The sequence below is a fragment of the Mytilus californianus genome, unplaced genomic scaffold (genome assembly GCF_021869535.1).
Source record: "Mytilus californianus isolate M0D057914Y unplaced genomic scaffold, xbMytCali1.0.p SCAF_5, whole genome shotgun sequence".
In the NCBI taxonomy this organism is placed as follows: Eukaryota; Metazoa; Mollusca; class Bivalvia; order Mytilida; family Mytilidae; genus Mytilus; species Mytilus californianus.
Window position 1 is genome coordinate 220089 of NW_026262701.1, and position 72089 is coordinate 292177.

Below are 72089 nucleotides of genomic sequence, written 5' to 3' on the forward strand. Positions count from 1 at the left end.
GGACCTAAACCTGATGAACATGTGGACCCCATGTCAGATTGCTCTAAATGCTTTAGTTTCAGAGATATAAGCCAAAAACTGCCTTTTACTCCTATGTTTTATTTTTAGCCATGTCGGCCATGTTGGTTGGCAGACGGGGTCATCAGACACATTTTTAAAACTAGATACCATATTAATGATTGTGGCCAAGTGTGATTAAATTTGGCAAAGTAGTTTCAGAGGAGAAGATTTTTGTAAAAATTAACGACGGACGACGACGGACGACGGACGCCAAGTGATGAGAAAAGCTCACTTGGCCATTTGGTCCAGATGAGCTATAAAGGGAAACAAATTTGACCCCTCTAGTTATAGAGGTATCTCATTGACTTCTAATTTGGGAGAATTATTCAATAAAATTATACACACCAAACTTATGAAGTTTATTAACACCAATAATTTGATATGTGAAAATCAAATTGGCTTCAAAGAAATGGCTAGAACAGCAGATTATATCTACTCAGTAAAGTCACTTGTTGATAAATATACGACACAAAAAAAGAAAGTTTTTGCAGCATTTATTGATCTATGAAAGGCCTTTGATACTGTTTGAAGGGAGGGTTTATTTTATATTCTACTCGAAGAAATTTGTTTTTACTGTATTCCATAGTAGCGTCTGTCTTTGAGTATTCACTCATTTACACTTTTTAAGTCATGATTTTGTAAAGAAGGAAATGTTTTTGTTCATTTCGGTACTAATTTTCTATATTCCTCGAAAATTGTATTTGGTCATTATCATTCAATTGTATTTTTTTGCATTTTGATTCTTTAATTTGTTTCTTTAATATTTGTTTATACTGTATCCGCGCTAGAACTAGTTGCATCGTTTTATGACCGTAAGAATTAAAAGAGAGATATGACAAACAGCTACCCAACGAACCAAACAACATATTGGTTAATTACAATAGTTAAGGTTTTATTAACGCTGTTTTATATTTTATGGTTTCTGAGTACCTTAGAGCCAGGTTAGCTAGAAATTATTTATATGTATTTTATATTCAAGAAGTGTAAATGACGAAGTAGTCAAAATTTAAATCGACTTTGACCTGTAATTTCATGTTTATGACAATGTGCTGAATTCTTGAAAGATTTGTGAAGGGATCATTTTTAATCATTTGTACACTTGAAAATTCCCGTTTTTGTTTTAGATTACTGAAGAACATACATTTCAAGCAATCACTGTGAAAATTAACAAAACGGAACTTGACCTGTACTTTATGGTCTATGAAATAGTTTGTTTTACTATTGCAAAAGCTCTCGGCAAACTATACTTCAGTTATCAATCGGACGCAAGGGAAACAACACAAAGGAATAATTTTTATGATTTCATATAATTTTCTTTGTTCAATCCTTTCTTTTTCTTCAAAAAATACAAATTCAAAATACACATGCATAAATTGTACTTACCTAACGTATGTTTAAGGGAATCTTTTTCATTCAGTTTTTATATCGACTAATTCTGTACGTTTTGTTCAAATTAAACCGTCATATCCTCGCCTCCAATGGAAACTATATCAAGACATCTCAAAATGAAGCATATAAATATAAATAAAGGCAACAGTAGTATACCGCTGTTCGAAATTCATAAATCGATTGAGAAAAAATAAATCCGGGTTACAAACTAAAACTGAGGGAAACACATCAAATATAAGAGGAGAACTACAACACAACAGAAACACAACCAAATATGTCAGACGTCCAGTATTTCATGCCTTTTAATAGTGCTTTTAGTGAGATTAAAATGATATTTATTGGCACAGCACATGCCTTTTAAACAGTTATTTTTATTTCACATCAGATAACCAAATATTCCATTTATTAAAATTCCACCGAGTTTGTTTGGAGGGAAAGGAATTCCGATAGTATTGTCTAGAATACAAATTACAAAATACACTTCATTTACAAGAGATGCAAAAGATACCAAAGGAAATCTAAACTCATAAGTCAAATAAAAATGATAATGCCATGAAAACACATTTTCTAATTGAATATCTTTTTTTCCTTTTCTAAAAATATGAATATACCCTTCCTCACTACAAATTTGATTTTAATTTGCCAAAATTATTCTAGTTTCATACTTTCTCTGTAGATAATTTCTATTATTATCGCAGTATACACAACTCTAAAATGAAGCTGATTTCAAAGCTCTTTTATATACATCATGTATGACATTTTAATTTTTGTTAAATAAGATTTTAGTTTGATTTTAAATTTGTAATTTGTAGATAATGATAATGCCAGTTTACCCGTTATTATTGTTGCGGTTGTTGGTTAGTGCTTTACGGCACTCGTTGCCATTACAACGTTCTGTCTATACCGAAGGTTTATATATAATTACATAAAAAAGACTAAAGATACCTAAGGCACATAAGAATTCATAAGTCGAAAATAATTTGACCATGCCTTGCCAAAAATACGAAATTCGATAGTTACAAATGCAATGAAAATCCCAAATTGACGATGACAACTTTTCTACTACGTTGAACAAAACTATTACTACTATTAGAGATTTCCAATAAAATGACATACGTACCTAACTCGACGTACGCACGTAACGGGACCGGTTATTGCTAACCTATTAATTTTGTTAAATGCGTCATTCAAGTTTTAACTCAGTATTCCTAAACTATAAAAGCCATTCAGGATAAATTTTATCAGTATCAAGTATTTCTAAGATGATGAAAAACGAAAGAAATCATCATTTTTGTGTATCACGTGATTATTTAGATTCCCGCCAAAACTTCACTGTCATGAGACCACGTATATACACGTATCTTTACCTATCATACGATTGATTTGAATTATCTTTCATGGTTTGACCATGACTTTGTTTTTTGATATACTTTGCAAATGAACCTTTTATTATATAATATTTGACATGCTTTAATTGTCGTTATCAGATTGGTGTCCCTTTTTCCTTTCGTCTTTATAATATTTAATTTCTTGGGTATTTATCATATGACAGAGATTTTTCTAGCAATTTCAGAAATATCGAATTCAAAGTGTTAGTCAGAATTTGTCTCTGTTAAAGTTGATAACTGGGATTGCATCAGTGGCGGATCCAGGGGGGGGTGGGGGGTTCCGGGGGTTGACGATCAATGCATTTGAATGGGGACATATAGTTGGAACCCCCCTTTATCCTGGGTTGGGAACCCCCCTTTTAAAAATGGCTGGATCCGCCCCTGTGCATCATACTTTATTAGCATCATTTCAAACGATCTCTTCTTCTGCAGTTAATCTTGTTATTTACAATCTCCGATTTTTTTCCCAAGGGAAAACGTTCGACAAAGGGATGTGTATATTTAAAAATAATTTATACAGTCTTGTACTTCTTTAAATTTTAAAAGTTGACATACACTTTTCTTTCAAATAAAAGTCAACTAACATAAAAAAAAAAAGAATTTTGTAATTAATAATGATATATGTAAATAAATGTGTACACCAATTCGTTATATAGATTGTAATTTGGAAGGTGTACTTGATTAGCAATTGATGACTAATCTGCATATAAACATTGACCGCTGTGGATAGTAAAATATCAATTAATAGTTCATAGTAATTGGCTAAATAAATGTCCTGTCCCAGGTATCCTGATTAAAAGTGGACGAGAATGCCAATTTATACACTTTTAAGACAACTATATTGCCACTTCAGTCTTTACAGTAATTTTCTTTTTAAAATGTACTTTTAATAAGTAAGGCTTGATATTGTCATAGTTGTTTTTGGATTAAGACAACTCTTACTAATCCAATTAGAAGTGGATTCTAAAACTATCACATATTGATTGAGTTAAGCAAAATTTTTTAGTTTCAATTGTTGTCTCGCATTAGAGGTATATATTTATATATAAAAGTTAAACTCTACGACATATCCATGCATATGATCACCATTGAAGATGATACACGGCTGAAAACACATTTTATATCAATAATTACTTTGAATATGTATATATGTGTAAACCAAGCTCTCTTAAGTAAGGTTTTTACAGGTTGTTCTTATGTCGTGCTATTGCACCACTGTCCCAGGCTTAGGGGGTGGGGGTTGAGCACTCATTCTTAATGTGCCTGTCCCATGTCAGGAGCCTGTGGTTCACTTGTTGTCGTTGGTTCATATCTGTTATATTTGTTTTTCGTAACTTGTTTTGTTTTAAATCAGGCCGGTAGTTTTCTCAATTGAATTGTTTCATATTTTTCAAGTTGGTTCCTTTAATAGTCGACTATACGGTATGGATTTTTCTCATTGATGAAGGCCGTACGGTTGCCTATCATTGCTTACATCAACTTCATTTCTTATTGGCAATCATACCATATCTCCCTATTTTTTATTTTTTTGGTTCTTTTTAACTTAATACGTTTAAAATATTCTCAGGTAATTTAACATTTAAGAATCAGCTTTCAGTACCTGGGGATACTTTAAGATTGGTACTCTGTGTCTTTCATCATAAAAATGTAATTGTTTTGGGCTTAATTCAATATTGATTAGTTGAGCTATTTCCAACTGAATTTTACAGGGTTTTTTTTCTTATATTGTGCTGTTACACCAGAGTGTTGAGCGCTGGTAAACGCGTTTAATCAGGCCGAATTGTATATAGGCTTTCCCAAGTCAGATGCTTTCAATTCAGTGGATGTCGTTGGTTACTTTCTGTCATTTTTGTGTTAATTTTACTCTTGTAAAAGTGTTTATTTTCGTTTGAAAAAATTACATTTTTCAAAGCCGATGCCTTATATACTAGTATCTGATAATACGGTATGAATATTTGCTTATTGTTGACGACAGCACGAGCCACTGTAGTCGTAATTCACACCATTTGGACTCTGATAGTTTGACCCCAGGAGTGTAAGGAATAAATCGAAAAAAGAATGCATGCTAAGCATATTAATGCCTTTGAAGAGAAAATTGAAAATATTTGTTGAACGGACAGACTGGCGGACGGACAGACAGGGTGATTGTAATATGAGTGCGGGTACAATATTTTGTCAGTGTATGTATCTTAGATGCTAGTGGTAAGGAAGTCTGGATCAAAACGGGGTAATCTTTACTTGTTAAAAAATATTTTTTACTATTTAGAATAATAATTGCATGCCTACTGGTTAATAGTACAATTAAGTCACAAGGATAATGGAAGCTGTGAAACACCATTTTACAATAAAAACTCAGCTTTTTGATACAAAGAAACAAGGAGAAAAATCAAACAAATATGCAACAAAAAGTAATATCAAAACAAAACAAGTGTTGCTAGAATAATAATATATGCACTTAAAGCATCAAATATATAAACAGGCTTTTATTAAATATGGAATTGACTGGAAGCAAGCCTGCCTCGATTACGGGAACAATTCGATCCAGCGAATCGCTATTATTTCATCATCCTTTTAATATATGTAATATTTGTCGCTGGATATAGGACATACATCAGTGTCGTCATCATCATAAATATTATAGCTTGAGGCTTAATCTTCGTCGTATTTATTATAGCTTGTGAGTTTTATAGCTTGAGACTAAATTCTTATCTGATATTTTAGCCAATTTATGTCGAGAATTTATTTTATGCATGCATCTCTTTGCTACATAATTTTTATAAATGTCCAAGTTAAAGCCATTAGAGATCATAGAAGTATGTTTATCAAATGATCATGCCTACTCATAATCAAAACAGTAAGAAAGGGATTGACTCGTACGGAAGCGTATTAGCGCCACACAACTTTTTTTTTATATTTCTTCCTACGTTTGCGTTATAACGCAAACCTTTGCGAAATAACGCAAACCTTTTGCGTTATAACGCAAACATTTGCGAAATAACGCAAACCTTTGCGTTATAACGCAAACCTTTGCGAAATAACGCAAACATTTGCGTTATAACGCAAACCTATGCGATATAACGCAAGCATTTGTTTTATCTTATTTCTTATTTAAGATTCAAAGGAAGGAGCAGTTATTAATGGAGGAGGCTGCATGTATTAAAATTTATCTTCTTTGTACTCATTGCAAAGTAAAATGCTTTACTATTTAACTAATAATGAGCAGGATAATGGATATAAGAAGATGTGGTATGAGTGCCGATGAGAAAACTCTCCATCCAAGTTATAATTGGTAAAAGTAAACCATTATAGGTCAAAGTACGGTCTACAACACGGAGCATTGGCTCACACCGAACATCAAGCTATAAAGTGCCCCAAAAAATGATATACATGATAATACATTTAGATATATTACAATGAAAATTGAGTAAATTAAAGTTATACCGAAGAAAAAAAAACCAACCCTGCTAAAATAGCTATAGCCGAATATAAATATACTTCCAAAGTAAGCTCTCGTTTGAGGATTGTTTAAGGTTGGTTAACTACCCTTTTGCAATACATGAATAAAATGAAGATGTTTTATTAATAAAATTATGTTCTCTTCATTTAAATTGCCAGAAAGTTACCACACTAGATTGAAAATTGCATGACTTTTTATCAAAGAATCTTTATCATATTCTGAGATTTAAAAAAACGATTTCTTACATCAAAATTAAAAAAGAAAAAAATCTTTCTTAATAATTCATTTTACAGCAGAAAGATCATTTTGTCTATTTGACTTGACAGTTTTACAATTGTATGACATTATTTTTGCTCGTACTTATCTACTTATTCAAATATTTTAAAATGTTGGCCTTTCAAATAAAATATACCTATAACATTTCTATTTTCTTGTTAAATTATATACTTTTCTGATTCCTATGCATATTTATTATAATGACTTTGCTTTGTATTTATGGTTCTTTTCCTAACTAAATCACAACAGAAATTTAATGACAGACGGACATATATACAAAACTTAATGAATAATTGAAATCAAGATGTTTGCGTTATATATAACGCAAAGGTTTGCGTTATTTCGCAAATGTTTGCGTTATATCGCAAAGGTTTGCGTTATTTCGCAAAGGTTTGCAGAGGTTTGCGTTATAACGCAAATGTTTGCGTTATATCGTAAATGTTTGCGTTATAACGCAAAGGTATGCGTTATAACGCAAAAGGTTTGCGTTATAACGTAAATGTTTGCGTTATTTCGCAAAAGTTTGCGTTATATCGCAAAGGTTTGCGTTATATCGCAAAGATTGGAAGAAAATTATGAAAAAAAAGTGTGGGGCGCTAATACGCTTCCGTAGACTCGTCCGACTAAAACGAAGCACACAAACAGCAATTACTAGTATTTCAAAATAAACTCCATGTACCGATCATAGAGTATTCACAGCTACTGAACACCATCTTAAAAACAACTACAACTAATAAATACAGAATAATTATCCAGTCTAGAATATTAATCAATTATTTCGTAATGTTACACCACTGTCCCAGGTAAGTGGGCCCGTTAACATATTTAACTCCGCCACATTATGTATGGCGGTGACCAGTGGCGGATCCAGAACTTTTCATAAGGGGGGCCAGCTCTAGTCATGCTTCAGTGATTCCCTGTATAATCAACCAAATTTTTCCCACGAAAAGGGGGGGGGGCGGGGCCGGGACCCCCAGGTCCCCCCCTGGATCCGCCTATGGTGACTGTCCCAAGTAAGGAGCCTGTAATTCAGTGGTTATCATTTGTTACTGTGCTTTCGTTCATTTTTTTGTACATTAATTAGGCCGTTAGTTTTATCGTTTTTGTTGTTTTACATTTGTCATTTTGTGGCCTCTTATAGCTGAGTGTTCGGTATGGGCTTTGCTCATTGTTGAAGGTCGCACGGTGGCCTATAGTTGTTAATTTCTGTGTCATTTGGTCTCTTGTGAAGAGTTGTCTCATTGGTAATCATACTACATCTACCGTGAGCTCAAAATCCAGGAAAAAAAAACAATTCAGTATGTAGTCTTAAACTTTTAAATCTAATGTTCAAACATTGCTGTTTTCAAAACGTATTTATCAAAGTCAAACGACAATCATTAAAATTTTTTTTGGTGCTATACAATTTGTGATTATGGCCGGATCCAAGATATTTGAAAGAGGGCGTAGTTCCCGATAATTGAATTTATACTGCCGAGCGAAGCAACGCGAAAAAATATTGGACGATTTTATACTAAACATTTGTATAGATAACGTGGAAAATGTGAGATGTTCAAAATTACTTGGCGATCGAAAGGGGGGAGTACGCCCTCTACCCCTGTATCTGCGAATGCACGTTTAGGTATACATGATCAAAACCTCGTCCCATGCATTATTATAGTTAAAGACTAAAAAGTACTTTTGATAAATGTATCAATGATATGAATTTCTGCCCACGTCAAATTATCTTGAATAAAAATTATAGAAAAATAATTATTTTTAAAAGTTAGTCGCGTACACCTTTTACATTCGGGTGTGTTGGAATCAACTTTTTAAACGTTAAAACTTATAAAAACAAAAAAAGAGTAACATTTTCGCTTCGGATTTCATTATTTCAATATTTTCATGCTAAATGTTTACTTGGTAGTTTTTAAAATTCATAGGTTGAGAAGAACTGAAATATGGGTCAAGTTAAATGACAAGAAATGATGGGTGTATTTGATTATAAGTTGCTAGCTTATTTATTCCATTAAAATATTTTTGTCAATAAAATCATTAAACATTTAATAACAAAATATTTAAAGATTAAAAAAAGCAGTTGGGGTTGATTTTTACATTAAGTTTATATCAGCAAAAAATGCGTGTTCAAAGAGTAAAAAATGCATGCAGTGTATGCTCCCCTCCGTCATGCTTTGATGCAATAGGACGATATACGTTGAGTAATGTCGGTTATGTCGAGTAAAGTCATTTTATTGGAAATCTCTATTATAATGCATTACAAAAAGAATTTATTTTAAGATAGTGAAAAAAATGATTTGTTTTTAATTTGAAATTAATGTTTCCGCCAAACTCATGGATGATTTTTGCGCATTAACATCACGACGATTGAAAAATTTTAGAGATTGCATAATTAAGATATGTACCCCTTTCTTTCTGTACAATCCAATCTTTCAAGCTCTTATACGTTGGTTTATGCATGTAATTTTGATAATATACGACAAACATTCAATTTGTACAGGATCAATGAACTTTTCCACGACGTATAAATTATTTATTATATTATATAATCACTGATGCTGCTATACTTGTATATCTAAATTCCATAAGCAATATTGCTTCTGACTAGTACACTGCTAATGTGTTACCCGTTACAATCGTTTTTACAGAATAACGGCTTTTCAATATGTAAGAAGTAGCTGGTTTCCTAATACCATACCATTTGTTGGCCGTTATGATTACTGGTTTTCATTATTATTACGAATTATTTATCAATTTTTAATGTTTAACTGTAACTTAACAATGTCTACATTTCAATTTCAGAAGCTATACTGCACCGTCAAACATTGGAAGGGAACAAAATGTAAACAACCAGTATGAGGATTTAAGTGCATCGCGACTGTCATCTAATTATAATTCCCTTAATCTTTCAACACAAGCAAACCACAATAAGTTAACAACATAAGCGCATTTTACTTCAATGAAGATACTAGATTAAGGGATTTGATTGGTATTTCAATTGATAAACATATATATCTTTAGTGTGTAGTATGCCATTATAATTTACAGTTAGGGTTTTATGCTTGTGACAGAGATGTCTATACATGTATTCTTGTGGAATGTTTCTCATTGGCAATCATACCACATCTTCTTATTTATATATAGACGATCCGCCCAGATAGAATTCCGTGTGTTGTCACCTTCCATCCCGATTTTACAAATATTTCATCTACTGTCCGCAAGCACTGGCGTCTTATCGAAAATGACTCTTCCTTAAAAGAAATTTTCCATCACCTCCTGTTATTGCCTATCGCTGACCCAAAAATCTCAAAGACATACTTGTTACATCTAAAGTAAAAAAAACCAAGAGACGTCTAAAATTGGGTGTTACAAACAATGCGGAAAAAGCAATTGTAAGTCCTGTAAAGTAGCCAACACTGACACTCTTTCAGCAGCACAGTAACAAAGCAGCGATACAACATCTATCTTGCATCTAATTGTAAAACGGAAAATAGTATTTATATCCTTACTTGTGGAACTTGCAAGCTGCAGTATGATGGCGAACAGAAACTAAATTCAACATCAGACTTAACAATCACCGATCTTTTTATACAAAAGGAAGAAACTGCCCAATCATGAGACACCTTATAAAAACAGGACATACAGAAAATATCACCTTTCAAATAATAGAGGTAAACCAAAATTGGAACACCCAAAATTGAAAACAGAGAGAGAGATTCTGGATGCATCAGCAACGTACTCTTGAACCTGATGGTCTGAATGAGAAAGATGAAAAACATTTTTACCCAAAACCAAAGGAATAAATCCTGAACTTCATTCTATTTCACTAAAACAATTATTTGTTTTAATTTAAGAATCGCAATGTACAATAAGCGGCAAAACAATGTTTAAAGACATGTACAAAATGTAAATTCAGCTGCAAAAATTTCTTAACAGCCTCCGATTTTTTACCTGGTTGGCTGCACGCGCCTAATGAGGCTAATTTGTTTAGCGAAATATTGCGTGAATATATAAAATATAACAACTATTTTTATAACACTCATTAGTGTGTTAAAGTTGCATTCTTAGGCACTTATATATATATCATTATCAAACTGCTATTTATTTGGGATGTTTAAATACGCAGCCTCAGTTGTAATTACTGTACCGTTGGCAAATTTAAAATATTATACAAGCTTAGATCGGTCAGTGCTGTTTATTGGGAATGTATGTCAACGCAATCGTTGTTGTAACATCGTAACTGTCGTCACCTTTTAAATTTTAGAATTGTACCATTTCATATCGCACATTACTATTTTTATTTGAAGCATATCTTTGCAGTCTATTATAAATACCTATATAACCTACTTCATGTTTAAAAATTTTATAATTTTAGAAGTATATTTAAACAACGCATTTGACTTACAGGTCGAACAATGGATGTTCTTAAACCCTGCTGACTGCCATTGGCGATTGCCAAAAAAAGGATCACAAGATATAACAAAATGGATCTTTATTATTAATTCAATACCAAACAGAAAACAATAAACGGAAAAGATGGTATACTGCAAACATGAGGTTGAAAAATTTGTACACCATATCCGGATTTCGACAATGAATGTCTCTTCATGGATATTAGGAATCGAAACGGTATTTGGAAGGGCTTATGATTTACCTCAATTTAGGATAGACTCTTGAATTTTGAAGAGTCGAAATAGGATGAACGGATCATATATACACGAAGGAAAATATAATACAAGCCCAAACGAAAAAATATAAATACGTCTAAATTGAAAACAACGTTCAAACCTATGATTGCGTTGATTACGTTTCACCCACAATGCATTGTATTCTGAAACAGCGAATTGTAAGAATTGTTAAAACTAACTTTATTATAAATATCTATCATTGCATTATCTGCTCTGTAAAGAATACTTTATATACCTTTGTATACTATCATGATTATGCATTATGTGTATTGAAAAAAATAAAATGAATATAAAAAATGTATTTCTACTGAGTAGGAGACTTGATGTATAAAGTAAAATCACAAAAATACTGAACTCCGAGGAAAATTCAAAAAGGAAAGTCCCTAATCAAATGGCAAAATCAAAAGCCCAAACACATCAAACGACTTTGTACAGGCTTTTTCTTATGTAGAAATGTTTTGATCTTATAGTGGCTCGGGTGTCTTCCTCTATTTTGGATTTTGAAGTACCAGATAACAATTGGTCTAGATCTTTAATGAAATGTGCAAATTTTGAGAGTAGTTAGTAATTCATGTGTAAGACTTTTAATGTAAATAAAAAAATATGTGTTTTATCATATTTACGACTGCATTTTTTTTCAACTCTGCCAAATAAGGAAAGATAACTCAGATAGATAGGAAAATAACTCAGATAAAGTAATTTTATAAAAGAAAGTGTTGTGAATTTACCTATTTTAATATAGCAAGAAAACAAGTCCGGTGACCCCAGTGTTTCTTAATCTTATCTGAAAGCATGTGATAAGAGCTATCTTCTCACATTTTATCTTAACATTCTATGGTGTATTTCACTTTTTATCACACTAAATTGGATTTTTCATGCATTATCGATACAAAATCTGACAATTCTGCACAACCTGTAGCGTGAAACAATTTCCATGACCCATACTTTTTATTATGTTTTTGACAAAAGCATGATAAAAAAATCATTTTGACAAATTATTAAAATATTCTTTGGATTTCAATTAAGTTGCTCCAGCCACCTTAAAATTACAAAAAAATCAGTAGTAAAGTTTATATAAACTATATTATAGTTCGTTTCTCTGTGTGCTACATTTTAATGTTGTGTTTTTGTTGTGTCGTTGTTCTCCTATTATATTTGATGCGTTTCCCTCAGTTTTAGTTTGTAACCCGAATTTGTTTTTATCTCTATCGATTTATGAGTTTCCAACAGCGGTATACTACTGTTGCCTTTATTTAATCACATATAAATTATGTTTATGATCGTCATTGATAATAAAATAGGATTGCCAATTCTAATCTTTACTTAGCCCTCATACTGTTTGATTCAAGAACAACTGACGTGTACGTTGGCGAAATGTCTGGTACAGCAACTAATAAGCTTGGTATATTCGATCAGTTCGTGTTGCTTAATCTTTGGTTTTCTATGTTGTGTCATCTGTACTATTATTTGTCTGTTTGTCTTTTTATTTTTGGCCATGGCGTTGTCAGTTTGTTTTCGATATATGAGTTTGACTGTCCCTCTGGTATCTTTCGTCCCTCTTTTACAAATTCAGAATTTATTTACATTATTAAAATTAAGCTATATAAAGGGAGCTAATTCAGATAATTTCATTGTATAATAATATTCTTCAGTGAAAGTCACTTAAATTGCGTTAACCTTATTCGTATATGGACAATTCTTACCGGCGTCAAATGTTTATACTATAAGTTATAGTCTAATTAAATTAGAATATTTATTGGATTTTTTGTCGCTTTGTCAAACGGATTAAAGGGCCAAGTATTATCTTGTAATAGAAAGTATTTGAACTTGATTTCTGGCCTTATTTGCATTCTTTGTACAGGATGGTCCCTGGAGACCATCCGTAATCCATTTTTTTTCTAGAATGAAATAGTATTTTATCAAAATAGTTTTTCTTCAAGAATAGTTGGTAGTTGAAAAGTTTGCAGTACAATGTAGAAATACAAGAGTGTATAAAACAGCAGATTTCATGAGACTGAAATAGTGAAATACAGTGGGTTTTATTTAAACCTCAATGACTTGTTTATATGGAAAAATAAAATTGCCCGTTTCAATAGAACCATACATATATAGTCTAAAAGTATTCCTTCATTATACCACGTTATTCAGATGATTTAAGCAAGTTTTCATCAAAATCTGAGACATTCATGTTTCGGTCACTGCCTGACCATTATAGTTAATTTGTTTTTGGATATTGTTTCGTCAAATATATAATAGTCAATCGCATAACAATTTGTTCTTTCCTATTGCATTGGGTAATCCAAGCGACAAAAAATCCAATAAATATTCTGATTTAATTAGAACAAAACGAATAGTATAAACATTGACCTTTGGGTTTGATGTTTCAAGATGTGGTTCTTTTAGTTTGACAATTAAATTCATCAAAAAGTATATTATCGAACAATAAAATTAATTAAAATCAACTGCTAAAATGAAAACCCAGGTTTACAATGTAAATGAATCGTATCCAGTCACTGATAAAATTTATACACTTAGAACTTAGAAATACTTACATATGAAACACTTCCAGTTTATCAAAGTAGGGAGTAGTCATCGATTAAACACTTTTAAACTTGACTTATAAGTGTCACCTACAATTACTGTAATTGAGTATACACACCGGTTTATAGAGTTTGCAGAGTGTACTTCCTCATTACTGCAGTTTGTATTATTAATTAACATGAAGATTACTAGTTGTACATGTTTGTTGCCAATAATTTTGTTACTTACTGTTATGAAAGGTAAGATTTTGGTCTATTCCAGCTCGTTTGCATATTGCCTGTTGTTTAAACAATTTTCCGTGTGTATAACGGTATTTGAAATGTTATTTTTGTTCATTTTTAGTTAAGTCTTTATCAAAGGGTTTTATCGATATTAGTTTTTTTATGCTACCACTTCATCTTTTCTTCATCATTAGGATCAGTTTATATTAACTCATCTTAATCTTGTTTTGTATTATTTGAAACTAGAAAAGACTGTATAAAAGAGGCGGAAGATATCATAGAAGTATACAAAACTAACAACGCCTTGGCAAAACACAAAAATCGACGATCAAACGAACAAAAGCATACAAAGCTCTAACATAAAACTAAAGAATGAACAGTTAACACTGTACCAAAAACCGGGTTGATTTCAGGTGCTCCGACAATGTAAGTTGATTCAAAATGATAAGATGATATTTACTCTTACTTTTTGTTCAGTCACTGGATAGTTTGTCTGAATGATTCAAAGTGTTTCGACAAAGCATTCAGAAACTACGATGTACTATGAGCACATGGGTTTCTAACCTGTTAGAGAACCACGAGGTAGTGGATGCTTTACCCTCTTTTCATGACAAATTTGTCGTTGTTCTAGCAGATAAAGTCTCCAATGATATTGTCTTCATATGTAAAAACCATTTTTTGGAATTTCACATAAAAAAGCTTGGAATAAAGAGCAAAACTGCATATTCTTTAACATCATTTACGAAGGATGGAATATTAGAGAATCACAAATCTGCCCTTCATTCTTTTTGTATTAAATCATAAGTATTACAAGACGAAGAAAATCTACCGTTATTATACTGGATACCATACAAAACTCCGTATAAAGAACGATCCATAGCTGAATCAGCAAGATGATGGACCAAACAATTTTCTAAAGTGCTGACTACTATTCTTTCTACAGTAAAAGATGGCTTTCAAAATTATTGTGATGAGATATATTCAACCTGTGGTGTCTATCAGATGTAGATTCTTAATGTTTGAGCTTTTGATTTTACCCTTTGAGTAGGGAATTTTTGTTTTGAATTTTCCTCGGAGTTCAGTTTTTTTGTGATTTTACTTTTTACCCTCTTTTCATGTCAAATATGTCGTTGTTCCAGCAGATAAAGTTTCCAATAAAATTGTCTTCATATGTAAAAACCATTATTTGAAATGTCTCACGAAAGAGCTTGGAATAAACAACAAAACTGCATATTCTATAACATCATTTACAGAGGATGGAATATTAGAAAATCCCTAATCTGCCCTTCATTCTTTTTATATTAACATCATAAGTATTGCAAGAAGAGGAAAATCTACCGTCATTATACTGGATACCTTACAAAACTCCGTATAAATAACGATCTAAAGCTGAATAAGCAAGATGTCTAACTAAATATCTTTCTAAAGTGCTAACTACTATTCTTTCTACAGTTAAAGATGGCCTTCAGAAATATTTTGATGTGGATTCTTAAAAATTCTTAAGATCTACTGCTAAATCTTAGATCACAATCTGTGCAACATTGCAGCAACATCAAGACCTTTGATTTTCTACGCTTTACACTGATATTTCCCATGCTCAATTTAGAGCTTTTTCTTTGAAAATGGGAATCAGAGATAAAAAAATTCTTGTTTTTGTTTAATATTAGTCTTATTTTTTGAAGAATCACACTGATTTTATCAAAAAATACACTGAACATGATTGTTTATGACTTTTCGATCGACAATATATTTGTTGGGTTTTGAGGATTGATATTTCAACAGACAGTTGTTATTCTAATGAGTACAAATTGTGCTCCCCTACTGGTCAATTTGTTTTTGTACTTGTATGAGGCAGAATTTATTCAGAACCTTCTAAAAGACAATAACAAAAAGCATCTTGCGAAATTCTTTAATTTTACTTTCAGATATATATTGATGAATAACCTATATTTCAGTCAGTACTTGCATCTCATATATCCAGATGAACTTGAAACTCAGGATACTATTGAAACTAAACGGATCATTCCTCAATATTGACACAAATGGACAACTTCAGACTAAAATCTATGACAAACAGGATGATTCCAACTTCTCAATTATCAATTTCCTATTTCTCAGCAGTGACACACCCTCTGACTCGTTGTATGGTGTTTACATACCTCAATTGGTACGTTATGCTCGTGCATGTTCACACTATACGGACTTCATATACAAGAGTGTGATCTTTACGCAGAAACTGCTCCAACAGAGTTATGAAGAGGAAAGATTTAAACATTTTGAATTTCTTAGATTATGGTTTACCATCTACGTCGTCTGGTATGCTTAGTGAAAAATACATGAATTTTTTTTACGTGAATTTTGAAAATTTAATCTCAATTCACGTGAAATTTACATGAAAAATGTCATGTGAGTTTCATGTATAAGCTCGTTTTTCACGTGAATTTCATAAGTGATTCATGTGATATTCACGTGTTCAAAATTTTCCTGTGTACGTGTGAGTACGGTAGGTCATTTTGTAATGAGTTTTTCGCTGTTTATTTTGTTTGTGGTATGAATTCTGTATTCGCGGTACATTTCCCATACGTCTTATTTGTCAGTTTAGTGCAGTTACTCGTGGTTCGTCTATAGGGTTCTTGTTTAATGTTGTTTGATTTCATGTGCGTTTAATGTTTGGCCTTACATGCTCTTGTCTTATGTTACAGTTATTTTATTTTCATTTTCTATATGTACGCATATGTTTAAAACGTTCAAACTTGCTGCTCTTTTATGCACCTGTCTTAAGTCAGGAGCCTGTTCATTGGTTGTTGTTTGTTGGTGTGGTTCATTGTTGTTTCTCGTTTCTCGAATTTTTCATAGATTAGATCTTTGGTTTTTCTGTTTGAATTGTTATACACTAGTTATTTTTGGAGAACTTTATAGCTTGCTGTTCGGTGTGAGCAAGTGCTCTGTGTTGAAGGCCGTACTTTTTATTTTTGTGACTTTGATGGACAGTTGTTTATTGGCACTCATACGTCATCTTCTAATCTGTAAGATACAAAATCAGCTGTTTCATTGATACGATTTTAAGTTTAAAGCAACAATATACACAGGATTTCTGTTTGCTTATACACAGTTTTGATTTGGAACAAAATCTGACATGGTTAGAAAATACAAATAGTAACACAACTACAAACACAATTCAATTTTAATATTCTTGTCATGGCTAGAAAATACACAAAATAACTCCATCTCAATCCCCATTTAATTTTCGTGTACGTATCTATAAATAAACGATTCTATTTATTCTAAACATTTATCTGTGATAATATAAACGTCACAAAAATATGCCCTTTTATGCGAGTTGGTCCATTCATGTGATGCGCAGTTCATATTTCAGTTGTGGTGTCATGTTGTGTTGTCGTATATTCATGGGATGTGTCCGTTTTAATTCTTCGGTTTACATGTTGTAATGTACTATTATATTATTTATTTATGTATTTGTTTGTGCTGAGTGTTCTTGCGTTTGTTTGTACAGTACGTAGTGATGTCATTGTTGAGGTATTTTTAACATTACCTTATACGCCAGAGGATTGACTACTCATAAAACCTTGTTCAATCCATCGTTTGTTTTCTTAAAATGACCTGTACCAAGTCAGATATATGGCAGGTGTTATCAGAAAGTACGTTTCTATGTTTGTTGTTTTCCTCTTATAGCTTATGTGTTTCCCTCGATTTTATTTTTTTACCGGGATTTGATTTTGCTTAATCGAATTATGACTATTGAACAGCGATATACTGCTGTTGCCTTTATTTAGTCAATAGTCGTCTATGTTATGTGTATGTCTTTTCAGCAATATCCTTTACTAACTTTGGCCTTTTATTATTATAACATGTAAAAATAGTCAGAATGAAAAAGGTTTTTGATCTAACTTTTGCTTCTGTGATGTGTATATATGAATTTAAAGCTGAGGAAGGTGGATTGAAAGATAGACGATAACACGCATAAGCGATAACACCAGAACAACAAAACATTAAAAGTTTCTTGTCATCATAAGATTATCTTGACTGCTGTATATACAGATATATATATATATATAACATCACTGAAGAGACATTAATTGTCGAAATCCGGATATGGTGTACAAATTTTTGCACCTCATGTTTGCGGTATACCATCTTTTCCGCAAGTTTATTGTTTTCTGTTTGGTGATAAATTATTAATAAGATCCATTTTATTACATCTGGTGATCCGTTTATTTGGCAATCATCAAAGGCAGTCAGCAGGATTTAAGAACATCAGTTGTTCGACCTGCTAGTCAAATGCGTCATGTTATAACATACTTTTTCACTTTTTTGGGTCTTTTGGAAAATGTTGTTTGCGCTGTATTTAGAACCTACAAAGAAATTTGTTTTGCATGAACACGTATACAAATTGCGGTTTTTATCCAACGCAATCATAGGTTTGAACGTTGTTTTCAATTTAGACTTGTTCATATGTATATATTTACAGATCTAACATTGTTAGGCTGTTATTTAGACGAATTATATATATATATATTTATTTATTTATTTGGCAATCGCCAATGGCAGTCAGCAGGGTTTAAGAACATTTCTTGTTCGACCTGTTAGTCAAATGCGTTTTGTTAAAATATACTTTTTCACTTTTTTGGTCTTTTGGAAAATGTTGTTTGTGCTGTATTTAGACCCCTCTAACAAGAAATTTGTTCTGCATATATATATATATATATATATATATATACAAGTCTAAATTGAAAACAACGTTCAAACCTATGATTGCGTTGGATAAAAACCGCAATTATTATACGTGTGCATGCAGAACAAATTTCTTGTTAGAGGGGTCTAAATACAGCACAAACAACATTTTCATAAAGACCAAAAAAGTGAAAAAGTATATTTTAACAAAACGCATTTTTTGTTAGAATATCCTTTTTCACTCATTTAGTCTTTTGAAAAATGTTCTATATATATATATATATAAAGATACAACTCGTCTAAACATCAGCCCAACAATGTTAGATCTGTAAATTTGCTTCACAAATTTTTTGTTCTTCCCTCGCCGGGATTCGAACTCATGCTACTGAGATATCGTTAAACCAAATCGCCTGTACTGTATCCGACGCGCTAGACCACACGACCACCTAGGCTTCAAATAATAAAGCTTTCGGTGGCCAGGTTATACCTTTCCTCGTCAGTTTTTAATCTAGCGTCGTAATACAGTACATGATATATAAGGCATGAAGAGTGAATTGTTACAGATCAGCTGAAATATCTTTTGTAAAGGATCCTACAAATTAATGCAAGATACAGTCACAGAAATAATTATATTTATAAGTACGTCCAAACCAGTGACAACTCTACAACAGATGTATATATATATATATATTAAATGACTGAATAATAGCCAATGATAAATCTTACGGGGCGATGGATCATATAATTATGATACATTACACTTCAAAATATAATATATAACAAGTCTAAAAAGGTACAACATTACCAAAAAATAATAATAAAATGAACAAACATTAAATATTTTGGATAACAGATATCCTTAATCAGTATGATCACGATGTAAAATAAATCATATCAATCTATTCTGATTATAAAACTATAACAATCTTGAAATCTATACAATAAAACTGTTTTACCCGAACATCATAGAGATGCTAGTACAATTCTAAAATTTCCAAACATGACGCATGTTATATAGCTATTTACAACAGAGACTGCAAAGATATGCCTAAAATAAAAAAAAGTAATGTGCGATATATATATATAACGTAATAGTGTTTTAATTTTTCATCATTTTTATTGTGGCGGCCTTAGTCTTATTAGTCCGTTGTTTTGCTATCGTCATAATTGTACTAGCAAGTTTAAAAGATATAGTCGCTCAATAACTTCTGGAACAGTGTAATTTGCTGTTGGGCGTGTTGATGTGTAATTCTACAATGAACAAAGTTCAGTAGTTTTATATAAAGAAGATGTGGTAGTATTGCCAGAGACGACTCTCCTCATGAGACCATATTAAACAGAAATTAAAAAAGGGAATTGTACAATGAGTAAAATCAATATCGAGTAGTCAGCTTCAAAAGGCTCCGAAATGACGAATGTATAACATTTCAAACGAGAAAACTAACGGCCTGATGGATGTACATAATAATGAACGAAAAACAAATATGATATACAGCAACAAAAGATAACCTTGAATTACAGGCTCCTGACTTGGGACAGACACATACAGAATGTGTTGGGGTTAAACTAGTTTAATGGCATCAACCCTCCGCCTAACCTTGGACAGTGGTGTAACAGTCCAAAATAAGAGCAAGCTATAGAAATCAGCTGAAAAGGGCTCAACTCATCAGATAGATACAAAGCAGAAATACAAGCTATTTTGACTGCACAGCAAGTCTTTCCATAACGAATTGTCAAATGGATCACATTGATTCTGGTTCTATGATTGACGAGTAAGACAACGGAAAGTTTGAACTCATTTAGTTTTTATGTCAATATCATGAGTCTATTTAAATAGCTATGAGCATTACTATTTATATCACTTTATTCGTTATCAATTTTTATATATATATATATCTGAATATAATAAAAAGGATGTAAAATGTAAACTTTCTGATTGCTTTGTTCATTAACCAATAGCTACTGGATATGTTTTAACCAGGAACCTTTGTATTATTTACACTGAATAACTTATTTCGATAGCCAAATATATTGAATGGTCTGGCCAATCAACTTGAAGAAGAACTTCATGCAATTGAGTGATGCAGGTGAACCGCTGTATGTCAGCAAATTTATGAAGAACGAGACAGATGACTGTAAACAGGACACTTTGACTGAAAGGATCAAAAGTGTTCGGTCATACATTCAGAGACATGTTAGAGAAATACGATTTGACACGAGAACATGGGTTACCATTTAAGAAACCCGAGGTTGTGAATGCATTTCCTCCATTTACAACAAATATATTATTGCTCCAGCAGACAAAGCCTCAAACAATATTATTTTTAAATGCAAAACTTTTTAAATTGAACTTCGCAGCAAATCTTGGAATCCCACATATACGCTCACATCATTCACATAAAAAAATATAAAAAATCACAAAATCCATACTTCTATCCTTCGGTATCATCTGAAAAAGGACAATAAAACATCCCTGTTTTCACTTGACACTCAAACGATTTAAAAATTCTTCAAAGAACGACAAAAGCCGCGTCGTCTAGACATTCGGCCAAACATCGTGGTAAAATCTTTCTTCGCGAAAAATCACACGTCTTCAAATAACATCGAGGCTGATATCATATAAAACTTTTGATTGCCAACATATCTGGTGGGATTAGTGGATTAATATTTTGATACAGTGCATGAATGTGACGTTTTTAACTTTTGATTAGTTGATTTCCAAATTTTCGAAAGTAACATAGCTTTTGAACACACATATATTTCATCAACATATCTCGATTCACACTATATGGACTTCGTTAGCCGAATAATCATCTTGCTCCGAACACTGCTCAAACAGATTTATGAGGAAAACAAATGAAATCGACTAAACATACGTTTTACGGTAGTAATGACCTATTTGATGACTGATACAACGTTTATGTGTCTAAACAAAAGTAAAATAACAAAAATACCTCCATGGAAAATTTAAAACGAAAAATTCCTTATCAATTGGGAAAATCAAAAGCTCATATACATCAAACGAATGGAAAACAATTTAAGTTAATTTAATTTCAGTTCATTTATATGTTTTGGATTTTATTATGACGTCCATTTTCCTGGAACCAGTACACAATTTTGTTTAGGGGCCGGCTGAAGCCCGCCTCTGGGTGCCGGATTTTCTCGCTTTGTTGAAGACAATTGGTAGCCTTCGGCTGTTTTCTGCTCTTTGGTCAGGTTGTTGGCTCTTTGACAGATTCCCCATTTAATTTTAACTGTCATATTCCTGACTTCTTCCTTAATACGTAAAAAATGATGGTTTTATAGATACCTAAACTTCTCGCTTGTATGACAGTCGTATAAAAGTCCATTAATTTGACAACAATATGTAACCAAAACAAACAAACATAACAGGTAAAAATGTCAGAACAAGCGCAATAATAAACGCAAAAAAATCTGAATTTCGAGAATTGAATTACAAATATTAAATTATTCTGTTTGTTCTTTCACTTCTTTTTCTTTGTGTACATAACCGATGACGAGATGCATTATATTTTTCAGTATTGGGCGCTGTAGATGACCCATGTTCCAGTGGCATCGACAATAAGATTGGTATTATATTATAATTTCTGTTTCTATCCAAAGTTTTATTTTGGTCAGACAATACAGGTTTTGTTTTCATAATGGTATGCATTTGTTATAGAACATTACACTGTGATAACGCTGAAAATTTGTCTTTACAAATACATGCTGGTATGTTCACAGTTTCCACTCGATACAGGTACATGTAAATTCGGAACCGATCGCCATTAATTTGGTCCGATATACTAGTAGTCTGCTTAGATTTGAATAAAGCTCATAATGATTTGACAGATACCGACTTTATATAAATCCTTTAAATATATCTTTCTTTGTTTTACAGAATTTAATGTAATGTCGAAAGTATAACATAATCTAATTTCTTTTCGTGATTATCAGATTCGTACTTCTAAAACAACCGTAAATTAATAACCAGTAAGAGTATAGGGAAAATGAGTTGATATACTTTTTGTGAATGTTTTTGAGACAAGAACAAAAGTAAAATAGTGGAAGTTCCATTTTGAAAATATTCAACTAAAATCATTCCTCTTTTATATATTAGTCACATGAAATAACACAACTTTTGTCTATTAACATTTACTGATGTTTCTTCCACTAGTTGCAGACATGTGTACAGGCAAACAAGCATTTGAAGACAATGTTGACGGAAGGAAATTGATAGACAGTGTAATTATACGTGTAATGAAGCAGAAAGCTAACTGTACATGTCGTGTCAGTTTAAAAAATAATACAGGCAAATACTCTGTACAAATGAAAAGATACAGAAGTCTGAATAGTTCAGTTCCATCGACTCCAAACTGTGGACTAGCTATTGATGTTGATTATACTGATACAGTATTGAAAAGAAATCTGGACCCAATTCAATGTAAAAATGGAACGAAAAAAACCCGAAAAATTGTTCTAGAAAAAAATGGTGTTATTAAACTGAAATCAAGAATTATTGGTGGTAATTTTACCAGAGGATACTGCATGCAGATATTTAGAGGTATGTTTCTGTTTCATTATAGAATAATGATTAAATGCACGATGCTTCCTTACCTGTTACGCGACAGACAAAAATTTGAAATCTAGTTCTATGACCAATTTAAGGGCAAACAATACAGCAGAGGCATTCATAAACGAGCTGAAATGTAACGCGTTGTTTCAATAAAAAGTCAATAGTGATAAGCATAACACTCTCCCTGCCATCATCAAATCGGTAAAATATCGAAAGAATTTGCAAAGAAAAATGGATATGCGGCATATATACAAGTACGATAATTTACGATTCAAGCCAAATGGACAACATTTCCTTTAATCATTAATATGTTCTAAATTGTGATGGTAATTCATATCACATTTATACAAATCAAATTTTGCAATACATTGTAGCATAAATAATAAAATGCGATGCATGGTATCGCCATGAAGAGGAAAATGGGATCTCCAGTTTCTAAAAGATAAGATTTTTGTTTTTTTAACTAAATGATAAGCACCTGGATCCCAATTTATTTTTATTCGCAATCGATCGTATCAAGAATGTTATATAAAAATTGCTAGGATATACCACGTATATATTTTTCTCTGTATGCATATGTCCCTGTTGTGGTGGAAAAATTGTATATTTGCTTCAATATTACCAATATTTGTTTATTTTAAAAAAAATTTAATCGCCTTCAGCCTTCAATATGGTATTTACTAAAAAAAATATGTTAAAAGCCTATAAAGTTAAGAACACTTTGAAGAAAATAAAACTGATGAGAGTATCTCCTGTTGAAGAAAATGTTATTCTTTCGGAAAAGTATTGAAATGTAAAATATTCTGTTTGTGCTTGAAAAATCAAACTAAGTATCTCGGAAAGTAAGTGATCAATGTTTAGTTTTCTTGGTAATTTTAGAAAGTTGTAAATCACATTGTCTTCATGTTATTGTTTTTTCTTAATCAATATAAGACCTTTCTTTTTCTTTCGTTTGACCTAAAGAAGACATTCTTAAGATTTGATTGACAGAAAATCATTGTTGAAAAACTGCAAAAATTTCTGTAAGCTAAATGCTAAAACAAAACAAAAACACTACATCTACATCTAGCTAAGGTTTGATTTGGTGATTTGTTCATATATTTTATGCTCAATTAATCATTTAATTGATTAGGCTACAAACCAAAAAGCAAAATAACAAAAATACCAAACTATGAGAAAATTCAAAACGGAAAGTCCGTATTCAAATGGCAAAATCAAAAGCTTGAACACATCAAACGAATTGATAACAACTGTCATATCCATAACTTTGTACAGGCATTTTCTTAAGTAGAAAATATAGTGTCAAGAGATCTGTGTTCGATTCTTGGCTAAATCAATACAAAGACTTTAAATGGTTTCTTTGCTTAATCAACACCGATACAAGGGACGTTTAAAAGAATAGGAAAAATGACTCCTATTTGAGAAGACGTATCTTATAGCGGGCTGTTTGTTATCTTATGAGCTGGCGTGTTGAAAAACCTGTCAAGCATGTCTGTTACACAGCAATATAATAAGTAGCAAGTTAACATGACAATCATAAAAAACAAAGGATATGGGGGAAAAAACAAAGGAACAGCGCTTTTATTGCTGTTATTTTTCTTTTTTTTTTAATTGAGGGCATATATTGCCTGTTTCTCATCTATAAAAATATATATGGTTTAATATATAACATCTCCCAATAAAAATCGTCAACAATGTATTGTAATAACAACTCTAATTCTTTACCTAAACACCAAAACAGACCGGAAAACAGACTGGAATGTTTTATGGTCTCTTTCTGATTTCATACATCTTTTACCCGCAGTTTTGGTGGAGTTTGGATTTCATGTATTGGCCTGTGAACATGTATACGTGGACTTTCATAAGGTCTATTTATATCCGAAGCAGCTCATATAAGATTTATTGTTAATATATTTTTGTCCTGGATGTGCATACAAATTTTCGCAACAGTGTGTTAAAAATCTGACGATCGATCAAATGGTAAACAATGTGTTAAAGTATAATCGATTTTTCGCTCTTTGTTTTACCCCATGAGCGTCTTGTCTCTGGGTGCTGCATAACAATTCCGATACCATTGATCAACTTCCATGAATAATGTGACTTATGATTCAAGCCTGAAATTCCCCTGGCAAGTAGTTCAAAAGACTTTCGGTTTACTGAATAACCCAAAAGAGATGGTTACCTATTATTTTGCCTCATTGAAAATAATAGAATTTCAAATCATTCGGCTAAATCATGCTGAGGCAACTCTAAAGTTTGGTGCAGACCATGAATTACATGTAGACGGACGGAAACGTTAACTCACCGTTTATTTGCGTGCATTTTATGAAAACGCCGCGCTAATTCTGCGTTCCCTCTAAAATTCTGTAGACATAAAAAGTAAACCCCCGAGTTAACACAAAAACAATTCGTGTCTTCTAAATTTGTTAAGAGTGAAAGGACGTGAAAAAGGCGCATCTTCAATTTTTAAAAGTATATGGAGTGCATTTGTATGATTAAAGAATTTTGTTTTAAATCTAAACATGCAATCGATAGTACTTTACTATGTATACTATGAAACAATAGAAAATAATTATTATATTAGATGATCCGGCGAATGATTCCAATGTACAATTAAACATACAATGTGATGATCCTGAACAGACAACTTCCACTGTATCAAAGAAAGGATTCAATCAAGAGGGTAATGCTAATCATTTAAAGATGTAGTTAAGTTAATATTTGTTTGAAGCAAAATACAGAAACATCAATTATATATTATGTTCGTAACTAGACTTCCACATATTTAAAAAAATACAACAAATATAACATTCATGTGTTTAGTTATGATGTTTCTGTTGTGTGTTTGGTGGATATTGTGTTATGGGTTATCGTTTGATGTTTAAATTCTGTATTTTCGGTACATTTCACATATGTCTTATTTGTCACTATAGTCGAGATAATTTCCATTCTCCGTTGATAAGGTATTGTGTAAGTCCAATTAATTATGACGTCATCACAGCTTTTATTCAAAATAGCCTCTTTCAATAATGTCATAATCATAATTATTATAATTGTTTGAACTAGTATTGTGGAATAATTGTATGAATTTCAAGATTATATATTCGTTACAAAAGTACGACCAGTTTGTTTTGTCCTGCACTGTCGTTAATGGAAGATGTTCGTTGTTATTTTGCGGTTAACATGTTGTAACGATATCATATTATTTATTTGTGCGTTTCTCTGTGCTCAGTATTCTTGTGTTTGTTTCTGATGTATTCCTGTCACATAGTGTTTTCCTTTTAGCGATATTGTTTAACATTGCCATATAAGCGGGAGGTTTGGTTGACCATAAAACCATGTTCAACCCACCATTTTTTCTTAAAATGTCCTGTACCAAATCAGGATTATGGCAGTTGTTATCAATTTTTTTGTTTCTATGTTTGTTTGCGTTTGTTTTTGTTGCACTTCAGTGTTAATGTTGTTACGCTGTTACCTTCTTATAGTTGATGTGTTCCCCTCGGTTTTAGTTTGTAACCCTGATTTGTTTTCTCTCAATCGATTCATTACTTTTGAACAGCGGTATACTTATGTTGTCTTTATTCAGTATGTATTATATAAAATATACAGTAAAAATACCTAAAGTAATCTGAACTATAAGAAACAGTTTGAGAGAAAAAAGAATTGTCTTTAAAATAAATAATGGTTAATATTAATTTAGTTTATAGATCGTTATATAATTATATAGCATACTTATCAATAGAAATGAAAGAAAGACATACCATTTACTGTTGTTATATGTTTGATAAATGACATTTTGTATTTGCGCCATACGCGCGTTTCGTCTACAAAAGACTCATCAGTGACGCTCAAATCTAAAAAAGTTAAAAAGGCCAAATAAAGTACGAAGTTGAAGAGCATTGGGGACTAAAAGTTTTGCCAAATACAGCTTAGGTATTTCTCATAGAAAAGCCTTAATATTTAAATAATTCAAAGTTTTGATATTAAAGATACAGTAATACATACAACTTACTAGTAGTTGAATGTTATATTTATTCAAAGATGAAAAGAATCGTATGGAATTCTTTCTTTTTACAGATGAAAAGTTAGAACTGTACATATATATAGGAGCCGGTGCAGGAGGAGTGCTTGTGATTATAACTATTCTATTGATTATACTTTGTAGAAGGTAATCGATGTAACACTATTTCCTTTAAACACAAAAATTATGAATGACGCTACAATGACAACAACGAGAAAAATGCAGTTTTGGTATTCCGTCACCAAAATCTTTAAAAGATAAGGTACATTAGAAAATAATCCTGAGAGGTTTAGCTAGCTATAAAACCAGGTTTAATTCACCGTTTTCTACATGGGAAAATACCTGTACCATTTCGTGAATATGACAGTTGTCCGTTTGTTTAAAGTATTGGAGCTTTTAGTTTTGCCATTTAAATACAGACTTTCCGTTTTGGATTTTCCTCGGGGTTCTGGATTTTTGTTGCTTTTTCATGAAATAATCTCATGACTAACAACAAAAGACCTCGAACCAACAGTCCTCAATAGAATGGAACTAATCCTTACAAAACAAGGACTTGTTGAAGCTGATCAATTTCATTATACCTTTTGAAAATAACCTCTCTAGCTGTGTACGTGATGTTGTTATGCCAGATTTATTGATTTGTGTGAAATAGGAAAGATCTCAGATCAACACTGAGCTATCAATCGTTTCATGACCATAAAATAGATTGTTTTGCTGCATACATTTTCAGAATTTCACAAAATCATAAAAAAAAAACATACTAAAGGCAAAGAAACAGCGCTTTTATAGCTGTTCTTTATCCAAAAGTTACAGTGAGGCCTTCGACACAGAAACAAGACTGGTGAATAATAAAGGTCTTTGTATAAACAAACAAGTACAGATTTTAATGGAAGCTAAAATCTTCTATTAGGATTTCTATTAAAAAAATATACAACAGAAAATGTTGATATCAATAAGGAAAATAGATATTTAGATGTTCCAATGTTTAAATCATCAAAACATGACTGTATAAGAAAACTGAAAAGAAATTCCTAACCAGAAATTAGTATTTAAAGACAAAAAGGAAGAATAGTTTATCATAAAATCTCCCAAAAAGGAACATTTGTCAAGTGTTACTATAGTTTAAATCTAGTATACAGTAACTGATAAGATTATAACTATGTTATGTGAAAACTAAGATTCTATCATGAAATCTCCAAAAACGGAAAATCGGCAAATGTGTCAAATGTAATGCAAATTAGAAAAAAAAACATTTCACAAAATATAAACTAGAAACGTTGAAATATTTAAAATATCTCATGCTTAACAATATTAAAACTGATATTGATTTAATAACAAAACATAAGAGCAAACTGTAAAAAAAACATTTGGAAATAACTTGATTCATCAATGATGTACAAAGTATAAAAACAACAACTTACAAAAAGTCTAAAGAGATGAAGTAATGATCGAAGAGTACTCGTCAAAACTAGTTACAAGTAATAAGAACATAGTGTATCCAAAACCAAATATAAATCAGTACGTATTTAATTGATTAATTTAAAGATACAAATGCATAACATAAAGACAAAATAAACCCATCTAAGAGTTCATGCAGTAACTGCAAGCTAGTTTAAAGCCAATAACAAACAATAAATAAATCAGAATAAATTATCATTCGGGGAAACATCCAACAGATTTAGTGCAGTGACTTCATAAAAGTCTGAGAAAAGCATGACTTTGAACAATGTCATAATATAAGTACACAGTATTGACATAATATAGGAACATGTATTTTCATATCTGTATGGCCAAAATCAAAAATCAAAGTTAGCACAGATGAGAACAATTTTTAAAGATCTAACTACGTTGTTAATTGGTTACCTAAATAAATAAGTTTATTCAACGGATCAATGAATTTTCATGGACCATAGCTATTCGTATTTGCAAGAGTTTCGCCAACCTGCTTCAGCTAGAGTATCAAGAATGTCTACTTAGGTAACCCACTTACAATGCATGCTGCCTTGCGATTTGCCGTATATGTACAGTAGACCATTGTTGTTTTGTAATACAAAATAATATTCTAACGTCGAAAAACATAAATGTTATATAGATATAAGATGTGCTTCAATTTCCTCTGGAAATTTATCAGTTTGAGTCTTTTCCTAACATAAAACTAATATGGGTTCTCCACTTACAATCATCATTTAAGTAAACGCCAGGATAAAACATATGAAGACGACACCTATGTGTACCAGTTGTACGAATATATATATATGAGTTTGGTATACATTGTTTTTTTTTTACATTTCTCCAAATGTGAATTTGTCATAGTTAAGCCATTTATTCCAAACTCTTAAATGGTTTATGTGAGAAGTTTCTTATATTATTGTTGAGTAAAGTTAATCATAAACTGTGAGTTAGAATGTTAATAAGTATTCAAGAAACCATTCGAGTTTAAATTCTACTTCGAATATAGTATTTGAATTAATGGTATAGTCCCGACTAAAATTCGAGTTCAGAAAGGACGACGTTTTTCAGTTTTTCCCGAAAAAAGTTCTAGGTGGAATGAATCCAATCTTTACTCTGACAACATCGTTAGTGCACAATACAAATAATTTGCTATTTTTTTCAATTAATGGGATTACGTGTCAAAAATCATTATTCTATTAACTATTAACAGTTATATAAATTTTGTGACGATTCTTCCGTACTCTTCAACATCAAATGTTCCAAATGCTTACATTTGATGACTGTCATATATGAGAGACAGATAAATATTGATAACGGAAGCTTGTCCATGTTACAATAGGCCGTCCATACATATACTTATCTCTGAACTTATCAGTAGATTTAACTCTTATACAACGGGAAAACATGATAACGCTCAGGTTTCCCCCACTATTTTAATCTTGATCTTTCTGCGTTCATTTCTATTCTGATTATTTAAAAAATAAATCTTAATGAATTTTAATGATAAATAACATTCGTATCGCATATCGAAGTTCGAATTACCCGTATGTATGTATATAATAGAGAGCGTACCTAATTTTTGTTTGATTTATCTTGTATACCCCTTTCCGAGTTTTCTGTGCATCATTGGTTATTGTTTTCTGACTTGTTTTTTTTTAATTTTAAAATGGGTTTACTAACTTTCAATTTAACCGCAAATTTGTTCGTATTCAATATAACAATCATCTCTAATTTTGAATGATTTTAGTTAATATATGTTTTATATGTACTGTCTATTTCCCGTTTTTTACAGGCGATGATTTAGCTACCTTAACTGGTATATTAACGTCCGTTAGATAACGGCTCCTTGGTGAATGTGCTCCTTAATTTTCAATATTCCATATTTCTATTTTTTTTAAAGTTGTTTGTTTTTCATGTATGATAATACATAATTATTTCTAATTACAGGAAAAAATCGAAGAAGAAAACTATAAATGAAGAATATACTGTGAATGACAGCAATGATCCTGATTCTGATAATGGCGAACTAAAGGATAATATTTTATACGTTTCCTCAGATCAACAAGATATTATTGAGGACGGTAATTACCATATGGTAGATTTAGGACAGAAACGAGTAGTAAATAAAAGTAGAAGTTCTGATGTAGAACATAGTACAGCTGACGGAAACTACAGTTCAATAGGAACTACTGATAACAGTCCAGATATCCAAAATAAACCAAAGGCGGCAGTCAACTTCCGTGAATCAGACAACCAAGCACAACATATATCTATCTTGGAAAATAGCAATAATGAGTATGCCGTGGTAGATAAAGGGAGAAAATCTGACAGTGTTAAACATGCTTCTACTTTGGTAAGGAATAGCAGCGAAAAAGACAAGGAAATGTCTGTTATACATGTAGATCAAACATATGCAGTGGTTGATAAAACTAATAGGAGAAAAGCTGATGAATGAAGACAAAACAAAATGTGCAACAAACAGTACGAATTACCAGAAATTACCTTTTCTTAGAGATGTCGGACATGACTTCTAATAAATGCAGTCAGAAGTTCAAATGAGTTTTCTAACAAGCGTCTGTTAATACGTAACTGCAGACGATAACTGAAATAAAATACCTGTAAACATGCTTAGTGCCTAATGCTTTGCATGTTATAAAGCCATACTGTTTAAATCTCTACACTATATTTTGTTCAAACTATAAGGCATTGCTTTGTCATATTTTCAAATATTTAAGAGATTTACTAATTTTTGTGGGTTTTTTTCAAAGGGGCACGCTAAGTATACTTTTGTTTTATTACTGACATTTAAGGTAGTAAGCTACCATCGTTAGTTGGAGAAAGTGAAAAATATCAACACGTCATAAATAATATACCACTTCTGTGTTGACATGAATAATCATTGATATGGTCATAATTATAAATTAACTGTTTAGTACAAAACTTTAAGTTTTTGAATTACTAAGGCTTTTCTACCTACCTTAGCTATATTTGGCAAAACCTTAAGGAATGCTCTTCAACTTTGTACTTTATTTTGCTTTTTAGCTCTTTTTGGTCCGAGCGTCACTGATGAGTCTTTTGTAGGCGAAACGCGTGTCTGGCGCAAATACAATCCTGGTATCTATGATGAGTTTATTTATCATAAGGCTTTTTTTATCCAATTCTTATTTTTATTAGTTTTTGCTCAAAAATATTTACAAATTACTTTAAAAAGAAACTAGGCTTATAATTGTATACACCAGAAGCATGTGGAGCAGGATCTGCTTACCCTTCCGGGGAGCCTCAGTTTTTGTTGGGTTTCCTGCTGCTAAGTTTTTAGTTTTCTATGTTGTGGTTTTGTGCACCATGATTGTTTGTCATTTTCCTTTTTAGCCATGGCGCTGTCATTTTTTTTTTTTTTTTTGACTTATGAGTTTGAATATCCCTCTGGTATCTTTAGCCTCTCTTTGGTCTACAAATGACTCATCAGTGATGTTCGGATCAAAAACTTAAATAAGGCTAATACTTAATATGCGAAGTCGAAGAGCTTCCAGGACTATTATGAATTATGAATTAAAAACTATATCTACAATCTGATTTGGAAGGGCAGTTGCAAACTTTTATAAGTTGAATTATCTAATAAAATGTACTTAAAAGACCAAGAAAAAGAATAACGAGAATTTGTAACACGTCATAAGCCATTGTCGATGACGTTGCTTAGGGAAATAGCTACTTTGTACATGTTGGCTGTTCAAAATCTGAGATTTTATGTATAAACCTCTCCTGATATATGATGTTTTACAAAAGAAGATTCCTTTTATGTTTAGCCAATGAGAAAACAGAAATTTTATAGTAATATAATGAATGTATATAGTATGCAATATTGTTATTAAAATTTTAGCTTTGGTATCTTCGGCCTCTTTTTAGCTCTAAGTATGGTAATGCTAGAATTATGCGTCATAGAATTTATTGTTCAACATATTGAAGATATAAACCTCATGCTGAAGAGAATACTTGATAAATAATGGTTAATAAACATTTACAAACAACATAAAAGATGAATCAAAATAAGACTGATAAAACATTTCAAGAATCAATAACTGTTTCGGATATAACAAGTTGACTTCTTCAGTGTCAGTGTCCTGGTGTAAAATGACGTTTTACATCTATTTTGATAATATTAAATGTATTTAAGGCGAAGTGTACGTAATTAACTACTCCACAGAATTTTTAAAATTTTTACATGTCGATTCTACTTATAAAAAAATACATCAGAATATAAAATAAAAAAGGGGGTAACCGTTTTCGTTTTTCAGATACAAGCTGTTGAAATTAACAGCATGATACACCAGAAATACAAAGGATATATAGTGGAAAACCACAAAAAACGGCAGATATTTTTACTTTATCAAGATTTTTTAAATCGTTAGTACACAGAATTTAAAAAAAAGAAATCGAAATGCGATTCATAAATGAACGACGAATCCATTTGTGCTTAGAAAGTCCTTAGCTACCGTGCTAGTTTTCAAGCTATATCCTCCGGAAGTTTGGTTTTAAGCGGAAAATGAAAAATATTAGGCGACGTAATTGATGTTACTGTAACGTCAACACAAATGCTTCTCTGTAACGCTATTATTCAGTGCAGTATCGTAACACAAATCGTGAGTGTATGTTACATTATCTTACCTCCTATACATTTCTTGGAATATGAGTGGTTAAAAGCGTCCGCGTGGAGACCGTGTATATTCCATATTAGGTTAGTAGGGAGGCTGGGCTTATTTCAATACACGGTTAGTAGTGGTGTTACGTCCCTTTATAAAAACAAAATGGTACTGAGAAAAAATCTTAAAGGTTTCAACAAACGAAGAAATTGGTGATTAAGATTGAAATAAATTCATAAAACACATTTAAAGCTAACAAGTTGTTATTGTTGGCATCTGTTTTTGTATGATCGATGGAAGTAGTTTCGTAATGCTAACGGTATTGAAGACTTGCTCATTTTGATAGGTTACTAGTCTAAATATCACACGTGACGTAATACGGTATATATGGTGTCCGTAAATTCCATATATACCGTATTAGGTCACTAGCACACTATGTATCTAATATTTTCCTAATTATAAGCATTGCAAACGCTAAATCGTAATCGATTGATAAGGAAATAAACTGACTAATTTTTTAGGAAATTTCTGCTGCAAAAAAAATGCAAATATGAATTTCAGCACAATAAAAGAGATCAGGGTTGTTTTTATATAACTTCGCGTTGCACAGATCATTCCCATGCAGAGTTACGCCTAAGTGTATATTGTAATGATTTAAGCGTATTGCATATTGTGATTCTACAGCTTTGTGTATAGTTATATGTTAGAAATGTACTGCGGTAAGCTATAAACGTAAGGATGTAATGCTAAAAGAATGTGCCAAGGGCGATGTTATGAGAATGTATGCATCCAGTGTGATGCGAAAAAAATGTACCTAGTGCAGTTTCATTAGAATATATCCAGTGTAATGCAAGGAGACAACTTCCAAGCAAGGATCGAAGCTCATAAAGTCGGCAATACACTCAGGACTTCAGGAAAGTTCGGAGAGCCGATAACCTTGCTTCAGAAGTTGGCAAGGAGACAGTTCATTATGTAATGTTCTACGAGTTTATCTTGTGTATAGGACCATACAAATTGTGCCTGTATCTAATGCAAATAAATTGCGGGTTTTTTTTATATATAATATAAAAATAAGGTGATGTGGTATGATTGCAAATGCGACAACTATAGATCTGCTACATTTTAAGGTAGATTGGATGGGGTTTTTTTTATCTGAGCGTCCGTTCTGGTCATGTTGAAAAATACTTTTTTGTTTTAAAAATATTTTACCAAGTATCAATATACAATAAAATACCTGAAACTTGAAATTTAAAGATTGAACTATCAATATTTTTATTCTTCAAAAAAATTTGACCGTGACCCCCTATTGTTTTTTTTTTTTATATTTCAGAAGAATTAATGAAAAGCAATTCTCTCATATCGAATTTTAGCCAATTCTACCGTTTAATGTTTCCTCTATAAGGAAAATTTAAGATTTCCCTATATAAACAAAATAAAATACCCCAAATATAAAAAAGAAGATGTGGTATGATTGCCAATGAGACAACTTTCCACAAGAGACCAAATGACACAGAAATTAACAACTATAGGTCACCGTACGGCTTCAACAATGAGCAAAGCCCATACCGCAAAGTCAGCTATAAAAGGCCCCGAAATGACAAATGTAAAAGAGGGACGAAAGATACCAGAGGGACAGTAAAACTCATAGATAGAAAACAAACTGACAACGCCATGGCCAAAAATAAAAAGACAAACAGACAAATAATAGTACAGATGACACAACATAGAAAACTAAAGACTAAGCAACACGAACCCCACCAAAAACTGGTAGGTCTCATGTGCTCTGGAAGGGTAAGCAGATCCTGCTCCACATGTGGCACCCGTCGTGTTGCTTATTTTATTACAAATCCGCTAAATAGTCTAATTCGGTAAGTCACATTCGTGAAAAGGGAAGGGTATTGAAGTAACGACATAAGGAACATAAATGATATCATCTGTGAAACGGTTATTCCATAACTGTCAACCAACTCGTGATGGCGTCCGTAAAATTTACGAAGGGATGATTTCAACTTCACCATTTGGAACTCTTGGTTTAATAGCTTCCTTGTGAGCACCAATCCTCTATCAAGGAAATCATGATAGGAAATACAAGCCCGGGAATATCGTATCAATTGGGAGATATATACTCCGTATGCAGGCGCTGCTGGAATGTTGCTACATAGAAATGGAAAGTTCACAATCGGGAAGCTGAAATCATCTCTTTTGTCATAAAGTTTTGTTTTCAACCGACCCTCATTGTCAATTTCTAGATGTAAGTCAAGATATGAGGCATACTTAACTGTATCTGTAGTATCCTTTATCTCTAGTTCGATGGGATAGATTCGTTCAACATAGTCACCAAATTTTGTATTATTTAATGAGAGAACATCATCTATATAGCAAAACGTAAAGTTAAAGGATATTGCTAACTTCTTGTCTTTTTTTCTAAGAAGTTCCTGTATGAAGCCAGTCTCATAATAATAAAGAAACAAGTCGGCAAGAAGAGGGGCACAATTGGTTCCCATAGGAATTCCGACAGTCTCAGTCTGTTGAAAAACTCGTCCTCCAAACGTAACAAATATGTTGTCAATCAAGAAATCAAGCATCTTGATAATGTCAGTTTCAGAGAATTTTTTGTTTGAATCAGAGTGATTCTTTACAAAGTAGGATTTATCCCTTGCCAAGACAAGATTCTTGTATCCACGTTCGCCATTCTTTTTAATGAAACAAAGTAATACCAACTCTTTCAATTTGTGTTTTAGTTTGGAATGGGGAATACTTGTGTAAAGTGTAGAAAAGTCAAATGTTTTAATACTATTGCAAGATGGAGAGTCTTAGATTGTATGTTCTCTAAAAGATCATTGGAATTTTTAAGTATCCACATCTGATTCACGCCACCTCTAGAATAGGCAGTTTCACAATAACTTTGGAGCCCGGCTTTGATTGCTGATAAAATAGATGTTAATAATTTAGAAAGAGGTTTCGTGGTGCACTTGGAAGACCCAGCAATATACCGTTGTTTGTAAGGACACTTATGTAGTTTAGGTATTCAATACAGTAATGGAAGATCCAGTTCTTCATCTTTGGTTGAAATTCCAAAGGAACATAGAACGGCCTATGATTATCCAGGATTTCCTCTTTGGTAAGTTTCGTTAGGGAATATGTTGAGTTTCCAAATGAATTGTCAATACCTAATTCATTAAACAAGCAGTTTATGTAATGATATTTACACATAAAAACGATGTTGTTTGGGGCTTTATCTGCGGGGACAACAACATATTTGTCATGGAGGTAGGACAAGTGTTTTGCAACATTTGGGTCTGTAAAAATTCACGTAGCGTGGGTATTGATAGACCCATTTAGTTTCCTAATTCGGATTTGTATCAACGACCTCATAGCCTTAATTCATTCGGTAAAACATTATGTCGTTAATTTCAATGTATTATTACGAATAAACAAGGTCCGTGATCCTCAGTTTTTATATTGAAATATGAAACTACACTGACAGAAAAGTCTTTTACAGAAGTTTAAGAATAATCTATCGTCGAAAATATTAGACAACCAGCTACCTTACTGAATGAAGTGGATGTAAGCAAAACGGCAGTTCCGGGATACGGTTTTTAGTTGAATCTGTCATGTGACTTCAATCACCATGTGACCAAAATCTAGGCTCGTCAATTCCAACACATGTTGAGCAAACGGATGAAAAAGTTTTATTTTATACTGCACAAAATATTTGGGAAATTAAAATCTAATAATATGGTCACCTTCCCTCAGTCGTACGGGAATCAAGATAATGTACTTACGGAACATAAATTATTTCTATACTACCCTACAGGATGACGATTCTGAAAGTGCTGGAAAATTTTGATAGACAGTAGGACAACCGGATGTGCCTTTTCGGCCAAAATATGATTCGGCGGCGCTCAGTGACAACGGTGACCTCCGTTGATCCTATTTGCTTTACACTACACCATAAGCTTAACAAATATTAATGGTCAATTATAAATGGTTTTTCGGTAAATATACATATCCATGTGTAACTTTATCTATTTTAGTGGGGTTTCAATTCCCTTTTCAGTAATAAAACATTTTCAAAATGCGACTAAATTCTTAAAACGCATCATTGACACATGGACTCCTGTTCGGATTCCTTAACAGAATAGTTTAAAAAGTTAAATACTTTTATTATCATGTTAAATTATGTCCTACTAGTGCTTTCATTTTATATCACTTTAAATATTCTACAGTATATTTTTTAGAACCATATGAGATTAATTAAAATATGTGCTTATTACAAACTAGTGATTATTAGTTTTTAGCTTTGCTAATTTATGTTTTATTTCTGCTATTATTGCTTTGCTTGGCATGTGTATGTGTTGATAAACTCATATCTGTGTTCTTGGTTGTTTGTCTGGTGTTATTTGTTATGTTTGTACTTTTAGTAGGTAGGTTTTTAAAGCTCTAAAGAGCTTTTTTATACTGTTTTGTATGCTTTTTACCGACTTTAAATAAATTTGATTTGATTTGATCTCACAATCAAAGAAAAGAGGACGGTATTGTTAGTACGACAATTGAAACATTATTGTTGTTATCTGTGGAACAAATATTCCACAATGGTCAACCAACTTGTGAAGGTGTCCCTAAAAATTTTGTAGGGAATACTTCAGCTTTACCACTTGAAGCCCTATGTTTAAATAGCTTCATTGTGAGCAACAACCCTCTATCAAGGAAATCATGATAGGAATCGCAATCTCTGTTGTATCAACTGGAATATATATACTTCATATGCAGGCGTTGCTGGAATGTTGGTACATAGAAACGGAAAGTTCACAATTGTGAAGCTAAAATAATCTCTTTTGTCGCAATGCTTTGGAGCAACCGACCCTCTTTGTCAATTTCTAGATGTTAGTCAAATTATGAAGCAGACCTAACTGTATCTGTGGTATTCTCTAACTCAAGTTCGATGGGATAGCTGCGTTTAACATAGTCATCAAACTAAGAATTATTTAGTGAGAGAACATCATCTATATAAATATATATCGGAAAGTGAAGTTAAAATATAATGCTAGACTTTTTCATTCTTTATGAAAAGCTCTTGTATAAAGTCGGCCTCATATGAATAAAGGTACAAGTCGGAGAGAAGAGTCCTAACAAACGTTTAAAAGAAACTGGAACCTTCAACATTTTAGTAAATAGTCTGAGCGAACAAAAACATAAACATATGAATTCATATATAGATTGTAGTCATTCGAAGCGTGAACATTTTCTATGATCTTCATAAATTAAAAAGATGAATAGATATCTGCCATATCTAAACTCCATAGAAACATATCTTTTGAAAAAGAAATATTTACAAATGTTATTTCTTATGTTTCTTGTCATGAATTTTAATATCAACTGAGTTAATACTTTCAGGCGCAACTTTTTACAGATAGTGTTTGTTATGATCCAATGATTTAATATTTTTTTCTTTCAATCATACTTTTCAAACGAAAATTTTCCTTCGTTCATTTTTAAATGGTTCAGTTTGAACACTAAGACATATGCAAGTGTTTGTATAATCTTGTATCTAAATTGTCTTCAGGGGCGATTCCGAAATGAAATATATGGGGTATATACAGACGAGCGGAGCGATGAGAAATTATGTTTGAACGTTTTTACGAAAAAAAAAATATTGTTTTGGACCAAAAGGGGGATATGCCCTGTTCACCCCGCCCCTACTGAATTTACCACTTGTCTGTAGCATTTAGAGCACCTCTTTGATCTCCAGTACGGGCAATTATTGTTTTCTTTTTGATTTGATTACCTGTTATATCTTGTGAATTATATAAAATGCTGGGATTTGTTTGTACCTGAAATCAATGTATGTAAATAATAGTGAATGACGAGACGGGTAAATACATCTTTACAAAATATTAAGTACCTGTCTTTGTAAGAATCATGCAGGTTCCTGTTGATGGGCGATTCATGACCCCTCTTCAAATGTTTTTATATTTTGTTTATGAAGAAGATATGGTATGAAAATAAGTTTCATGTATTATTTTTTTTTCTTTTGAACCTTGGTTGCCATGGAAACTATCCTTACAAAATTTTGCCAAAATACGTACAAAAGTAGCATTTGAAAATTGAAATATAAGGGATTTTAAAGAACCATTGAAATAAAGTTAATCAATACAAACAATAAGTATATTTACAGTATTGACAAACAAAACCCCAAACTATACAAAAACGTTAAAATTTTGAATTTACTACATAGTTTGTTTCCGTAACAAACATTTAAAAATGTGTTAAAATTCGAAAATGAGAAATTTAAAAAACTCCTAAATTTTAAATCTGTTTATCTCCCAAGACCAACAATACAATTACATGTCAGTGACAAATTTTGAAAGACAACATTCTATATATTCGTAAAATAAAAAGAAATTCGTGTGTTTTTTTTTTTTTTTTTTAAATAATTTTAGTCAAAAATTGTCAATTTTCACCAAAATTCAGATTCCCAAACATATGAATAATCATACATTTTGAACTTGAAAAGCTAGAATATTCCATTCGTATGTGCAATTCTGACATACATTTGTTAATTTTAAACTAGAATATATGAAGATATACTTGTACAAAACGAAAACTCATCACTCTGGGTATGGTGCACCCCCCCCCCCCCCCTCCCTTTTTTTGGATTTTTTTTTTTTTTTTTCAAAATTATAAAATTTGTTGAAAAAAATGTGGAATCTTATTGTGTTTACTTGTGAACTACGCATTTTAAGAATTTAAGCATAACATTACTTCTATAGTTATATTTAAGATTTCTCAGAAGTTTGAAAAAAATGGTAATACGCATAACCCGTTGTCGTGCCTGGGATTGCTGCTGTTAGTGAAAAAGAATAATATTGAACTCCAAAAACATTTAAGTCTGTGTATAAAAATAAGAGAATGTGTTGTAATTGCCAATAAGGCAACTCTCCGCAAGAGACTAAATGACATAGAAATGAACAACCACAGGTCATCGTACAGCCTTCAACAATGAGAATAACATGATTGTCTGTAAAACAAATCTTAATGAACAATTTAAAAAAATTTAAAAAAAATTTGCCCTAGACTAAGATCTGCTAAACAAGAATGCACACCCTGAAATGTCTGGTTGGTTTTATTTATCAATGAATTACTTTTGAAACTTTGTTATATAAAGATTTTAATACAAGTATCATATTAACTTAACATTATCAATGTTCTAAGAAAATGAGGTCAGGGTAAGATGAACTATGTTAGACAGACGAATGAGAGAGAACGGAAACGAAAAATTCAGCAATTTTTCCATTTTTAAAGGGGCATAACTCATTAAAAGTACAAAAAAAAGGGACGATAGATACCAGAGGGACAGTCAAACTCATAAATCGAAAACAAACTGACAACGCCATGGCCAAAAATAAAAAGACAAACAGACAAATAATAGTACAGATGACACAACATAGAAAACTAAAGACTAAGCAACACGAACCCCACCAAAAACTGAGGGTGATCTCAGGTGCTCCGGAAGGGTAAGCAGATCCTGCTCCACATGTGGCACCCGTCGTGTTGCTTATGTTATTACAAATCCGGTAAATAGTCTAATTCGGTAAGTCATATTCGTGAAAAGGGAAGGGTATTGTAGTTACGACATAAGGAACATATCCGATATCATCTGTGAAACGGTTATTCCATAACGGTCAACCAACTCGTGAAGGCGTCCGTAAAATTTACGAAGGGATGATTTCAACTTCACCATTTGGAACTCTTGGCTTAATAGCTTTCTTGTGAGCAGCAATCCTCTATCAAGGAAATCATGATAGCAAACACAAGCCCGGGAATATCGTATCAATTGGGAGATATATACTCCGTATGCAGGCGCTGCTGGAATGTTGCTACATAGAAATGGAAAGTTCACAATTGGGAAGCTGAAATCATCTCTTTTGTCGTAAAGTTTTGTTTTCAATCGACCCTCATTGTCAATTTCTAGATGTAAGTCAAGATATGAGGCAGACTTAACTGTATCTGTAGTATCCTTTATCTCTAGTTCGATGGGATAGATTCGTTCAACATAGTCACCAAATTTTGTATTATTTAGTGAGAGAACATCATCTATATAGCGGAACGTAGAGTTAAAGGATATTGCTAACTTCTTATCTTTCTTCCTAAGAAGTTCCTGTATGAAGTCAGTCTCATAATAATAAAGAAACAAGTCGGCAAGAAGAGGGGCACAATTAGTTCCCATTGGAATTCCGACAGTCTGTTGAAAAACACGTCTTCCAAACGTAACAAATATGTTGTCAATCAAGAAATCAAGCATCTTGATAATGTCAGTTTCAGAGAATTTTTTGTTTAAATCAGAGTGATTCTTTACAAAGTAGGATTTATCCCTTCCCAAGACAAGATACATGTATCTACGTTCGCCATTCTTTTTAATGAAACAAAGTTATACCAACTCTTTCAATTTGTCTTTTGGTTTGGAATGGGGAATACTTGTGTAAAGTGTACAAAAGTCAAATGTTTTAATACTATTGCAAGATGAGAGAGTCTTAGATTGTATGTACTCTAAAAGATCTTTGGAATTTTTTAGTATCTATAGTATTTAGTATTTTTTTAGTACAAGTGACGCCAATAAAATTCAAATTAGATCTGTATTTTATGGTAATAAGCATTGTTTCAAAACATTTGGTTGTGGCTAACTTAAGTTAGAGAGCAGCAATTTTTCCTTTTGTAAAGGTGTATAACTCTAGAACGGACGTATTCACGAACAAGGGTACAACTTAATGCCCCCTTCTCTACGGTGGGGGCATACAAATCCTACGTGTTCTATCTGAGGAAATATATACCAACGATCTATCTTTAACTGTGCAAAACTTTGTCAATGTTTGTATGGTACATGATGGAAAAGGACAGCTTGTCTATCAATTTTTTTTTTAAATAACCTAACTGAATTATTATTTGTATAAGGCAGAGTTATCGCATCTTTATAGTTCTCCTTGAGGAAAATTTGCTGATCCTAACTATTATATACTGTTTTGATTCTCAAAACCTTAGGACCACCATGTGCAAAGATCATTCATGGAATTTTGCTCAGTTTTATCAATTGTTATATTTACACATTTGTACATGCACACATGTAATGCCAGTATTACAAATTTTATCTTGAATCAATCCTAATCCTATCTTACTTTTTGGGAAATATTTTTACAAATTCAAATGTGACGTCACTTTATGTGTTTTTTTTGAGAATTTCAAATGTGACGTCACTTTGTGCGTTGAGGCTTTGGTTAACTCAGCTGTGTATTTTTATGTGTTGGATTAAGTTGTTTTATGTAATGTATCCGTTTTCATTCTGTAGTTAGTCCCCACTTCGGTTTTATCATGTATATCTAGTTATATAGTCATTTTATAAAATTTACTGTTTGCAAAATTATAAATTATTCTAAATAATAAGGATGTTCTTGTCCCAGGCAGAAAACCCTGGCCGTGTTTAGACGCAACTTTTTTGGAAGTTTTTGTCCTCGGTGCTCTTCAGCTTTGTACCTGTTTTGGCTTTCAAACTTTTTTCATCTGAGCGTCACTGGTTGGTCTTGTGTGGACGAGACGCACGTCTGGCGTATTGAATTTTAAGCCTAGTACCTTTTGTTAGCTACTATTCGTGTGTTTCTTTGTCCTATATGTTCTCCCATTTATTTGTATTGTGGTCCTGTCATGTGATGTTGTTGTTTTGGTGTTGTGTTTGACGTTGCCATAAAAGCGGTAGGTTTGGCATGCCACAAAACCAGGTTCAACCCACCATTTTTGTCTTAAAATGTCCTGTACCAAATCAGGAAAATGACCATTGTTATATTATAGTTCGTTTCTGTGTGTGTTACATTTTAATGTTGTGTTTTTGTTGTGTCATTGTTCCCCTCTTATATCTGATGCGTTTCCCTCAGTTTTAGTTTGTAACCCGGATTTGTTTTTACCTCTATCGATTTATGAGTTTCGAACAGCGGTATACTACTGTTGCCTTTATTTGTATACCCCTGCCGTGGCGGAGGGGGCATTAAGGTTTACCATTGTACGTCCCAAAGTTGGTTTCTGTTCTCTAACTTTGATTATGATACTTAATCACATTGCTTATTACCACAAAACACAGACCAAGTTTGAATTTTGGTGGTGTCACTTTAACCGTTCTAGAGTTATGTCCTTTTACAAATATAAGTATTGCTGTATTTTTCGTTTCCGTTTTAAATTTTCTCCTAGATAATATATATGTACGTTTCGGCGATAAAGTGAATCGTCAGGTAGAAGGTATTCCTATGGGCACTAACTGCGCCCCTTTAATAGCAGATTTATTCCTGTATTGCTATGAATCTCAGTTTATGACCAAACTCAGTAAAGACACATTATTGTTACATTTGGTTGATACATTCAACAATACCTACCGTTATCTGGATGATATTTTTTCGTTAAATAATCCAGAGTTCTCTAAATATACTACCGAAATCTACCCAAAAGAACTTACTTTAACTAAATCTAACATAAACAGCAGCAGTTGTCCTTTTCTAGATAAAGACATTTCAATTTCTAAAGGGAAACTCCAAACTAAAATTTACGACAAAAGAGACGATTTTTCATTCCCTATTGTTAATTTTCCTTTTTTAGACGGCGATGCCCCTTTGGATTCATCATACGGTGTTTATACATCTTAACTCGTTCGGTATGTCCGTGTGTGTAGTGATGTCATTGATTTTAACGAACGTAATCAATGCATCACTGGTAAATTATTAAGTCAAGAATTTCGTTACCATAAATTACTTAAAACTTTTACTAAATTCTTTCATAGATACAAAGTAAATTTGGCTGTACCTGTAGAAAACTTATTAAAAATGGTATTTCACATCCTAAATGTTATGGTAATATTGTACTTAAAGCGCGGAAATCACTATGTGATCCATGTAAACTCATCGAACCTTTAAACAAACTTATTAGTAAGGGTTATCGTACCAATGTTGTAATTAGATCTCTGAATATAGTTTACATTGGCACTAATATCGATTTTGTCATTAGCAAATTAAAACATAACTAAATTTGTAATTTCTTTTCAAACGGGATGTAAAGAGACACACACACGTTCATTTTTATCTATAAAGAAGTCACTCCTAACTATCCTACTACCTGTCGATACATTTATTTTTTGCATTGCACAAGTCATGTCTTCTTTGTCTGTTCATGACAATAAAATACTAAATCCCTGGGATGTGTTTTAGTTGATTTCAGTCTCTGATGCATGATGTTTTATTATTAATTGTTTTGACTTTTAACTAGCTGTCAGTAACTGCGAGTACTCTCAGATCGTACTTTATTTTAATTTGACCTGTTGATACTATTTGTAATGCTTTTTTGTTATTTAATGTTAACATGGATCTTGTCTATATACCAGCTTTGATTATTTGGTATTACTACAAATTTTCACTTCTTCGTACTATGAACATCAAAATTATTTCATTTCTCCTTAAATACTGTACATGAAGTTTTATCTAGCACTTATTGTATTGTTTTATTGTTGATATTCACCCCATGTGTACCAAGTGTTAAATTATATTTATTGATATTAAAAAAATTTCTTGGTATTCCACACAGAAGAAGAAGTATACTTAACAACAAAATTATTTTCATTTACCTGTGTATAATATGACGCAGGTTTTTTCAAAAGTGATGATTTTCTAAAAATTGTTTAACATTTCACAGTGGTATCATACTTTAACTTTGTTTAAACCTGATTATTTACTTTAACCTTAATTATTTATCCCTTATAATTTTTATTAACTATGTATTTGCATTCAGGTATCACAGATCAAATGTATTCGTTCATTGTGTGTTAATTTACGTTTTTTGAAAGGGAGAAGGTTTGGTACCATTAAAACGTTTAATCCCGCTGCAAATGTTTGCACCTGTCCTAAGTCAGGAATCTGATGTACAGTAGTTGTCGTCTGTTTATGTAGTTCATACGTGTTTCTCGTTTCTCGTTTTTATATAGATTAGACCGTTGGTTTTCCTGTTTGAAGGTTTTACACTAGTAAATTGCGAGCCCTTTATAGTTTGCTGTTCGTTGTGAGCCAATGCTCCGTGTTGAAGGCCGTACCTTGACCTATAATGGTTTACTTATATAAATTGTTACTTGGATGGAGAGTTGTCTCATTGGCACTCATACCACATCTTCCTATATCTATCTAACTCTAGTTTGTCTTTACCAAATGTTATTTAAATTATACACAATGCTTAAAACCACCAAATACAGATCAAGTTTGAATTTTGGTGGTGTCACTTTTACTGTTCTAGAACCATGCCTCTTTACAAAGGGAAAAAGTTGCTGAATTTTTCGTTTCTTTTTTCTTTCTTTAGTTTGCCTCAACCAAATGTTATGAAACTTTTACACAATACTTATGACCACAAAACTTACATAAAGTACACATTTTGTTAGTGTCACTTTTACCGTTCCTCAGTTATGTCCGTTTATAACTTTTATGATATGCAAGTTGGAGCATCATCTGTGTCCAATGGACACATTCCGCATTTATTTCAAGCTCTTTTGCATAAGTTAGATTCATTATATATTAGAATAGAAAGAACGGTTCTGTAGTTCTTTTTCAATTTCAATTTTGACACAGTTAAATCGACATAGTGACAAATAAGTGTTTGCATAAAGGTTTCGACACATGTCGAATTACATGGGAGGTAAATAGTAACAGCCATTAAGTGTACATAATCTGACTCTGCGCAATAGTATACTAGTCAACAAAACGATACAAGGCAATGTATTAAATTTTCCATATATAATGAAATTGGAACACTGTACCAAACTTAATAACTGTCCCATTGGTCTAATTTTTACAGAGTGTTATTTTCTTATCAAAACCACTGATTTAAGACAAAAGACCGAGTTTTTGTTTTTTTATTTTTGTTATTTTAAAAATAGTCAATTTGCCAAAAAAATAATAATCAATATTAGAACTTAAAATTTTAAACTTAAACATGGTGTGCTTAAAATTTTGATTGCCGTCCGTCCTTGTGTTCATCTGGCTGTCCGTGTGTCTGTCTGTGTGTCTGTCCGGTCCTTGCAGCGCTCTCACATGTACAAATCTTGTCAGATTTTTACGAAAATAATACTTTAGGTTAATATAAGCAACATCTCAAACAAGTTATATATTGGTGGCCAATCGACTTTTTTAAGAGTTATAACTCTTAAATATATTAAATTTATGGAAAGTGGCCTCGTAAGCGCTCTCGAGGGTACAAGTTGTTTATTTTTCATTTTCAGTATATTTCTGATAGAACGGACGTAGTTTTTTAGTTCACCGTTCCATCACTTGGCGTCTGTCGTCGTCCGTCCGGTGTTAACTATTTCAAACATCTAATCTGAATCCACTGAACCAATTCCAGCCAAACTTAAGCTGAATGATCCTTAGGATATCTAGAATAAAGTTTGTGTTTCATTTTCTATTTTGTCAAAATACATGGCCGCCATGGCTAAAAATAGAACATAGGGGTCAAATGCAGTTTCTGGCTTATATCTCAAACACTAATGCATTTAGAGCAAATCTGATGTAGGTAAACATGTTCATTAGTCCAAGTTCTATCAGCCCTAAAATTTTCAGATGAATCTAACAACCCATTGTTGGGTTGCTGCCACTAAATTGGTAATTATTAGGAAATTTTGCAGTTTTTGGTTATCATCTTGAATATTATTAATGAAAATTGTCAATTGACCCCTTAAGGAGTTATTGACCTTTAAAGAATGTTTTCACAATTTGTTCATCTAGTTTGCTTACTTTAAAAAAATCTTCTCCTGAAACTGCTGAATCAATTTCAGCCAAACTTGGGAGTATTTAGTATAAATTTTGTATTTTATTTCCTTGTAGTTCAAGAAACATAGCCACTATGGCAAAAATGGAACATAGGGGTAAAATGCATTTTTTGCTTTTGAAGAAATTATGACAGATACAAAGAAAATTTAAATGGAATTTTTAAGCCACTCATTGATATATATTGAAAAGCATAAATAATCATTGATGAAAGATTTAACCAAAAAATTACAGGTGATAGTTACTAAATTTGTGTGATATATTCTTCTTAGAAATTATAAGATACTCAGTTATTTGTGCATTGAAAGTTACACACTATTGCTGGGATCATGTGTTCAACGTATCAAGGTCACTGTTCAGAGTTTGAAAACAATTTGAGATGACATAATTTGTTTGACGATGGAAGTATCATTAGCAAACAATTTAATATTGTTGATAATACCTTCTTTAATATCATTAACATAAACAAGAAAAAAATCAGAGGGCCGATCATAGAACCCTTTGGGTATACCAGCTTAAGTGTTTTGACTCGATAATGTCTGGCCATTAATAACGACTCTTTGAGTACGACCCGAAAGGTTATTTTCTATAAGAGACATAAGAGAACTACATATGCCAAATTGTTTAAGTTTGAAAACAAGACCATTGTGCAAAACTTTATCAAAGGCCTTAGACACATCTAAAAAAAAGATTGACATACATCTTTACCGTTATCTAATGACTGTGAATTTCATGAGTAATAGTAATTAGGTGATTGACTGTTGAATCGTTTTTCTTTAAGCCTGAATTCTCAGTGATAAGTAAATCATGAAATTCACAGAATTCATAGATAGCCTTATAGATGATTTTCTCAAGGATCTTGGACACAGATGATAGTAAAGCAATAGGACGATAATTAGACATCATATTGTTATCTCCTTTATTTTTGTACACTAGAATCACATTACATACTTTCCAGACAGATGGATATACTCCAGAACGAAGTGAGAAATTGAACAGTTTGGTAAGTGGCGTATACAGAGATTGAGCACAGTACTTTAGAATATGGTTTGATATACCATATGCTGTTATTTACAAGTAAACATAATTGAAATAGTTAATTACCTTTTTTCAAATATAATTGATTATTTTTTCATAATAAAGATTGGTAAAACATTTAGGTAAACATATTTTATCATTTTCAAATTAACCCAGGATATAGAGCTATGCAGTTTCTCTGGGACATTATATATTATTCCCAGAGTTACTTCAATATTTTGTAAATATTTTTACTGTTACAACCGAATAATACCAACACAGAAATGAATTTCTGATGCATAAAGGCCAGGGCTAGCAAAAATATGCATAAAATACTGGATCTAGAAAGGGTTAAAATGTCAAATCTAATGTTTTATATATATATATATATAAAGGAAATAATCTACGTGTAAATTATTCAAAATTCAAAACGAAATTAAATTGGTTTGCAATCTGTATGGTTATTAATGAAGGGCTACAGAACACATAAAGGAGCTAACTCTTTAAAAATCAGCTAAACGTTGTAATCACATACTATTATTAAAGAGAAATCAAGCTTCTCAATTATCAAAATAGTGTCTGTCATACTGCTATAGTTGCAAGGTCGTCAAGTTGGTTACTTATCCTTATTCGTTACTTATTCCTTATTCCTTAGTCGTTACTTATTCCTTATTCGTTACTTATTCCTTATTCCTTATTCGTTACTTATTACTTATTCCTTATTCGTTACCTAATCGTTACATATTTCTTATTCGTTCCTTATTCGCTTTTTAATATGTTGCCCCCTTTAAATACTTTCCTTTCTTTTAATATTTTTACTATGAGGTAAGATATTGGCTAAACAACAATAGTACATTTTAAAGACATAATTTGTTAAACTGTGTTATAAGAAATATACATACTAATACACGATGCTTTATGTTCATCATTTATCGAGATAATTGGATAAATATATGCTGCATATTGTATCTGCATTGATAAAAAAAATTTGAAAAAAATCATGAACATACAAAATCAAAAGATCTTTCAGGTCACAAATTTTCAGAGTGTTTCAATATAAGCATATTGTCTTTTCGTGAATATAACAATTTAAAAGTTGTATTTGTGCAGGTTAAAAAAAATAAAGATAAATATTTTTACAAAGTAGGTTATTCGTTATTTTTTACTCTTTTTCGTACAATTTGAAGAAAAGGTCGTTTCTATTTTTGTACATGTATTTGCGGTCTTCCCGATCTATTCACATTCAATGTTTGCATTGGGATCAGGTCCATTTGAATTTGCTTAGTAACTTAATTTCAAAAGTTTTAATCTTTGCTGCATATCAATCGATTCCTTTTGAACTTTTCACCTGAACTTCTCTGATCATGAAAAATAAGTTGATACTCCAGGAATGTATTCGCATAGCAACATCTTAAACCAATTTTACACAATAAAAATCTTGTATAGCCTGCTGTATTCGATGATATGGAAACTTTGTTTTTGTTTTAATTTTTTTTTTATAGTTACTATTTTCTAGAACGTTTTCTTGTGAATTTATGATTAGAAGTGTGCTTGTTAAACTGAACAAACATTGAAAAGACCAAGTTTTCGATCTTTACAGGAGAGGAAATATTTTATCACCAGATTACCCACTGTACTATTTTTAAGAGTTTATGCCAATAAGCAAGGAGCTTCAGATAGAAAGTGAGTAAAATAAAAAATCATAAAACCTCGGTTAAAATGAACATCTTAATGATATAACCTTAAAATGATAAGCTAAAAAATTCGTACCTTAAAAAAGTTTATTTATGGTTGATATAGTAACAGGAAAATTAAATGGTTCAAGTTTCTAAATTTTACACTAAAATAAAAAAAATTTGGGTCAAAATTGTAAAAGATTTAGACATCTGGGGTGGTGTTCTCGAAGCTATCTTAGGACTAGGACGTGTCCTAAGACCAACTTATGACAAGTCTTTGTCCTAAGTTGTGTTCTCGAAGCTCTCTTAACTTAGGATATATCGCATTTTTCGTCCTAACTTTAGGACATCTAATTAGGTGTCCTAAGATAATCCTATCTTTAATCTAACTTTATTACACGTCTCAGACAATAATTTGAAAAACAATATGGCTGCGGCTTATGTGTACATGAGAAGAAGGCACCAGAATATTCGTAGAAATAGACTGCTTAGAGACTACGACAACCCTACGGTACTTGTGTAGGTCGACCATTTCTTTTTTATTTCTTCGGCTGTCCGTTTATGGTTCAAGTTACAAGCATTCACCTTACTGCAAAAGGACTCCCATGCTCTTTTTTTAGCGGCGTTTGTAGATACAGTGCTGTGTTTGCTGAATAAAATGCCCTTCTGGCTCTCCACTTGATCCAAAAGAATGTTTAACTCTGCCTCCGTAAAGTTTGGGTTTCGCTTTTTGCTCATTCTGGTAAATATGAACATGAATTGAAACGCACCATCGGTTAAAAACTCGTATATATATGAACATGATGAAGAAATTGTGCATGTTTTTAAACTTTGAACTTTATGTTTCACGACACGATTGCACTACGAATTCAATTCTCATGTCAAAACGAATTGTTTTCAAGTTTAAATTACAATCCTTTTTGATATATTTTATAGATTCAGATTCAGATTCAATATTTTTTTTGCATTTGAAATCATGCATTTTATTCTATACATGTAATTATAAAATTCGTAAACTATTTTATTAATTGGTTTCGTCATTAATTTTTTTTTATCAAAAAATTACTTTAAATATTTATATTTCACACATAAGATATGTTTAGGACGTCCTAACATAAGATGCGTCTGAGATAGCTTCGAGACACAACTTAAGAGTGTCCTAAGTTGATCCTAAGTCCATCCTAAAATTGGTCTTATCTATGAATTAGGACGAATCTTAGGATACTTTCGAGAACACCACCCCTGTATCATATAATATGGTTCTGACAAAAATTAGCGACTATCATATAATTCAAAGAAAAAATAAAATTTGGTAGACATTTGTATATATATTGGTGGAAGCTTACTAAAATTATGCTGTTTCGGAATCAATTTTGTGCAAAAACACCAAATATTGTCACATTAAAGGGGTCATTTTATATATTTTTTCACACATATAAAATCAATCTGTACTGCACAACAAATGTTACACAAAAGCGTGTTCCACTGAGTAGGAAAATATGCATAAAATCTCCATCGCAACTATTTGTTTTGCATAGCAACCAACTAAGGCTAAAAATATACAATGTTAACTTTATTTTTATCAAAATGCACAAAAATAGGGACTTGAAGCCTGATGGGAGAAAAAACATTATTTAGGGGCAATAACCCCAAAACACGTTGTACAACTCGTTTGAAAATTTCGTGACATGAACACTTTTACCTGGCAGTTTGATCTAAATGCTTGAGAGATAAAAGCCAGAAACTTCATTTAATCCTTATGTTTTATTTTTAGCCATATGCATAAGGCCATGTTTTTTGAGGTACAAAAAAGTAAAATAAAAACAAAATGAATCTGATACTAGATACCGTAAGGACCATTCAGTCCAAATTTGGCTGAAATTGGTTCAGTAGTTTCAGATCAGAAGCTCTTTGAAAGTTTTTATGACAAGACAGATGACAACAGACGCCAAGTGATTACAAAAGCTCATATATCCATTTAAGACAAGTGAACTAAAAAAAGAGGCAGAATGTGTCAGTTGCACCATCCCCTACCTATAACACTGTACACAGAAAATATTTTAAATTCAAGCTTGACTAGTGGCCCCAAACAACAATTCAAAATTCAAAAGATTCTGTAAGGCAACCTCATTGTATTGAATGGAAACTCAAATCTTGATGTACAGATGTTTGACATACATACATACATACAGATATGAATCTGAATCTGAATGCCCTCAAAACAAGGGTGAAACATAAAAAAAAATGATTATAACAAATAGAAATACAATTTTCAATTGCATTTTACAAACAATGTAACACTTCTTATTGCATATAGCAGTATAAGTTGCATTGAATGTCATGCTAAGTATACCCTAACTACTTTCTCTCTTTTTGAGTAGCCACAACTTTTTTAAGCTTCAGTAAGTTGCCATGTGGCAGATTTAAAATTCCTTTACATGTCACAACTAACCAATGTCAAGCTTTAGGCCAAATATCATTCACAAAGTACCAATTTACTAAAAGCCAAGATAACTGTAATGAAAAGATAATAGTAAAAATTTCAAAGTATTGGCAAACAGCAAGTGGCAGCAGGGCAATGCTATAAGAAATGTCTGGATACATATTTCTTTCATCAAGCTTCAGACCAACTATCAAATTCCTATCAAAACCAAAATATGACACAAGTCTTATAGACTGTGAATTTTAGGTAAATGATTGATTGTTTGTTGCTTAACGTCCAGTGGCAAATATTTCATGCATGTTCAGGACGAGAACAAATTAACAATAAATACAATAGGTAGGTCCGGTAATAGAGGTCAACTGGGTTGCAGGTCGGGCAAATTTGGACTGCCACGGCAAAATGAGGGTACTTGATACATCCCGCACAGCCAAACGAACGCCCCACTTTAGCAAGGGTTTTACTGCTGGGCGGAAGAAGACATGTAGTACAGGTAAAGGTCAAGTGGCACCTGCTAAACTGACTTGTTCAAGTTACAATGTATTTACTGTCCAAACATGATTGACCCATCTGTTATAGAAATTGAGAAATGGATCTAATTATGAAAATGTTATGCAAGTCTTTGAGTATGAAATCTATGTTAAGGTCAAGTGACACCTGTCAGACTTACATGCTCATATAACAATGTATTATTTGATAGTCTAAAGACAGCTACATGATATAATTGTTGAGAACCAGACTTACTAATGAAAATGAGAAGCAAATTGAACAAGTTAGTGATTGAGGTCAAGATCGTGATGATATGTACCAAACTGATATGGGAACCTATTGACTCAACCTTATAATACACCCATAGACCAAATATGGTGGGGTTGGTATTCATCTGCCCAAGAAACTGACCGACTCATGAAAATGTGGCGCAAATTTAACAAAATCACATATTTGGTGTTCTAGGTCTTCAATCCTCTGAGATATCAAGCCTTATCAAACTTCATTTAAAGTTAATTTCGCTGCTGCTGAAAAATCATACCTATGTCTCTCCTTCATTGACCTTTTATTACCGGCTGTTCTAAGGAATCTAGGACTACAATTTACATTAAAATAAATGAACAGTAGGCATTGCACATGACATTGAAAATATATACACATTTGCCAAATCTTTAAGATGTCTAAAGTTAACGGCATCATTCTCTGCATCTTGATCTTTTTCGCTGTACTCTTGAAGGCTTGTTTTCATTGCTTTAAGGCAAGTCTGCTGAAAAAGAAATTCTTTTGAGACTGAGTAAATTTTTTGAATACTCTTTTCAATTTTAGAGCCCATCTTTTTGGAAGTTTTCTGACAGATGTCAGTTGAATCAACAGTAAGAGCATTTACAGAGGTGGATTTTACAACTTTGTTCTCAATCTGTATGGAATATAAAACCTTTGTTCTGCCTGAAAGATTTTGTGTCATCTTCGGTTTGGAATGGTTGCCAATATCCAATGATTGAGAAGATTTCCATATTTTGTAAATTTGCATTTACAAAACTCTTCTGGGCAACAAAAAAATCCTCCTTTTTTCAGAAACATGTTCTTCATCCATTGTTGTATTAGATTAGTGATTTCTGGACAATGCCAGCTAGATTTCTCTTTTCTTGCATTAATTTTATCCTCATAAACTTGAACAGCTTAAAATTCTGGATACGTGCCCTTTGAGATTTTGGTATTTTCTTTATCAATTGGCTTTCTCCTATACCATTCTGTCTCCATGCCCTCAAGTTGGATGTTCTGTACAGGACATTGTTGACAGACATGACATGTTTTAGTAAGGTACTGTGCGAGGTTGTATCCTTCTGGCTTGATGGAGTCAGAGCCATAACAGATATATTGGTCATGTGAGTATTTTTAACATCATGCAAGAATTCATCTGCTGACCTTACACCATGTCACTCATTTACGTGTTTCCTCACTGCCGACCTGATGTGTGCAGCTTTACGATCACATATAGATTTCCCCCCTTGGGTCAAAATCCAATCTCTCTATCTTTGTGTGACTTGCAGTATTGAGGATTGGAACCCAAAGATGGACTTGTACTTATAAAAACAACCTGCATTACCTGATCTTAAATATGCCAGGAAAAAATTTGGATATTTTAATGGAACCTCAGTAAGGCGTCTTTCAGGATAGCGCTGGAAGTTGTGGCATCTTGTGTTGCATTGTCGAAAATGTGCACTAATGTATATGATACAATAGCATCACTCATTTTGTATGTCCGAACTGTTATGTGCCAGTTCAGACCAAATTTAACATACCATTTTGATTGTGATTCCCAGAAAAAAAGTAGAATTCATAGTTAAAATAAATAGGTTAAAATGCATAGACTTTATAATACATAAATTAAAAATCATAGTTATAATCAGTCTTATCAAAATAAGATTTCAGTTCACATGACATATATGTTATGAATAATGTTATGAAAATTTTCTTTCCTCATGTTCCTGGGAAATCTTTTTGAATAACATGATATACAATTGTATTTAAATTTCTGGAAAATGTAAACTTTACTTTGTACAAACCATAAAAAAGACAGAAATGTAAGATTTAACGAACATTTCTGTCAACCTGTTAGGTGAAAAGTCATAATAAGTCGGACATTATCTAGTGAGTTTGTTTACTACATAAAAAGTTTCATTTTTCTGTTACATATAACATCAATGAGTTTAGTTGGCAAATTGTTGCTGGGGTAGCAAGGATTGTGTACTGTTCTGGGTAAATCCCCATTTTTAACTCAACCTTTAAGTTTTTGATCTTTTTTTGTTGTTGAATGTTGGCATGTTCTGTCTGTGCTTCTATAATTTTTCATTTTAAGTGTGCAGATAATGTCACTATTTAAATTTGTTAAAACTAAACATAAAATGTGTATGTATGCCTTATTTTACATAATACTAAGATGAATACTGTATATCAATATTGAATGTGGCCATATTGGTCCAGTTGTATTATTTAAAGCGTTTATCTATAAATAGCATATGGTACGGCTTGAGTCATTACCAGGACTGTCTCGAACTTGCTTATAAGTATATGAGGATTCCACTTATGATGAAGACCAAAAAGTGATATTCAAGATGAAAATCAGAAATAAAAGTGCTGTTATTTGTCTTTATACAATATTTCCTTATATTTTCAGTTGCGTCTCATATACAATGTGTATACGCAATATCTGTATCAATGTGTCAATGTGTCGATGTGTCAATTTGTCAGTATGTAGATGTGTCGATATGTCCAAATGAACCATTAAATGTAATGCCGATACACGCATTTAAAAACCGCTAATGATAACTATTTCTTCCGTATTCTCCAGTTGATCCAATCAGTTTCCTCCATGCATATCTGCATAAGGGGGTTTAAACTGCAATTGTTCTATTTGAGCATTTTTATATGTGATATACAGTCACTTGCAGTATTTCACCTTGTTTGTGATGTTGACAATTGCCATCATGGAAAAACAGCACATTTGTATGTACAATGTATTCCTTATTGCTAGTGTAAATTCAATAATACGACAAATAATTTCTAAAACAGATAACTTTCAAATAGAAACTGTAAATATTCAAGTGTCATTTAAAGGTATCAAGGTCAATTGTCTGATTAGTAGTTAGTCTAATAGTGTTGATTCGTGATTTATCAAATTGTGTTTCTATATTCAAAGAAAAATTTTTTTTAATACAAAGTTCATGTATTTATAATGTACATGTAGTGAGATGTTTTGGTGTTTGAAAGTTGTTAGGTTGATACTGCAATAAAGACAATATAAGTCATTTGGTAAAATGCTCAATCCTGTTTTTCTAATGAAACAAAGTTGCAAAAAATTTTCTGTTGAAGACTTACTTCATACTCATGTTTCAGATACTGTTTAGATGATGACAGAGATTTCGTTAATTCATCACATTAGTCTTTATCATTACCTTTTGACCCCAACTAGTCAATAACTTTCTGCGAGTCTTCAAATGCCTTCGATCCATCTGCAGCATAATTGTCAAGGTTTCTCATATATTTTCTGATGTTTTGCTCTCAATTGCACTGATAATCCTCATGTAAGATATGTGGCTTGCAAATGCTGAAAATTCATTTTCAATGCATAACTGGTGGTATTGTTCAACAACTGCTTCTTATGCTGTAAAGGATTACTTATGGAACAGCGATTTTCTCCCCTGTTTCAACTTCAGTTGCATCTCCCCTAAGGGCACATCTGTCATAATGGCAGAGGGGCATGGCAAAGTCTAAAAAATGGCTAATTTGCATCTCTGTAAGAGCTTCTCTGTTCTCTTGCCAAAAAGAAATAGGTTGGCCATGACCTATGCTTAAAGCATGTTTTCTTGCAGCTGTTAATCTGTATTTAGTGAGGTCTGGAATATATACTTGAATTTCAACAAGGGTAAACTTGATTAGCTATTGTGGAAAGAAGTTGGCTCTGAGTTCCCCAAATGGATGTCAGGTTGTAGGCAGAAGAAATTATATCTAAAATATTGACATCATCATTACTATTATTTTTCGAAAACATGACATTGGCAATTGATTCTTCTTGATTTGGAGCCAATATTTTAAGAACCTCATCAAAAATCTTTCTCGATTTTTTTTATGTAATCAGTTTTTGCTCGATCTGATGCTTCTGACTATGTACATGAAAGTGGTTTTTTATTCACTGGACTTAGTTAAATCCTGACTTGATGGTGGAGTCAAGATGCTGCCTTGAGAATCTGTTAAACATGATGATAGAGATTCCTGTATTAGAAAAAAGAATTTAACGTTTGATTGAAAGGAATAAATAAAATAGAAATAATGATAATCTATGTTAATACAACTGTTCAAAACACCACTCAAAACACAGTAAAATGGTTTCTGATATGTTGTACCTTAATTGTTCATTAGCTACTACATTACGCTAAGTTGAGTGATGGCAGCTATAGTGGATGTTAGATCAAACCAAAATGGCAAGCTGTTTGTAGGTCCATCATCTGATCGATGCTACATTATTATTATTCAATCTGTACAACAGTTTTTATGAAGTGACACCTGCCAGACTAACATGTTCATGTAACAATGTATTGTTTGATAGTCCAAAGACTATTCATTTCCCATAGCCTTTTATGCCTAACTTTGTTCTGCAGTGATGGCCATCTTGAATTTAAGATGAGCAACAAAGCATCATACTTCGTTGAGTCCCTTAATAGGATCATTCAAACAATGTAACATTTCTATTGGCTTTGTGGTTTTTGACAAGAAGATCTTGAATCGTCAATGTCTATTTGTTTCAATGAAAGTTATGAGATTAACCAATATGTGCTTTAATTTATTGTCATCATTACTCTATCTGAAATTTTACCGTGAATCAACATAATTTCATCCCCCATTATGACCCTAAATTACCAGTTAATCATGCTTTTTTGTACGACAATGAAATGTTGAAAAAACTTCCATTCTACATGAAACATAGTATTGTGGCTTACATTAGGTATTACCAATCGGCTGACACCCCAGCATTCTCTTAATGATGATAACTTTATCTGTGAATTGGAATAAAAACTTACCACATAGTTACTAATATCTTCAAAGTTTTTGTCATTTCTGGGATCATTGTTATCTTTCACTGGTATGGGAGAATATTGTTGTAAAAAAAAAATAATTTAACATGTCCAAATATTGATTATTAGTTGGAAGATTACAGACTGTTTAAATCATAAAACTTGGGTGCTGACATTTTGTAATGAATATATGTGTACAGCTTAACATGTGTAATTCATGATTTAGTTTTAGTTCTTTATTTCTTTTCTTTCTATATTCAATAAATTGATGGTAGGAATAACTGCACATGATTTGACACGTATTGTTACGTTATAACCAATGTTTTTTTGCCACTTTAAAAGTCACGTCAATAAAGGGAAACAAATTGTTTGCAAACATTTATTCTTTGCTTTACTTTTTAATTTATAATACAAATAGACTTGTGGCAATGGTGTAAGTCAATGTAACTCGCGGCGTAGGGATATATGCCTCTGTTGTTTCAGTCCGGTATGCGGTTTAAATAGAACAAAAGAATTCGAACTCTGGTGTTTAGAAGGTAGAAAATTGAAATGAACTTTGTGTACGGTTGTCAAGCTGACACAAAAGTTACTTTCTGTAAAAACATTATGAATATTTGCATTCACGTTAATAAATTTTCATATTGTACAACTGTTAACAATGCAACTTGCAAACAATCGTTTTTAAAACGACCATAAGTGAAGTTGTTACGTCAATTAGGGGGTCTCCTTATAAACTGCTACTTTTTTTTGCCCGACATAGAAAAAATCTGGGAAAAATTACGAATATTGAAAAATGAATTATCAATCGGTTAAGACCATTCCCAAAGTGGCAAACCTAAATTTGACATTTGTACGCAATTTCAAATTTGGGTTTTATATGACGGGGTTTTCCTCATTGATTAACGCATCGAACACACCCCATCCTATCATCACATGACTTTTTAGTGATTAAAACTATTATTTAAAAACAATATTTGCATGTTTGACATGTTTTTTTTTCTTAAACAATAACAATTACTCCGACAGTCATAATTTCTGTATTATTTAAAAAGTTTTGTTACACATTTTGTTACATCTTAATTATGCGGTAACCCGGATTTGTTGACCATTATCAAGTTGGGTTTTTGGAGTAGCATAGATTTATATCGTTGTATTCCTCTTGTTTGTGCTAAACAATTGTAGTTTCGGAATTATTTTTTATACATCTTATATTGATCTTGTAATTTCTTGTAATTTAGTTTGCGTCTTATTTCTTTGGTGACATGTTTTGGCTATGTTTGTGTTCGATCCTACAGTATTGACAAGTCGCCAATGGCGTTATCTTGTTATTTCTTGTGACTCTTTGCGTCTTATTTGTTGATTGCAGTTGGGTTTGTTTTGTTTTTTGTCATATGTTTCGATCGTACAATGTTTTAAAAGTCGACAGTTGCCCGCCGACATGGTGTGATTTTTTTTCTTTTGATGTGTTTGCATCTTAAATTGGGATTGCAGTTGTTTCATCGATTTCTTTTGTGTTATATTTTCGATACATTTTTATTCAATCTTATAGCATCTTACAATTGTCCGTCGACATAATGTGATATTTTTTCTTTGATCGCTAATATTATTCATAAGATTTGATTTAATATCATTTAATTGTTTTTCTTTTCTTAATAGTTTACCCACAGTCGAAAATTTGTTAGACATTAAGAGCCGTTCATACGAGATTTTGACTTAATCAACTGTTTTACATTAGACTAAATTTTATTATAGTTCTTCGCATAAGGACTCAATTGTATTATAGTACTTTACTTAAATAACTGTCCTACTGTTAGTTGTATGTTAGTTCTTCACAACTCAGAAACAGATTCAAGAATATTAAAGCTCTTTGCATAATGACTCACTAATATTAGTTTTTACCTTATACGGTGGCTCGCTGTAATTTCAGTTTTTCTCATACATGCTCACTATTACTACTACTAGTAGTACACGAGTGTCTTCATATTTCATGTACTACACATACGTATATATTACTCTAGTGTGTTTTCATTCTTGTTCAAACTTTTGGGTCCTATTTACAGCTAACAATGTCGCTACTAGTGCCCCATAATTATTATTGTTTTTGAAAAGATTATTTTAAGGATAATTTAAAAATTAAGTCTTGAAATTGCATTTGTGTTTCATGAAGTAGTCAACAAAAATCTTTTACATATTAACCCAAAGTATGATGAACTTCAAATCTAAACACAAATGCCTACTGTGCGTGAAATGTTAGTCAACCAATTATTGGCGGTGTTACCATAAGTCATACAAACCCTCAGATTATCTTCAATTTGGTCTAACAGTATGTTTAACATACGGTCGGATGATTGTTTCTGCAATGTATGCAATATAAAAATGGCGAAATTATTTCAGGAAAGCCACCATGTAAGAGACAAAAAAAAATAGACATCCGTCAGTAATGTGTAAACATCGGACAACATAACCTTGAAATAATTTATATGTCAAAGTTTTTGGAAGTTATGGAGGAACATATTATTGAGTCGCCAACTAATCCCACCAAAGTTTTTCTTTGCGAATCGCGTTGTGAACGATCGCGGGACACGATACATTTCTTGTCAATAACATGTAGTATGCCACATTGGTCTGAGAAAGTCGCCCGCCAACGCGATCTTCGTCAAATTCCCGACTCAGACGTTATACTAATTATTTGCTTGCAATCAAGAGGAAGAACATTTTTAATTATCAAAAGAAAGCAACATCTGTGAAACATGCAACGATACTCTATCAAAGCAAGCCAGGAAACAATCCCTCACCAAGGAAGCAACCATTTAATTTCAAAGGGGGTTATGGTTTTCTTGTCTGAGCTCGAACATTTTTTTTCCGCCTCCATCAATCAAATAATTTTTTTTTCAAAATTTAACACTATAAGGTATGGGGAAATCAGAATTCATAATATTTTTTTGGTTATAAATTTTGCCTGACAATAATATTTTTCCATCGAATTGGGGATCAGACGATATTTTTTTTTTGAATTAATCTTACCCCTCCCCCTTTTTCACCTTTTGAAGTTAAATGGTCGTTCCCTTATGTTAATAACCAGCACAAAGACTGTCATTATCTTTTTTCTACATTCCAAGACGACCTTCGCACTGTTCAACCCAACCTTGAAAATGTTGTCCTTACACATACTTACCTCCATGTTATTGTCTCAAGTCTGATTATTTAAAGACAAATATTTCAGTCTCTGCACCCAACCCTTACAATCAACCAAGCCGTCGCTAACACGGTGCTTAAAAGAACAGCGGTTTGGATTAAAATTGTACTTGTAGACAGTCTTTGATAATCTGTTACAGTTTTATACAAGAGTAAGTCATTTGCTGTTGATAATAAAAACGGAACTATTATCATGTTTTGGAAAATATCGACAATTTGCTTGATATTGACAAATCAAAAATTCAAGTCACATGGTAATTGTTGGGGATGCTAAAACCTTCGATATATTTTGTAAGTTTATAAATGAATCTACTGAAGACCTTGTTTGTATGTTAACATTACCGGTTGACTGGCATATTTTATAGAATGTACAGCATGTTTTATTTGAAATTTATTTTGATTATGAAGCTGGTCTTAAAAAGATAACGAAAATTAAGCATATCTTCTTTTAACTGTTCTTGAACAGAACTCCAATCTAAAAAAAAAAGTGTTCAGATGATCAAGTTCTTTGAACAAAGAGAGAGGGGAAACCAATGGCACTGCTATATCATCTCAGCAATTATATCACAAAAAAATACAGCTTGTGTTAATAAATATATGAAGCAGAAGAAAAACAACTGTGCATCTGAATTACCATCAGTATTACAAATATATGAAGGATACATTAACATCCCTTCTGTTATGGATAAATTTGACAAATTCTGTATGGGAAAAAAAAGACAGTTCCTATTGTGGGATAATTTTATTCATATTGATTATTTCTCCTACATATCTTTATATATTGCTTTCTATAGTTCAAATTGGAATCTCAGATCAGCATCACTTTAGAACCTCTCCCTCCGTTCCATGCCTTTGGTCGGCATATGTACTTCAGAATAATTCCAAGACATCTGACTGTCAGATGTATAGCAGAACTTCCACACAACATTTAAACGTGCTCTCAAAGTGGGGGCTTTTCTGTCAGCGTAACAGGTAGGGCATGTCAGTTGCTTGCACTAGACGAAGCTCATTAGTCTCTTATACACTGTGATGTTAAGAAATCTATTCGGGAACAATCTCCATAACGTCTTGATAAAACTACTGTCTATCATCATTTTCGACACTGCAAAAATAAATCAAACAAGCAATTAAAGCGGGGGTTCCAACCACATGTTCCCCATACAAACGGATCTAAAATGACTCCTTCCCCGGATCTGCCACTGGATTTATACATCAGATGCATCACAAAATATATACATGTTATGATATATACTAGTATAGGAAATAAAGAAAAATATAAAAAGAAAATGTTGAATTATCAATTAATGTCTACGAAACCACAAGATCCTACTTAATTGACCATGTTTTCAAATCATATCAAATGTTTCCATTGGTCTTTACTTGTTGGGAAAATGTACTGAATTCATTGCTAAATTATCAATGTTCGGTTATTGCCTATTCTTTAAAGCTGTCTGTGTAACTAATGAATTGAAAAAGAGGGGATGGATATACGTATTTAACATTTGGCTATACTTTCAACATATCTAACAAATATGTGAGAAAAGTTATGTTTAGAATACGAAATATCTCTCTTATTCTGTAAACAGGTATTGTAGGATTGTTAAGGTATTTCGGTGTTTTTAAAGCACCCCCTTTTTTTGTAATATACACCACAAAAACATTTAGTTAGGATAAAGAAGCAATAACCAGTAGTCCTATAATGTAAGAATTCGGAGGTTCATATCATTTACATTCAACGTTTTTATCGGATTTTTTTTACTATCAATGTTGAACCGTTCATCATTGATAGTAAAAAAAATCCGATAAAAACGTTGAATGTACTAGTAAATGATATGAACCTCAGAGATCTTATATCATAGGACTATATATAAGACTTCCGAGGTTCATATCATTTACATTCAACGTTTTTGTCGGACTTTTTTTTACTATCAACCGTGCAACATTGAAAGTAAAAAAAAATCCGACAAAAAACGTTGAATGTAAATGATATGAACATCTGAAGTCTTATATTATAGGACTACAATAACCCGGTAAATAGAATAATTGAAATTGAGTTAATTGTGTGTAAGAGGCGCTTTCTAGCAACTTTATAAGTGTGTTTTATATAATGTTACAGTGTAACAAACCTATCAAACACACCCGTAAAAATAACATTATCTCCCCTGGAAATGCTTAACAACAAGACACAAAAAACTGCTACCTTTTTTTGCCCTATATCACATAATTATGAAAACACATTAGATAGATAGGGGAAACTGTGGTTGTGTACATGTTTGAATGTGTAGGTGGCACACTCAGAACGATCGTCTCTAGATTTTTAAAAAATTTTCTACCATCGGTTTCCGGGTTCTCGTAGCAACACGTTTCTTTCCCTTCCAGCTATTCCTGATTATGAATTAATCTAAAACATGCATTTATCCTAAAGCAACAACTATTAAACAACTCACCTATACCAATTGGGATCGTCTAATTCCTAACTGATTCCTTTAATCGTACCTGTCCTGACGACACCCATCGTTGTCGCGTCTACCCTTGGAGGTAGCGAAATTACATGATTTGACAGGAGAGCGAAATAAACAAGGGGAGCAATTTTATCGAACCACATCCCGGACTGTTTTAGAGCATGTAACTACATAAAACATGATAGTTACCTCCCATTTCAAGAGTTATTTCCTATTAATAAATTTTAAACTGCTACATCCTTGTATTGAAAATCCCTCTTTTCGGCTAACAGGATCTATTCTTTATTTATATGTTTTGCAAGAGTTTTCTCCTATAAGAACAGGTAAATCAATATAGCTGTCACAGACAAATTCGTGATTTTTTTTTCTTTCGCAAAACCCATAATATTTGAGCCGATATCCGAGGACATCTGGAGGAAAGGTGTAGTGATGCGTATAGACAAATGTCCAAGACATGGTACACTATCCACAGTGAAAGTTGAAATCACTGACTTTCAAGTAATCAGACACCAGATAAGAAAAAGAATGGCACAATAAAAATTAATTTTTACATGCAATTTTAATAAAATATTTTATCAATATGACTATTATTGTTTTAAATTTTAAATGGAGATACTTCACACTTTTATAATTAAAAACGTTTACTCAATGCTTCAACTAACATAGGTGGTCATTTATCAGCCTTAGTTGGTTCACGTCGGTTGTTAAATCAATTAACTCTGAACTGTCGATTGCTTAATGTCCAGTGGCAAATATGTCATGCATATTTAGAGCTAACATAAAAATTACAATTAATTAGTTTTGTACATTTAAATTCCTCCTTTACTAAGTGCATTCTTTTGTACTAATATACTTCGATGATGCCTAACTATCTTAATGATATATGAGGGTATCGCACGGCCTGCTTCCCTCAGAAGTGGCGTATGGTCTTTTCAAGAGTTACTGTCCTATTTTTACAACAACAAAATAAGGTTCCTGTAATCATATCGATTGGATTTGTTTTTTAACATTCCAGCAGCGCCTGCATACAGAGTACATATCTCCCAGTCGATACGATATTCTAGGGCTTGTATTTTCTATCATGATTTCCTTGATAGAGGGTTGCTGCTCACTATTAAACCAAGAGTCCCAAGTGGTGAAGTTGAAATCAACCCTTCGTAAATTTTACGGACGCCATTATGAGTTGGTTAACCGTTATGGAATATCCGTTTCACAGATGACAACGGATATGTTCCAATTGTCGTAACTACAATCCAGTCCCCTTTTCCCCGAATGTGACCTACCTAATTAGACATATCACCTGTTTTGTACTAACATGAGCAACACGACGGGTGTCACATGTGGAGCAGGATTTGCGTACCCTTCCGGAGCACCTGAGATTACCCTAAGTTTTTGGTGAGGTTCGTGTTGCTCAGTTTTTTTGTTTTCTATGATGTGTTTTGTGTACTGTTGTTTGTTTGTCTGTTTGTTTTTTTTCTTTTCTAGCCATGCCGTTGTCAGTTTATTTTCGACTTATGAGTTTGAATGTCCCTTTGGAATCCTTTGCCTCTCTTTAACAACATATGTGATTACGAATTACTGTTTTAAAATAGGGACACGATTATGAAAGGGAGACGTTTTGGCCTCATATGGACACGTTTGGGAGTTTTTTTTTTTAAAATGGACACGATTAGGATTTCCAAAAACGGACACTCTTTGGGGCCCTTTAGCAACTAGACATGTTTTGCGGTTCAGTGACATCATATGGACACGTTTGTGGGACTCGGACATGTTTGGAGGTATGGACACGTTTCTTGGTGTTTCAAATATGTATGCATGTATTCACGATTTTATATAAATGCGAAATGTCAGGAAAGCCTTATTTTAATTGGACCAAAATGTAATATATTTTGTAAAACAAACAAAAAATATAGTATAATTTTTGAAAATATGACAGTAATAAGTATTTTACACTATTTTACAAGATATATATGAATATTTTTTACATTTTTTTGCACTATTAGTTGTGGGTTTATCATAATTTCCAAAAATGCCACATGACCATTGTAAACTCTGTATTATAACCCATTGTTAAAACATTTCATTCATATCCGTGTTGAAGACCGTCCTTTGACCTATAATGGTTTACTTTTACAAATTGTGACATGGATGGAGAGTTGTCTCATTGGCACTCATACCACATCTTCTTATATCTATATAATATATATATAATAAATTTTATTTACTCTATTAGACATAAATTGATAAAAAACATGAAATATCACCATATGTCTGGTACATGTAGTTCGAGCTTTATTATGAACCCTGCTGGATTTGGCATGTATATTATTTATATTCTATTTTGACAAACTCCTCAAACATCAATAAATTTGCTTAAGTCTATGGAATTTAAAATGGCTCAGTATATGGCTTTGGCAAACATTTCCTTATTTTGGCCTTACCTGAGCCAATTCCTATATATCTGTTTTTCTTCAGGAACAGATAACAGGCTTGGTCTTTGATGATGGTCCCTTTTGACAAACTCTTATACCCAGAACAGTAGGACAATGTACACAGTTTTCCACAGCTTCAACATATTCCCGTCTTTTGTTTGTGATTAGGGCATACAGTAAGGGTTGATACGTCCTAAAAAAAAAGCCCTCCACGCAGTTTGATCAGCTTCCTCATTTTCAACTGCCTTTTGGTTAATGAGGAGTATGAGAGATGTGAGATGATAGATATCTTGCCTGACAGTAATGGTACAACAACATTGTCTGGCACTTTGGTATTTGGTCCACAGAAAATATTTGCTCCCCCAACTGAGCTGCTTAATGAGCAGGATGTCATCCTGAAAGCTAAGAAAACAATTACATTGATAAAAAGACACAAAACATGCATGCATATGGATACAAGTTTGACAAAGTGAAAAATAGATATATTATAATTGCATATATATGCTGTTTATTTTCTACAGTGGATATGTAAATTAACTTGAAAACGGAATGGAAATTGGCTTAATGTACAGGAGACAAAATTATTCACAGTTATCACATATATATTTTGCTATATCTTGATTGGTCTTAAAAGGATAAAACAGTACATATACAAAATATAATCAAAAGATAAAAATTACCGACCCACTGACAAATTTATTACCTTTGTAAAATTGCAACCAATTGATATATTTCACATAGCCAAATACCCATTGATTCCAGGGGCACGTCTGTCTATACCTTCATATAGGACGTGAACACTGCCCCCGTGGAAAATTATAAATAAATAAAGCCAATGTTTACTACAAATGTTTGCCTAGATAGTCATTCAAGTAACAACAAGGTGCCATATCCCAAACTATTACATCACAAAATTTCGTTGTCATAAGAGAAGTGTAGTATATCAAATTACATACATCCATTACATTTGTTATTAAATGTATAATGTATGCCCTGTGGAGGCCGTAGAAAATTTCAATATGGTTGATGTGTATGCTTTGATGTGGTTTTTTTTAAGTTATTGCAAATTTATAACTTCTCTTATATGAGCTAGCTCAACTAGGCCAGTTTGTTTTCACCTTTTTTTCGGTTTCCATGGTAACGGTGGCCATTTATAAAGTTCCAAAGGTGGTTCGCAAAATTTCAGATGGTGGTCCTCATTATGATAACCTTTCATTAGGATTGGTTCACTAAACTCCCAGGAATGCTGCGGACAAAATAGGTGGAAGAATGATAATAATAATAATTAAAAAGCAATTGTTCAGAGAACAATTGAAGGTCTTTCCACATCAATTTTCAAAGTTATTGAAAAGAAGCTAGTTCCGGTTTACTCAAAGTTAAAATTGGCATCCCATCATAAGTTTCTTCATACTGATGCGATAAATAAATGGTTTCTGTATAAGTTTGGAGTGAAATAAGGGAGATAGTGTGTTACTTCTGGTGAAGTAAATATCACTTCCGGTCTCATATGATAGCTTTTTTCACACTGATTCCAAACAAATACAGTTTTTATATACTTTTGCCTGTATAATTGGCCAATTCTGGTTTATCGAAAGTCACCTCTGGTCTTTAGTGATAAGTTTATGTCATTTTCCAACTCATTCGGTATTCAAGAGCATGCTGCTGCTACTCAGACTTAATAAAACGTCAACAGTGTCTGAGCAGAAAGTTGATGAACCAGGGTTATGTCAAAGAACGTCTCGTCCTTTTTCTAAAAAAGTTCATCGGAAGATACCAAGACCTTGTTGATAAATATTCCGTATCATCTTCACAAATAATACATGATGGTCTTGAAGCATCATCTTAATTACGTGTTATAGTGTTCTTTTATTTGTCTTTGTATATTATTAACCTTTACTGTGTAGTCCATTTTTTTTATATATTTTTTTGGTGTGGCTCGGTACTTATACATCCCGCCATTGTGTTATTGTGCAATGGTCATATTTTGTATTCTTGTCTTTCATTTGCTTATGTGCTTTGTCTATATGCCATCTTGTTTTTCTTTGTTGGCATATTTTTATAGTGAAAAGTAAAATCACAAAAATACCAAACTCCAAGGGAAATTCAAAACGGATAGTCCTTTACGAAATGGCAAAATCAAAAGCTCAAACACATCTAAAACGAAAGGAAAACAACTGTTATATTTGGTACTGATTAAGATAGTAACACAACGTTGACTGCTGTACATTTTAACCTATTATGTCTGTTTGTTTTGTTCACACATTGTTGTCAATATAATGGAATTGTATACGACTATCATACAAGTGAGAGGTTTCGCTAGCTTTAAAACCAGGTTTAATCCACAATTTTCAACATAAGGAACTGCCTGTACCAGGTCAGGAATACGACAGTTGTTTTCCATTCGTTTGATGTGTTTTAGCTTTTGATTTTGCCATTTGATTAAGGACTCTCCGTTTTGAATTTTCCTTGGAGTTCGGTATTTTTGTTATTTTACTTTTAGCAGTGGCTATTTCATACATTTAATTGAATTTTGAGTGTACTACTACCGTAACTTCTGAGGTATTTCATGCAATTTTATTTTTATTATTCAAACTTATCAGTCAAAGTGTTCTACAAGGATCACCTGTACTTTAGCTATTTTGATTCACATGTGTACTAATGTGTTCTTGCATGTTTCTTTTTGACGGGGCACTGAGTGAATGGTGTATCTCTTACAGTCTACCCCTACTATTTGCCTTTTATGTACAAAATTCCGGCAAAGTTTTCTAGCATATTTCAATGTGCCCTATGGATGTCTTATTATAATGTTTGTATTTTTTTTGCAGGACTCTGTGTGATTATCATATGCAAAATTATGACAGAATATGTTTGATCTCTTTTCCAAGTTTTCATTTATTAACATTACTCCAAGGCTGGTTGGGGTAATCGTCACTTGGGCAAAGAATTCTGCTCAAACTGGTTCATGGTGCTGACTAATATGTACACTTGGAAGGATTTAGTGAGAGTTTTTGGATGGCTCTGAAAGTCAGAAAATAATAAACACAGTGAAGTGTAAAATAATATGGCTCAGTCTGATAAAATACCTATTGTTATTATAAAGTCTATGGTCTTTAAAAATGTAAATAAAAATTTGACGGAAAAGAAGAGCATAAGCAAACACTGCCCATATTTTATAATCATGGTGGGGAAGTGTAATATCACACAATATCTTTTCTGTTCAACTGACTGTTTACCTTCAAGGTTACTGAAATAAAACTGTCAGCTCTTTGGTCCAATATTAGTGTTTCTGCACATTTCTTTCAATATTTGTTACAGTGACATGTCCACTTCACACAAATCCCCCCTTTTTTTTAAGGATCCTGGGCATATGTGGGAGCTGAATCATTTTTCAATATTCGGTACACTTCACTGAAATTGTATCAGTCAAATGTGTTTTGAAACATTCTCAACTGAGATCGAAAGTCTCAATTGAAAAAGTCTCTGGCAATGAAGACAATTGCTTGTTGAAAACTATGTATTTCAATCTTCTTCTGCCATCATTTATGCATTGTAACTAACACAAAATTTTAAAAGAAACATCAGGAAATAACTTACTGGTTATATTGTTTTCACTTGGTCTGTATTATCACTTCATATTATTTTCCATGCATTTGATGTGTATGAGCTTTAGATTTTGCCATTTGATGAAGGACTTTCCGTTTTGAATTTTCCTTGGAGTTCGGTATTTTTGCTACTTTACTTTTCATTGTCACTCCAAACGTCTTTGTCTCTTGTCATCTACAGCAATCCTGTCTGTTTATAACATCTTTGCTTTTTCCAATTTTGGACAGTTTTCGACAAGGGAGGTAACTAGTATGCTTGTTACAAGTAAACTGCATTAAAAGTAGAAGCCAATTTCTGAAACATACATAATTGTCTTTCCGATTTTAAAATGATTTCCCATTTTAGACCTATACACTGCTTTTATTGATATATACATTTTTCTAATATAAGGCCTGGATTTTTTATCAAATTGAACATATCTTACCAGTCAGCTATGGCTTTAATTTGAACATTAATGGCCTTTTTTGTTGAATAGTAAAAGGAAGAAACAAATGGATCTTTTCACATTCTTTAATAAATAAATGGCTTTTCATGTGCATAACATTTTGATGGAGTGTGCCTACTTTTTAAAATATAAATATCTGCATATCACACTTTTTATTCATATATAACCTCTGGTTACATTTGGATACGCAAACAAATAATTGAATGACCATTGTCATATTGTAACAACTTTTGATATGCAACCTTCCCATAAGTTATAATCAATTTTTGTACTTTCCACTCATATTTTGTGTAAAGCTCCATGCTTATTGGCACAGCCTCTTAAAAACTCTCCGATTAATTAGAATTTTGATTGTTTTTAATGATGCGTTTAGTTATTATGAAATACGATACAATTGCATCAAAAATGTGTATAAATACGTTCACATGTTTGCGAGGCACATGACAGACGCCACAAGTAGTGATTTTTTCTGTATTGAACCGGTACAACATAGATTTGTTTCTGTATATGCGAATACGTCCGAAAGGATGCATATCTATTAAAAAGGAAGCGACATCAACATTGCACATTTCGGTTAGACCGTACTGTTATTTTTGTGTAATGTGCTTTTGGGGATCTCTTTCGAATCTTTGCATTGCTAAAATAATAAACAAATGAAAACAATACGTTATAAACTCCATGCGTCCGAAGCACTTTTTGGATTTACCTTCGTCAGCAACGCTCAAAGCGGAATATTTGAAAGCCAAGGATATATAAGAACCTAAACAGTTGAAGAGCTATATGACCAAAAAGGACCTAAAATAGCCAAATTCAACTCAGGTCAACTTTGCCTGAGGGAGGTGAAACCTTAGATTCTTTATAATTTCAAAATTCATATGCAAACGAACAATTTTAGAAAGGTTTGTTTTAATCATGTCAGTACTAACTGAGCTGATGATACCCTCGGAAATTTTCCACGAAGTTTTTTGTGAAAAAAGGGGGAAGAAAATATGAAAATTTATGCCTTCCTAATAATCCCTCAATAGCGGGTTAATACGTATCACAGTGTAGCATGTGACCTATGATTTTTATTTGAAATATTCAAGCATAAAATTACTGTATCTATTACATGAATAATTGACATTAAGATTAGATAAAACTTACATAATAATAAAGCAAATAATAAGAAAAGAACATGTCTATTAATTGTATTCAGAACTGATAACACTAATCAATAGTACATTGGATTATCAAGGATAAAGAAGGTTGGATTTTGTAAGTATGTTTGTATTTAAGTTAATGATTGAAAGAATATTTATAAAATTAAATCGCACAATTGCTTTAATGGAATATATTAAGTGGTTTATATGTCAAATGCCTTCCATGTCCAAACCAATATTAACATTTGTTTACATAAGACTAATCAGTGGTACTCGAATCAAAAGACTTGGAGGGCAACCCTAACCCTGAGTTGAAAGTCATGTGAAACTATATTTTATCTAATATACTATTGTTATATCCACAGTGCACAAAAGCGTTTTTCATTCAGAAAAATTATTCCTGATACAAACAAAGGATTAAGATTTCATTTTTAAATAATGTCAAATTAATGTCTTATCGGGAAACAAAATGATAAAGTTTCAATGAAAATGTTTGATTTTTATAAAATGGACAAAAGAAGGTTTTATATATATAAATGATATTATTGACCAGTATGGTAACATTTCTCAAGATATAATATCTAATAAAGTATCTCAAAATCCAATCTAATGTTTGAAATTTCAAAACTAAAATATGCTATAGCAAATGAATGGTTAAAATATTTAAATCAGATAAATCAATAAAATCAAAAGTAAAATTGAAACTTACACTATGCATTAAGACAAAGGAAAAAAAATAAGATAACATGTTTACAAAATAGAGGCGAAAAATACTAGAGAACATTCAAACTAAGTCGAAAATAAACTGACAACGCCATGGCTAAAAATTAAAAAGACCAACAGACAAACAATAGTAAACAAACCACAACATAGAAAACTAAAGACTGAG

The 72089-nt window shown here is 32.2% G+C and overlaps 1 protein-coding gene across 1 annotated transcript; it reads left to right on the forward strand.

Moving 5' to 3' along the window:
• Positions 1-13937: 13937 nt before the first annotated feature.
• LOC127700996 (uncharacterized) lies at positions 13938-32643 on the forward strand. Its single transcript, XM_052204758.1, has 6 exons — positions 13938-14035; positions 22250-22300; positions 22887-23273; positions 25870-25968; positions 27363-27453; positions 30706-32643. Exons 1-6 carry the CDS (start codon positions 13975-13977, stop codon positions 31211-31213), a joined length of 1197 nt encoding a protein of 398 aa, XP_052060718.1. The 5' UTR covers positions 13938-13974; the 3' UTR covers positions 31214-32643.
• The last annotated feature ends 39446 nt before the right edge of the window (positions 32644-72089 follow it).

Bases quoted from the DNA above. Each gene is read 5' to 3' on its own strand.
- LOC127700996 (XM_052204758.1), top strand. From the start codon at position 13,975: ATGAAGATTACTAGTTGTACATGTTTGTTGCCAATAATTTTGTTACTT. The intron at 22,301-22,886 runs GTATTATATTAT...TTCTTCCACTAG, and splicing joins TGGCATCGACAATAAGATTG to TTGCAGACATGTGTACAGGC. The intron at 27,454-30,705 runs GTAATCGATGTA...TTCTAATTACAG, and splicing joins TTGATTATACTTTGTAGAAG to GAAAAAATCGAAGAAGAAAA.